The 72089-nt window shown below is 35.3% G+C and overlaps 2 protein-coding genes and 1 non-coding gene across 3 annotated transcripts; 2 read left to right on the forward strand and 1 right to left on the reverse strand.

The window, feature by feature from the left end:
* The first annotated feature begins 20187 nt into the window (after positions 1-20187).
* On the forward strand, positions 20188-21648 carry LOC132613263 (uncharacterized). Its single transcript, XM_060327288.1, has 3 exons — positions 20188-20289; positions 21200-21329; positions 21377-21648. The coding sequence occupies exons 1-3, from the start codon at positions 20188-20190 to the stop codon at positions 21646-21648; spliced, it is 504 nt and encodes a 167-aa protein (XP_060183271.1).
* Positions 21649-29230: 7582 nt separating this feature from the next.
* Positions 29231-31466, reverse strand: LOC132615769 (kirola-like). The gene is made up of 2 exons (XM_060330361.1): positions 31227-31466; positions 29231-29695 (listed from the first exon to the last, which is right to left on the reverse strand). Exons 1-2 carry the CDS (start codon positions 31411-31413, stop codon positions 29427-29429), a joined length of 456 nt encoding a protein of 151 aa, XP_060186344.1. The 5' UTR covers positions 31414-31466; the 3' UTR covers positions 29231-29426.
* A 5293-nt stretch (positions 31467-36759) lies between these two features.
* On the forward strand, positions 36760-36867 carry LOC132616284 (U6 spliceosomal RNA). Its single transcript, XR_009573075.1, has one exon. It is a non-coding gene; the product is annotated as a U6 spliceosomal RNA (small nuclear RNA).
* The last annotated feature ends 35222 nt before the right edge of the window (positions 36868-72089 follow it).

Here is a 72089-nt window from a genome sequence, read left to right on the forward strand (position 1 = left end):
TTTAGATAAGGACATTCTAAAAACGTATTAAACGGATTAATCCGGCCCATGTATGAGCCAAGCATGAACGAAATTTATTTATCTCATATGTTAAAAATAAATGAACTTTTTATCTTTACAAAAAAACTAATACTATCCTTATATATAAAAGAGACTAACTATATCCGGATATTATAAATCCGAACTTAAATGCCCTATATGTAAAGGGAATACATTTAGTTCTTTTTTCAAAATGATATGCAAAATGACAGATTTTTATAATACGGGAAATAAACACCAAATAAACAGTTCATGCAAATACTCACACATTGGAATTTGAAGGTTAACCGTATAGTACGGATCCTTAATACTAGGGTGCCTAACACCTTCCCTAGGGGATCACCAGAACCCTTACCTAGAACTTTGGATTAAGAAGGATTTTTCACGGTGTATGAATAAACTCTTCAAAACTGGTTTTTCTAATTTCCTAAAAATTAGGTGGCGACTCTTTTAAAACAAAGTCAGAAAGAGCACCAATGATTTCGAAGTAGCTTTTCCAAGCGCTAATCCCACCTGCGAAAATGCGAACCGTTACAGGTGCTCCCTTCTATTATCTCAGACAACCAGAGTGCATTTGTGACAGGAAGAACAATTGTGCATAATTTACTCATATGCCAAGACTTGGTTAGGTTGTATAACAGGAAGCAAAGTACAAAAAGCAGCCTTATAAAGATTGACCTGAAGAAAGCTTATGACACAGTGGAGTGGGGATTTTTGGAAGAAATGTTACATGCTTTGGATTTCCCTGCAAATTATCAAATGGGTCATGACTTGTATAACCAATACCCAATACTCACCGGCTATAAATGGTGGGGGTGTATGGCAATATTTAAGGGCAAAGAGGATTGAGGCAGCGGGATCTAATATCCCCCATCCTTTTTGTAATCTGCATATGGAATATTACTCCAGGATCATGGATGTGGTAGCCAGTCAAGAGGGATTCCAGTTCCATATAAAATGCAGCAGTTTGAAGCTTAACCACTTTATCTTTGCATATGATGTCCTTCTTTTCTGCAAAGGTGAATTCCAAGTAGTTTTGTTGATGCTTAGAGGGTTGAGAACCTTCTCAAATGCCTCAGGCCTGACTACTATTGCTCCTAAGTCTAATATATTCAGTGCTAACATGACAAAACAGGAGGTGGAAGATTTATGTAAGTTGACAGGGTACTCAAAGGGAACTCTTCCTGTTAAAATCGAGAGAGAGACAAGGATTTAGAGAGACAAGAATAATGGGAGAATTTTTTATGGTTTGTATTCATCATAATGACCTCCTTATATAAAAGTAAGGTCTTCCTTCTCCTAATCTACTAAGGTAACCCTATTGTAATAGGACTACAAATCTGATATTACCATAATTATAATTTACCATAAATAAACTATCACAATTAGAATAAAATAGGGTCCCATAGTTCCATACCCCCCTTCAAGTTGGAGCATGAGGGTCCTGAATGCCCAACTTGCCAGTCAAATATTGATGCTATGATTTTCCCAAAGCCTTTGTAAACACATCGGCCAATTGTTCACCGGTTGACACATGACTAGGAAGTATTATATCGGATTGGAGTGCATCTGAGATATAATGACAGCTGACTTCAATGAGTTTAGTTCGTTCATGAAACACCGAATTTTGTGCAATATACAATGCCGCTTGACTATCACAGTATATTTTCACCGGAGATTTATGTTCAACGCCCAAACTATGCAAGATTCCTTTTAGCCATTTCAATTCACAAACTGTCATTGCCATTGACCTGTATTCTACCTCAGCTGACAAGTGAGAGACAATGTGCTGCTCTCGTGTTTTCTATGATATGGGTGAATTACTGAGGGAGAGAAACCAACCGGTAAGTGATTTTCGAGTCAACGGACATCCGACCCAGTCTGAATCACACCATCCGTATAACTGGAGATCATAATCTTTTCTCATCACAATACCTTGTCCTGGGTTCTTCTTCAATAACGCACCACACGGAGAGCAGTGTTCCAGTGTGCTTCTCTCGGTTGCTGCATGAATTGGGACAGAACATGTACGCACTATGACAACTCAGGTCTCATAAAACTGAGATATATGAGTCTACTGACCAGACGTTGGTATGGTTTCAGATCTCCCAAAAGGGCTCCTCTGGCCAACGCCAAACCGTGATTCTGCTCCATAGGAATATTGATTAGTTTAGCTCCTAGTAAACTGAACTCAGAGATTATATCTAAGGTATATTTTCGTTGAAAGAGAAATAACCTAGTTGGTTCGCGTGCAACTTCAACTCCGAGAAAATACTTTAGAGGGCCTAAATCCTTCATGTGAAGACATGTGCGGAGATAGTCTTTGAATCGTTCAATGGCACTATGGTCGTTTCCGGAGATAATCAAGTCATCCATATAGACTAAGAGCCCGTTTGGATTGGCTTATAAATTGCTTATAAGTTACTTATAAGCTGTTTTTAGTTTTTTTGAGTGTTTGGCTAGCCAACTTAAAGTCATTTTGTGCTTAAAATAAGCTCAAAAAAATAATTGGGCCCATTTGACGTAGCTTATCTAAAGCAGCTTACAAACTGAAAACAGCTTATAAGTCAAAAAAATAAGTTAGACCACCCCAACTTATTTTTTTTAGCTTATAAGCTGCAAACAGCTTATAGGCATAAGCCCATCCAAACAGGCTCTAAGACATTAAGCTACATACCTTCTTGGTGCATAGTGAATAGAGAATAATCTGAGTACGACTGTTTGAACCCATATTTCATCAAAGCACTTGACAATTTCGCAAACCAACACCTTGGAGCTTGCTTCAAACCATACAAAGATTTTCGGAGTCGACATACTTGCCCCGGATTAGGAACGCGGAATCGTAGTGGCAATTTCATATAAACCTCGTCCGTAAGGTCCCCGTGCAAGAAGGCATTATGCACATCCATCTGATGCAACTCCCAATTTCTCGCAGACACAATTGCTAAGAAGGTCTAAACGGTTACTACCTTAGCAACCAGAGCAAAAGTTTCTTTGCAGTCCATTCTTTCCTCTTGTTTATTTCCGAAGATGACCAGATGAGCTTTATATCACCTGATTGTTCCGTCAGAGTTGTACTTCATTTGGTACACCCATCTACATCCGAGTGCTTTCTTATCCAGTGGTAAAGTTTCTAGTGTCCATGTTCCATTATCCTTCAACGCTTGGATCTCTTGCTGCATGACTATTTTCCAATGTTCCTTTTTCATTGCCACCGAAAAGGTTTTGGTTCAGTTTCCCTGGTAATTGTAGCAAGGAACCTTTGGTGTTGCGAGGAAAATTATCACATGATATGTAGTTGGCTAAAGGATAAGGTTCTCATGAGGGTTGTTGAGGATCAAACGAACAAGTTGATGGACTTTCTTTTAGGAATGTTTCAGTGATGTAGTCGCGCAACCGAATCGATTCATGCTTCTGACGTTTACTCCGACCCAATTGTTCCTCTGGTGGCATTTCACTGACCTGAATACCTCCGTTTGTACTTCCTCCATGCTTTCACTATTTGGACCGACATCTGTCTGGTCTAATTCTGGCTGATCCGTAGGTTCGATATTCAGTGTCCGTACTTCTTCCATTCGAGTTTCGTTCGTACCTACATTATCAGTATGGTCTTGTTCAAAATCGTGTTGGCTTCTTTCTTCCTTATTTTCATCCGGTATCACTTCTATGCTGTTGACTAAGTTACCTGATCCCTCAGCAAAGGTAAACTTAGTCTCATAGAAGTCCATATCTCTTGAGACTAAATATTCATCGTTCTCTAAGTCATACAATCTCTAACCTTTTTTTCCATAGGGGTATCCTAGAATATTATCGGAAGATGACCCTGAAATCTCAATGCTCGCGCCACATTAAGAATGTGACGGTGTTTTCTTTCGACTTTTACATTCTGCTGAGCTGTCCATGTGCAAGATATTTGAAACGGAATTCCACGTTCGAAGAATTAAGTCTTCATACATGTGAACTCCATTCCGTTATCACTTCTAACTATTTTCACCCTTTTTCTAAACTGCCTCTCCACAAAAGCTTAGAAATTCTTCAAGGTTTGGGACACTTCTGTCACACCCCAACCTTGGTGAGGCATGATTGGCACCCGACACTTGATTAGTGCCGAGCGAACCAAACTATAACTCGCATCATCTATGTCTCGAAAGATGAATAAGGCCAATGAGGGAAACCTATGAGTATAATGCCATACAAAATTAAGCATCTGATCGCAAGGTCAACTTATACCTTTGTAAATATCATTCCTAGAATACGCATACATATATATATATATATATATATATATATATATACATAAGGGTCTAAGAGATCGACATCACTACAGACAAAACATGGCTAGACTGTACACAGGATCTGCCTGTAAAGGCCTCTAAGGACATAACCAAAGTATATAAATCGGGACAGGGCCCCCGATAGACCCAAAATTCAAAATATAATAGACAACCCTGACTCAAAAATGCTCCAGGAAAAGATAGAGCTCACCAACCACACACTGTACTTTGAAGGTAGTCTACTGTGAATGGTCCTCACCTCGTTTGTCTAAACCTGCGTGGCATGAAACACAGCGCCTCCAGGCAAAGGGACGGTCAGTACAAAGAATGTACCGTGTATGTAAGGCAGAAATATAATACAACAACCATGTAGCATGAAGAGGAAAGATAAGAGTGGAACCTGACACTTCTAACCTATCTATATAAGTCTTAACACATATACTTATGTACCTTGTTATACTTTCGTAATCTCATGTATATCTATGTACAATATTGTGGCCTTGATTAGTTTACTAAAATAGCTCTACCCGAACTTATGTTGCGGCGGGCAACCCGACCCAAGCCTCAATACAAATGTTGCGGTGCGCAGCCCGAGCCATATGCAATGCATATGTTGCGGAACGTGCAATTCGATCCATATTCAATGCATGTGTTGCGGAACGTACAACCCGATCCAATTTCAATGCATGTGTTGCGGAACGTGCAACCCTATCCAACTTCAATTCACACAAGTAGCACCACGATTACCATTAATTCTCCCAATATCGAGTAACTAATAAGTACATAAGAGTTCCCTGGGAAGTGTAACATAAACATTTGAAAAACTATACCTTGTCAGGATGTCTACCAACCATATTCGTCTTATTAGCTTCATCCTCTCATTAAAAGAAAGTCTCTGGTTTTACTGGAATATAAGGTAGCTTTGTGCTCCAACTATCGTTGTATACATTACACTATCACGAAGTATATCAACGACTCATCCAGAGTACATGGGATATGAGTAATAACTGTACAATACTCTTAAAAAGTTCGACTGTCAAGAAGTGAATAAGAATCAAGGACATTCTCATCTATCATGAATGGAATCGTGAGCAAGACGTTCATTACGCTTTATTTACATTAAGGACGTGCCAAAAGAAGGAAAGGGAATAGTCTTCACATACCTCTTGTCGTCAATACGCACTCAATAACGATCTTATCACAACTAAGGCGCCAATCCTATAACAAAGGAATACATATACAACTTAGAAGGCGCTAGTCTATCATGTATATCAAATGATAACTCATTTCTATAAAGAATCGGGCAGCATCTACCCTACTTTTATCACTTCCTCAACTCAACATCAAGAATTAGAACATCAACAACAACATACACAAACTATATTCCAAGAATAATTTGGTGCTCCCAAAAATAGTCCATACCAATGTATAGTAAGAAGTATATGGAAACATCAAGGATGACATGAAGTTCAAAATAGAATGATGCGTGAAAGTGGATAACGAATGATGTACCACTACTTTTACTATTGGAAATAAAAAATTGTAGCAACTTGGCTAAATTTAGAGAAAGGTTAACGAAATAAGGTTCTGGAATAAGATAAAAAGGAAAAGGAAACCACCCTTGCATTAAATGACATTTCACACACTAAATATAAGATCCAAGCTTGACATGTTTTGCATTCCAAAGGATATGACTCATCATATCAATATGAACGCATAATGCTATTATTTTTAATTTACTTCATCCATGAGGTACTACTATTGAAATATTAGTAAATTATGAGTATCCTATAAAATTAATACTTAAACTAATATTTTATAAAGAGTAAAATATTTACAAAAATATGTTTTATCAAATTCTAATTTTTCCCAGCATAATATCAAGAGTACAATTTTTGTACTATAAGTTCTCAAAACGGTTAAAAGATAGCTTTCTTTTCTTATGAGAAAATAACTTTATCTTTATAATAAAGAAAATCTCATTTACAAAATTCCTGATATATAATGTGTATAATTTAAAGCATATCCGGAAGTAGTAATAATCGTAAATACCCGAAATCATACTTGCCAATTTTTTACGAAAAGGTTTCACTTAAAAGAAAAACCATATCCAGGCTATACATATAACGGCTTTGGAATTCATCAAACTTATGACGTCCAACATCTATAACCTCATGTATGACCTTAATCCCTTCCAACTTATGCGGATTTACAGCGACGCATCTTAACTTTTGAAAATACGGGATGTAACAACTTCTTTCTTATCAACTAAGAGAAAGATCCACATGGCTCGTGAACGGTCATCCACAATAGTAAAAAACAATATGATGCACCACAAGAGGAAGGCGTTCTCTATGGTCCCCATAAATCGCAAAGAATCATCTCAAAAGTATCTGAAGCAATATTATCACTTAAAGGAAAAACACTTATCATTTGCTTTTCCTGTTGGCATACATCAAATTATTTATCCAATCTATTGCCACTCTCCTTTAAGCCTAATGCAGTAATAGACTTCGTTACTTGTGTTGAAGGATGACCCAACCCTTTGTGCCAAAGATCGAACCAATCAACTGCCTCTGCCTTCATAGCTTGTATCAGCGGCACATTCCAAAAATAGTAAAGTCCACATCAACGCTCACCCTTTCCAATCAGCTTCCTCGGGGTAGAGTCCAGTAGAGCACACATAATTCTATTAAATGTCACATCACAATCTAAATAATCAACTAGTTGTGATACAGAAATTAAATTGCATGCCAAATTCGGAACATAAAGGACATTTTTCAACCATATCCTCTCCTTCAACCTGGGTGTTCCTTCTCTCGTGGCCACCGAGCCACTTCCAACCGAAAGCCCAACCGGACACTTAGGAGTGTCCCGTTGATTGCTCAGTTCCTTCGGATTACCGATCACATGATTGGTAGCTCTAGAGTTAATAATCCAGGATGAGTTTTCGGTCTTATTATCCATCTTAACATTTGAGTTTATTCCTTGAGAATTCAACACGTGAATCACAGTCTTTTAGATATCGTCGATCAAATTGTGAGGTCCTGTCCCGCTTGTGTTCACCGGTCCTGTCTCCGCCTGAGTTCCTTCTTTGACAACCATGGTGTTAGCCCGGTAGTTGCCTCTTCCCCGATCGGATCCCGATCCACCCCTTTGTTGTTGTTACTGTCCTCGTCTTCTTCCTCCAGTTTTCTCGTCTCCTTTTTTATTTCCTGGCCACCAATCTGGATAACCAATAAGTCAAAAACATTTGTCAACAATATGTCCGGATCTCTTGCAATATGTGCAGAATGCACCATCATTTTTTCCTTTATCTTGGTCACGGTAAGGGTTTCTTCCTTGTATGGCAAAAGCCATGATTTCACTCCGGTCCTCTATTTTTTGTGCAATTTATCTCACAAGTTCTTCTTGCACCATCTTTGAATAAACATTGCTCTGATACGATGTTAAAATCGAGAGAGGGACAAGGATTTAGAGAGACAAGAATAATGGGAGAATTCTTTCTGCTTTGTATTCATCATAATGACCTCCTTATATAGAAAGCAAGGTCTTCCTTCTCCTAATCTAATAAGATAACCCTATTCTAATAGGACTACAAATCCTATATTACCATAATTATAATTTTCCATAAATAAAACTATCACAATTAGACTAGAATAGGGTTTCATAGTTCCATACTTCCATTCAGGTGCTTGGGAGTGCCTATATCCCCAACGAAGATTTCAAAAATGGACTGTGAGGTGCAAATTGACAAATTGACTGCTACAATTAAAAGTTGGGGTTCTAGGAATCTGTCCTATACAGGAATAGCCATACTGATCAACTTTGTGCTTATCCATGTACATAACTATTAGGCCTCAATGTTTTTATTGCCAAAACATGTGCTAAAAGGGATCACTACTATATGCAGGAATTTCCTATGGGATGGTAAAGCTAACACTTCAAAAACCCCTCTAATATCCTGGGATCTGGTATTTAGACTTAAGAGGCAAGGAGGATTAGGCATTACTAAATGCACTGCTTGGAATGAAGCAGCTATTGGGAAATATGTGTGGACATAGCACAAAAGGCTGATAATTTGTGGGTTAAGTAGGTGTCTACATAAAGGAGAATAACTGGTGGCAGTACCAACACCCTACTGATTGTTGCTGGTCTTAGAAAAAGGTTTGCCAAATTAGAGACATGTTCTAAACTAGATATGTTAACTAAGGCTAGCTAACTAGAACTGGTAAATACACAATAGGAAGTGGGTATGAATGGAGATGAGGGGAGGCTGAACCTTGGCCATAGAGCAGATGGATATAGAGTACAAGGAATGGCCCTAAGCACAGCTTCATTTGTTGGCTAGCTGTGCATAGGAGATTATCGACCAAAGACAAACTGCACAAAATGGTCATCAACCTAGATAAAGACTGTTTGCTATGTGGAGATCCCCCAGAAACTATAGGGCACCTATTTTATAGGTGCCCTTTCTATAAACAGTGCTTGAGAGAGTTGCTACATTGGCTGAAAAATGGTGTGCAAAATTGGGAACTGATGGGAATATGGAGGAGAATATCAAGATGCACTAAGGGCAGGGAACTAGCTGTAGCAGCCCTTGCAAGCCTGATGTACAGAATATGGAAAGCAAGAAATGTGGTTCTATGGGAACACAAGGTTCCAAGACCGGAGCAGCTCACTGATCAAGTCAAACAGGAATGCAAATATAGACAGAACATTTTCTTACGTAAGAAACAAAGCAACATGGATAGATATTGGATACTAGGTATACTTAGATAGGCTGATGTAAATATATAGAAGAAGTAGGTGTGGTGAGGAGTTGACTTCTGGTTTTTATGGTTCCTAAATCTGTAATTTGTTCGTTGGAGATTAATAAAATTTTGTTCTTCACCGGAAAAAAAAAGATATTTGCACACAAAATGAAGGGAGGTGGATTTCTCTGCTGACGCCCATAGCTTTCCGCTACTTGAAGTTTTGCATATCCAGGGACCACTCTGGTTGTCTGAATTAACCTGCATGGAAGATGTTTGATAAGGTCACTATGTTGTTATTATTTTGATGATTTGACAAATATGAATAAAGAACCAGATATCTAGCAGAGGGATATAATTGTCTTTATTTCAGACTTTGCGATAGCCTGAGAGATCAAGTGAGAGACCAGGTATTCGATCAGGTTCCTGGGCGTCGTACAGTCAACTTTACAGCTGTAAAGATGTAGACACTGTAGCAGTGCGCTGTGTAGCAGTGAAGCAGTACATCACCAGGAGACCTGCCACTCTCACCTTGCCTCTTCACTTATATACACAATATATCCCAAGGGAAAAATCATTCTTTCACAATCAAATTACTCATATCCTAAATGCAAGTCTCCACCTCTTGAGGTGCTCTCAAGAACAAAGCTCCAACAAATAGAAGGACCAATTCTTACCACTGAAGATATTTTAAGTCCTTAGGTTTGTTTGAGTCTTTGTCGTTTGTTCTATAAATCGTAAACCAACTCTTCTATTCTAAGAAGCCATTTGTAGGTATTTTGAATTCTCAGAAATTGTTTGTAGCTTTTGACTGGTACACTAGGATAGAGTTAGTCTAGGTGTATTAGTTAAATTCTAAGAAGTTATTTGTAGGCGGTTTACCTATTTAAGTTTCTGAGTGGTACACTAGGCTAGAGTTAGTCTAGGTCTATTAGTTCTCTTGGCTAGAGATAGTTGAGATTTACTTACAATAGGGTGTATTGTAAGGGTTGAGGGATTATGTGAGTTAATTCCTAGGTTGCAAGAATTGTAATCTGAAGTTGCTCGGTGTTAGTGGAGTTGAAATCCTACGTGGTAGGTCGTGATTTTTAATCCCTTGAACAAGGAGTTTTTCATGGTAAAATCCTGTGTTATTTACCTACTGCACTGTCTGAGAGAACTGGTAGAGAACCAGGTCTCTCCATATACTGTTTGGTGGACGCATAGCTTTTAACAATTGGTATCAGAGCTAGTTCTTTCTAAAAGGTTAACACCTAGAAAGGATCGTTCTCATGGCTGGTCTATCAAACAAAGAAGGAAAATTTAGCTCATGGTTGTCAAATTTCAAGAGTAAATTCATTGAGACAGATGATTATAGGGGCAACTCTTCATGCAGTTTTGCAAGGAACATCTGGGATGCTCGTCTGACACTCACCACAACATATGAGTTTTTCAAAATGAAGGATGGTGAATCTATCCAAAATATGCATGCTAGATTTATCTCAATCATAAATGAACTTCACTCTTAAGGGGTAATTATGGAGACAAAGTTTTTTGTTCACAAACTGCTGAATGCGCTCCCAAACTCTTGGATAAACGAGGTAAATATCATTTTTGAGACCAAGGACCCCCAAAATCTAACCATCGATGAACTCGTTAGTGATCGCAAGATACATAAGCTCACGAGAAAGTCAAATCTGGAAGAAGGAAAGGCAAGGGAAGAGAAAAGAGATGGTCTGGATGATGAGGATGAAGTGAATTCTCTTGATGATCAAGTAAATCTGGAGAGATACTCTCACAAAGGATTATTCTTCTTGGCGAAGAAGTTGATAAATGAGTATTATGGACTCATTAAAGAAAAAAAGATTTTACTGAGAAACTTAACAGTGCAGAACAAGAAAGAGATGGCATGATGGTCTACATTGCAGATTTGAGGGAACAAATTGAGGAAGCTCAATTCACACTATTGATCACTCCAAGAGATCCAATTTGATTCTGGTTCCCAAACGGAGTCAATAATCCAGTCAGAAGGCTTGGGTGAGAAAAGGGCTGTAAAAAAAAATTCTCACTCAAGAGTTTCCAAGGAGAGGGTGTGCGTCTGAAATGGAAAATATGAGCAAGTCACTCTCCCATGATTCCCAAAATGGATATGAAAAGAGGAGAGGTAGTTTATGGTAAAAATTTTTTTTTTTGGGGCATCTAACTCACACTTATACTGTTACAGGTATACACAAAATGGTAGTTTAAAGACAGCAAAAGCATGCATGATTCAGAGTACTTACCAAAACTTCGGCATGTCAAGAGACCTTCTCTCTATGGATGAGGTCAGTAGTCACCCTAGCACTTACATGATTAACAATTGCTTAAAGTGTCATATAATTAATTGCTACCCACCTCCTCTTTGAACTCCTCAAAGCCTGACTTTTTAACTCTCCTGAAACAACTCAAGCCTGTGAGAAAAAACTTTTGAACCAATCAAAATCAGTTCCTTCTACTTCTTTTTCAACCCAAATTTTTTATTCTCTCTCTTCTCTCTTCCAAAATCAATCTCTCTTGAACCTTTTTCCTCACCTTTCATTCTTGTGCGTGAACTGTATTCTCGCTCCATAATAAAAAAAATGTCTCAAAATGAATCTCCTTCACCCACTGCTCTTGAAACTATTCATACTCTCTCACTGTCCAAAGACCCAACTTCAACAGACCTAGTGCCACCTGAGCCATTCCCCAGACATTCCAAGCCCCTCAAACCAAAACCTCATGTCGTCACCCCTGAAATCATCGGCTCCTAGCTCTTTAAATACTCCCCAGAATCCTACCCTAGAAAATCCTAAGTCTTCCTCTATAAGACCCAGTCTGAATGACAAGGAAAATGGAAGGTCTGACTCAGATAATAGTTATCGGTCTATCAATACATCACAATTTCTTCGCACTATAAAAGAATTAAGTGAGAAAGATGATGGGACAGAGGTGTGTAGTAAACCTGAAGATGCTGAGGAGATAAGTGGTAAAGAACAAAGTGATGGTGGTTAAAAGACTGATCAAGATGGTGCGCGTGACACTGGTAACATTAGTGATACAACGATGCTTGAAAAGGAAGATGTTTTCGTAAATGCTCCCTCAAGTTTAGATAATTCTACTTCTTTTGGTAGTAATAAAAGGTCAGAGGATAAGCCTATAAAGGTTGATAAAGAATTGTTAGATGTTAGGGTTGAAAATGTTAAAGTCTTAGTTGTTAATGAAGAATGTGTAAATGAAAACGTAGACAATGTGGGTATCAGTAATATTGACAAACTGACCGAGGTAGTAGGTGCAGCAGAGAAAACCTTAGCGGAATCAGGAGAGATAAATGAGGAATCTGGTCCCCTAAAAGTAGAGCTGGCAGATGACTCCCAAGAAAGGGTTGTCACTATCTGTGTACCCTTTGGAAAACCTTCTTCTGAAAAGGAACCTGGTTATCCAGGTTATGATCAAAATGATGTCTCCGATGAAGAGCTTTGATCAAGCATTGTCTTTAAGAGAAGGACTCGATCCATGAAATAGAGTGACAACATTGTGTCAAAACGCATTATCTTCAGGACATCTGTCACAAGACAACAAAGCAGGGTGAAATTCGATGTAGCTCAACAATCCAACAAGGGAGGCAGCTCAAGAAAAGGCAGTAGGAGGTTGGTTAGAAAATAAAATCCTAAGAAGTTGATTGATGAAAAGTAGGGGATGATGGTGCCAAATGAAGAGAAGGAAAAGGATCAGTTTCCATCAGAAAAGAGAGTTACTTGGAGTAGCAGGCAAGAAAAGGAGAAAAATTTGGTTGTGGAAGTTGTTGAATCGGATGAAGGTAAAGAGTCTGTAGAAAAGGAGAGTGTGCCCCGGCACACCAAGAAAAGAAAAGAAGGTGCTAGGGAGGAACCTGTTTCCTCCAAGAAAAGAAAACAAAGCCAGGATGTGAAACAGAAGATGGAGGACAATCTAAGAAATCAGAAAGTACTGTTGGGTAGAGTTTTTGATCCTGAAATATTCAGAGGGCAGAAATGAAAGAATTGATGGAGATTGTAAAATTCCAAGAGTGGACGCACTTGCTTGTCTCTCCGGCCCCCAGTGTCTTTAAAGAGGAGGTAGCAGAGTTCTACTGCAATCTTGCATGTACTAATAACTCAACCCTAACGTGCTCTATGAATGAGGTGGTGTTTGAACTGAATGAAGAAATACTTGGAGAGATTCTTGGAGTTCCCATAGATGGAGTAACAACAGTTGGAGGAAAGGCTTATGATGGGTTCAAAAACATGATAGTGAGGACTGAGGGTGAAGTGACAAGCAAAACACTATTCAAAAAGCAACTCAAGGGCCAATATCAGATTTTGTTTGAGTTCGTAAACAAAGTGGTGCTTTCAAGATCTGAGGGGAGATGCACCGCCTCAATCAAGGACCTTGTCCTTTTAGAGTTATTAACTAGTTTCACCTCCATTAGCTTGCCTACTATAATGATTGAACATATGGTTAAGGTAATAAATGCTAGAGAAGGCAAGCATGGTTTTCCCTATGGGTTCTTCCTGACCAAAGTCTTCAACCACTTCAAGATATCAATAGGTAAGGCCACCAAAGGAGATCGCAAATGAATGTTCACAATGTCCACACTGGAGGAATATGAATGTGTGCCAAAGAAGGACAGAACGAGCAACAATTACATCATCTCCAGTTTGATTGTCGCCCAAGAGAAGGCTACTGCAATTATTGCACTCCTACAAGCAGGAAATGCCTTGCTCAAAGCTCAGTTGGTGAAGCAAGCAGGAGAAACTGGTCTAGATAGCAAACTGGTAGTGGTGTTGCAAGCTGAGAACTACAGATTAAAGGACAGAATGAAGAGCTACGAGATCAAATAGTCAAAGATCAAAGGGCTGCAAATGATCGAATTGATTGGGTCCCCCAACCCCTCAAGAAAAATTGATTTATCCCTTCTTGCCTATCTCTGCTCTTTTATCTCATCTTACTTCCTTTCAAGCTCTCTCTAAATTACTCTTTTTTTTAATGACATTGGTACTTGTTGCATTTGGTTATTTTGCTTTGTTCTATTCAGCCTACTGCTTCTCTGTTGTTCAGCATTTTACTTAAATTATGCAATGCCTGCTTATATGTTTCTATTACTCTTGACTATATTCATAATGTATTAGCTGTATGGCTCTAAGTTTATGCTGCTACATTTGTTTCCTATCCTGTCTTGTATTCCTCTTTTGCATGATGCTAAAAGGAGGAAGTATGAGTGGAGGGATTGGGTGTCGGAGTAGCAACGTTGTGAGAGGAAGGCATTAGGTAACTTAGTATGTGTGTATAAATCCTTCTGTTGTTGTGGATCTGGTTCTCAGGGGGAACATCTGTTCGAAGTTTGTCATCGTCAAAAAGGGGGAAACTGATAAGGTTACTATGTTATTATTTTTTTGATGATTTGACAAATATGAATAAAGAACCAGATATCTAGCAAGGGGGATATAATTGTCTAGTTATTTCAGACCTTGTGATATCCTGACAGATCAAGTTAGAGACCAGTTATTCTATTAGGTCCCCTGCGCGTCGTACAGTCAACTCTACAGCTGTAAAGCTGCAGACACTATAGCAGTGCAGCAGTGTAGCAGTGAAGTAGTACAGCAGCAGGAGACTTGTCACTCTCACCTTGCCTCTTCACTTATATACACAACATATCCCAAGGGAAACATCATTCTTGCACAATCAAATTGCTCATATCCTAAGTGCAAGTCTCCACCTCTTAAGGTGCTCTCAAGAACAAAGCTCCAATAAACAGAAGGACCAGTTCTCACCACTGAAGATATTTTAAGTCCTTAGGTTTGTTTGAGTCTTTGTCATTTGTTCTATAAATTGTAAACCTACTCTTCTCTTCTAAGAAGCTGTTTATAGGTATTTTGAATTCTCAGAAGTTGTTTGTAGGCTGTTTACCTATTTAAGCTTGTGAGTGGTACACTAGGCTAGAGTTAGTCTAGGTGTATTAGTTCGCTTGGCTAGAGGTAGTCAAGAGTTACTTACAATAGGGAGTATTGTAAGGGTTGAGGGATTATGTGAGTTAATTCCTAGGTTGAAATAGTTGTAATCTGAAGTTGCTCGGTGTTGGTGGAGTTGAAATCTTACGTGGTAGGTCGTGATTTTTAATCCCTTGAACAAGGAGTTTTTCATGGTAAAATCCTGTGTTATTTACCTACTGCATTTTCTGAGAGAACTGGTAGACAACCAGGTCTCTCCATATACTGTTTGGTGGACGCATAGCTTTTACCAATGTCAGTATGCCTAAACTGAACAAGCTATTACTTACAAGAGTTTCTTCCCAGATTAGGCTCTCCGAACGACTTGCAAAGCTGAGAATATGAAAATTTCAATGTGTCAACAGGTTAGTTTGCTAGTTTAGTTAGGTATGTTTAATATTTTCGATAAGGTACTTTTTTCTATTTGTACAGATTTCATGAACTAAATACTACTAGTACTTGATATATGTCTAATAAATTGCAGGGATGCATTTAAGAATGTGTACAAAATTGTGTACCCCCCGTGAGTCTTTGCTAAGCCTTCTAATAATGTGGTGCTTGCCTGGTGATGGTATTATAAAATCAGAAAAGGTTTGAGTTCTTTTGCAAGTTAATGTCGTTGTGGCTTATGATTTTTATGATTTGTAAAAGAAACTTTGTATTATTTTGTCTTTGTTTTGTTTTATGTCTATTTGACTTTGGAATTAGCAGTAGATTTTAGTGTTTTTCCTTTTTGGTTGTCCGAACGGCTTGCAAAGCTGAGAATATGAAAATTCCAATGTGTCAACAGGTTAGTTTGCTAGTTTAATTAGGTATGTTTAATATTGTCGATAAGGTAATTTTTTCTATTTGTACATAGTTCATGAACTAAATACTTGATATATGTCTAATAAATTGCAGGGATGCATTTAAGAATGTGTACAAAATCGGTACCCTCTGTGAGTCTTTGCCAAGCCTTCTAATGATGTGGTACATGCCTGGTGATGGTATTATATAAAATCAGAAAAGGTTTGATTGCTTTTGAACGTTGATGTAGTTGTGGCTTATGATTTTTATGATTTGTAAAAGAAACTTTGTACTATTTCTCTTTGTTTTGTTTTATGTCTATTTGACTTTGGAATTAGCAGCAGTGGCGGAGCCACTCATGGCCAAGGGTGGTCACTTGCACTACTAAAAAATCAGCGTTTAGTGACGGAATATTAGCGACAGACCATATTCTGTCGCTAATTAACGACGGATTAGCTACGGAATGCTCATTTTGTCGCAAGAAAAGCAACTAAAATTTTATCTCATTATATAGCGACGGACTAGCAACGAAAACTGAATTTCGTCACTAATTATTAGTGCGAAATTTTGGCGCCTTAAATTTCACTACAGATTTAGCAACAGAAGAGGCGCGACAAATTTTATTTTTATGTAGTGACGAATTCAGCAACGGAAAATCCATCGCCAGACCTTTCAATTTTTATCCCAAAAATATATATTCGTAGCAACGGAAAAATTCGTTGCAATATTAATTATTAAAAGAAGTCAATGTATTAATTAGCGACGGATTATAAAATCCGTCGCTAGTCCGTCGTTAAATATTAAAAAAAAGATATATCCTAGGGCACTCATTTATTTCCTCTCACTTCAAACACACCCAACACAGATAGAGAGAGACAGAGCGCGCACAATATAGAGAGAGAGTGTGCGAAATTGTGAATTTAGATCAAAATAATGTGAATCTAGGGTTTCTATTGTGTTTTTCTCTTCTTCTGCTGCATCTTTTATCTAAAGGACAGGTATGTTTGGTTTTTTCTATGTTTTATGGGCAATTTCTTTCTTCTTTATCTCTTTCTTTGTGTTTTCTAACATTAAATCTGAAATAGAAGTTAAGAAATTTGTGTTTTTTTGCTTATTATCTAAAGAACAGAGCGTCGTTAAGTGTTTTCTTGCTAAAATCGAAGTTGGGTGTCTTGAAAAACCGTTGGGTTTATAATTTATTTGAAGTTTTAAGTGTTGGGTTAGAGAAGAATTAAGAGAAGAATTTTGTTATGGATTTTTTAAGTTATGTGTGTGATAAAGCAAGAACGAGGAAACTGGCTAGTAGTATTAGTTTTCTAATTATTTTAGGTTAGCAGGTCAATAAAGCCTGTGGGTCTGTGAAATTAAATAATGATGGGTCTGTGAAATTAAATAATGGACTACTCATCCCATTAAATTAGATTTTGTGGGAACATATATCAAATTCTTGTGGTTTTGTTCTTGTAAGGCTAATAATCTGAGTTGAATTATTTTGAGATTTTTATAAAAAAAAAAAAAAAAACAAGAAAGTAGTGTGTAAATGTAATTTGTGGGCAAGAAAGCAGACCCTTCGATCTTTAGTTGCCTTTCATGGCGTGGTGGGTAGACTCTTTATCATGGTCAAGCTAAGAGTCAAAAAGAACACCTTCAAAGAAAAATAATACTGTAATTAGAAGATAGCCTATCTAGGAGTTTAAGAAAGAATCCATCTAGAGGTTTGACAGTCAATCTAAAATTAGAGTTTGTGAGGGTAAGGAGTTATTATTATCTTATGATACATGAATCTTATAAGATGTTATTTCTTATAAGGTTAGAACAAGAGGTAACAAAGTTAAAGGACATAAATGAAAAACAAAATGAAGAACTGAGTTTGGTGAAACAAAATCAAGAGAAGTTACAATCTGAATTAGCATGGGTGAGAAAAGCCATGAGCAGAAATGGTCCTAATGAGTTAACTGCTCAGCAGAATATCAATGGAATTTCAGATGACCAGGTAAGTCGATCTTAGACGTTGGAGTCATTTATTGAAATTTTAATCTTACAAAAATAACGTTATCTAACGTATTAATGTTTTTTAGGTTCCCGATGCCAACAGTGGCCATGAGCGAGTACAACAATCACCACAAATGTTGTTTAGAGGACATAATGTTGCTGAGAATTTTCCATCTTCTCACGGTACTGTTCTTGTACTTGAATATTTTATCATAGTACTTTTCTGAATTGTGAATATGTTGGTGTTGGTGTTGTTGATACTGAATGTTTGATCCCAACTGCTATTCAGTACATTTTATGTTATTTTTCTTATTAATAGTGAGGCGACTTATCAGTTTGAATTATTATGACTTGAAGGATATGAGTGACGAATTGGGTGAGAGATTGTTGAATTATGTAACTTTATCTTGGGAATTGTTATGACTTGAAGGATATGGGTAACTTATGCATTTGTGTAACCGACGTCTATTTTCTCTTCTTGGATATTGTTCCTAATGGATTGATTAGAGTGTATGACAGATTTATTGCTCGTCTTATCTGCAAAACTTGTGCTATCTATTCCAGCAACAAATATGACCTGTAGCATAGCTCAAGTAGCTAACCTTCTAAGTTGAATGAAGCAGAAAGATTAGATGGGGCTTTTATTAAACGGACACAATCTTCATTTTGTTCTTTTATCAAATAGCTTTGGTTCAAAATGCAGGAAAATATGTTGTAGGTGGGAAATATAAAACAAGTTTCTAATTTTACCATTTCGCAGAAGACTGAAACATTGCAGTTAGTTCTAATAAGTCTAACAATCAAGACAAGCCTCATCAAATAAGAGGAAGAGGTGAGAAGCACAACTTTCAGGCAAAGCAGATCAAACGGGAATCTTAACAAGAAAAGGAAGGATGAAAAAGATGCAAGCAATGAAAATCCTGCAATTTTTTTGGTCTATAAAGTTTCACAGGGATTCCTAATGAAAGCTTCACATAGAGCTTCATAGGAAGCTTGTTGCAGCAGTTAATTATTTATGCATTGGAGGTGATTTTCTTTAGCATCACTGTGGTTAGTCTTTGTGTATCTTTTATTATATGGATACTTCCATATTAATGGACTAATTTTTTCGTCCTGTTTCTAATGTCCGTAATAAGATTTTGACCTGATGAATGTTGAAGGAGTTACAAGAGGGAATGTGGCAAGCCATCTCCAGGTATCTTTATATATATTTTCATATGTTTCCTTTAATCTGCTTTATATTTTTACAAATGGGATATATGTATGCAATCCATGTACATTGTTTATGAATTTTGAATTTGGTTGGCTCTTGAACTAAGCATGGAAAGAATTATATATCCTTTCTTTTATTACTTTGCTCTCTATATTCAACTTTTAGACTTCACCATAAAATCTGCCTTTTGTCGATATCTTTTCTTTGAGGAAGTGAAGTAGTAGCCGTCTGTTCTGCTTAACGACAGGTTTGTACTGCGTAACTCTCTTTTGAAGCTTTTCATTCTCAGGAAAAAAAAAACCTCTCTTTTGAATCTTTTTGTGTAGTGCCACTAAATTTTTCTTCAAGTTACACAAGTTTATTTGAGACTGTGAATTCGAAAGTTAAAGAAGGTAAGCATGAATCTAAAAACCGAGAGCACAAAATCTTGTGAGGTTTAGGCAAAAATTTCCTGAGTTTACTGCCTAGAAAATAGAACATTCTGTTGTATAAAACACTGTTAGGATCAAGGGTGCTATGCTGTTACATCTCCTTGTTAAGGTGTACTGTCTTAAAGGCTGTTGTGGCACTTTTAAATTCATTGTTGGGACAACCTTGAGATCCTTTTGAGTGTTGTTGCACTGAGAACATATTGCTGCACTTGGTTTCTATTTTGAGAACTAAGGTGTTATGGCTGTGCAGTTCTGAATTTTAACGACTCCTGCCTTTACACTTTGTTGTTTTGCTGCTTGGCCATTACCTACAGTTGGCTTCTATGATCGGTAATGAATTGAAATTAAATGGTTGCTTGGTTTTTGCCATAGCATTTTGGCCTAATAGTTTCACTATTAGGACATGTGCTGCTACATTTTATGGGCTGCTATTGTATTTGTGATTTCGCCATTACATCTGATGAATTAAGCTCCTACATATCTTGGTGTTGGAACTGTTGTGCTATAAGGTTACTTGCTGTTCCATTTTGAACTAAGGTTACTTGTGCTATAAGGTTACTTGCTATAAGGTTACTTGTTGTTCCATTTTGAACTAAGCCTTAACTGTCAAAAAGTGTGGCCTTCATGAAGTTGCTTTATCAAAAAGTGTGGCAATGTTGAAATGCAGTGCAAAAATGCTAAAAATACCGTACTAAAATGCTGAAACTTAGTACAGAAATGCTGAAAAATCTGTGCAGAAATGCGGAAAATGCAGTGCAGAAATACAAATACGCAGTGCAGAAAAAAATCACTGCTGAAGTACAACACTAAAAAAATACTGAAACGCAGTTTAGAAAATCGTGCAGAAATGCTGAAACGCAGTGCAGAAATACTAAAACGCAGTGCAGAAATGCTGAAAAAGCCGTGCAAAAAATGCAAAAAATGCAGTGCAAAAATACTGAAACTGCAATACAGTGCAGAAATACAAATATGTAATGCATAAAAAAATCACTGCTGAAGCACAACACTACAGAAATGCTGAAACACAGTTTAGAAAATAGTAAACTGCAGTGCAGAAATACAGAAACGCAATGCAGCAAAAAATACAGTGCAGAAATATAAAAACGCAGTGCAGCAATACAGAAAATGCAGTGCAGAAATACTAAAATGCTAGATGCTGATCTTGAGAACACTTGCTATATGCTAGATGCTGAACTGTCATAATTACTGGTGTGATAAAGATAAGCAGCTGCACTTATTCATGGCCACATCATGATGCCTTACTTAGGGAGAATTGTTGTTGTCTATATGTTGCTACGGTTTTACCTTAGAATAGTTGATGTTGGGCTGGAGATAAAATTGTTATACTTGAGCAAGTTCAAAGGTCAAAAACTGCTAGTCTAAGGTTGTTGGAAAGAGCTGCCTCATGTTGATACTCAGATGCTTACTTTAAATATTTTTCTTATTTTGAACATGATACTACATTTGTTGTTTAGGAACTCTAATTGTCTTTGTTTTCATGTTCTGTTACTTGACTATGAGACAGTGTATATGATCATTTATATCCAAGTTGTATGAAACTCTTTTTCGTTGGTCATCATGAGACTTCAATTCCAACAAAAAATGGATAAATATCTGCTCCCTTATCTTTGGAATTCATTTCTCTTTTTATTTGGTAAAAATTGAATGATTAGTATTCTTGATGTTTTAATTTCACTACTTATTACAGGAAAGATATCAAGAAGTATTACGGGAAAAATCACAGTCTCAGTCTGATATTGATCAATGTGAAGCATATTACGAAGCTGCTGGGGGAACAAGGAAGAGAAGAATATATGGTCTTGGATCTCAAGCACAAAGTTATTATGGGTCGAATCTTTGCGTCAATTCTGGCTTTAATCTTCAGCATCAACAGCACCTTCAACTTCTCAATCAGCACCGACAGAAAATATGGAGGAGTTAGTGATGCGATTGATTCCTACACTGACTGATCGCTTGCTTCCTTTATTTATTGAGAAGGCACGTGGAGTGATTTTTTCACCATCACATCATCCAAATACTCCTATCGACAAACCATCAGTTGTGACACCCATAGTGCCTCCTCCTACTATTGCTAACGTTGACGATGTTGATCCTTTAGTTTCTGATAATGATCGTAGTCCTTCACCCATGCATTAGTTTTTTATGTTATCTGCTTTTTGTTGGAAAGAACAAAATTATGTACTAACAATACTTGATGGATGTGTGGGTTCTTTTGGTAGTTATAGCTTGGTGTTGTCGGTGTTTTGGACTTAACGATTAGGATTCCGCTATCTATTTTGAATCTTTTTTATAAATATTATTTTATGTGAATGTCAGTTATTTTTAAGGGTATTTATTACTTTGTATTTAGTATGTTTCAACAGGTGTATTTAAAAAAAAAAATCGGAAGTAAAATATTTGTGACGGATTTGCGACGGATTTTGGTCGTTGCTAGAGGGAAAACAGTAGGCTACAGATTGTCGCTAAATACAGGCACAAATAATTCAAATATTTTGCGACGGATTAGCAACAATGGTTTTCATCGCTAATTTACTAAAACGACGAAATGAAATATGAAATTAGTCACGGAATTCATAACAATAGCAACAAAATAATCCGTTGCTATAATGTGGAACGGATCTCATACGTCGCTACTCTGTCACTAAGTTTGCTACGGATTTCATTTTTCCGTCGCTAATAGGTTAGCAACGCGCAAAATCGCAACAGACGACATTCCGTCACTAATCCGTCGCAACACATGTTTAGCAACAGATATATGCTGATTAGCGACAGAATACGTCCGTCACTAAACACTATTTTTTTTGTAGTGTTGCACACCACTGGCTGGAAAATAGTATTAGTATATGGATTAGGTATTATAGTTAACTGGATATAGATTAAATTTTGAACACTCTTAAAATAATTGAGATAGATAGCTTAGAGGTAAAGGGTGTTCAATTTTATCTAAAAGTCACGGTTTAAAGCTTGTGTCAAACGTTGGTAATCTTCTTTCTTTAAAAGAAAACATACAAACAATGCCTGAAGCTACTTGGTTGATTTGTATTTGCACTTATTTTCTTCCATTTCCGACTGAACTTATTTGTATTTGAGTTATGATTTGCATTTAGTTTATTCCTATGTTGGTTTGAAATTATGTTGGACTCATTTGTTGAAGCTCCTTTAGTCTTTCGGCTTTCCTTCCTATTTCCTAGTAAAGAAAAAGACGTATTGTTAAAAAAACGGAAAAGGGCCTAAAATACCCTCGAACTATTGAAAATGGAGCAAAAATACCTTCCATCCACCTTTCAGCCCCCAAATACCCTTATCATCCACCTATTGGGTCTAAAATACCCTTATCACCACCTATTGGGTCTAAAATACCCTTATCACTAACAGAATCTTTTCATTAAACACGTGTCATTTTTCTATTGGTTGGATTATAAAATAAATTAAACTAATTAACTTTTGCAATATTGACCAGATAGTGCCCCCCACCCCCCGACCCGACCCCCCCCCCCCCCCCCCCCCCCCCCCCCCGTGAATTTTTTTTTTTTTTTGAAAAAAAAGTTGACATTTTTTTTTGCACCCCACCCCGCACCCTACCCCTCCCACCCCCCAAAAATCTAAAAGGCACAAGTTGACTTTTTTTTCCACCCCGCACCCTCCCCCTACGCCCCCCTCCTCTCCCAGCTAAAAAAATCCAAAAAAACGTCAAAACTTTTGTTTTCAAAAATATTAACTTTTTTTGCGTCGGGGGGGGGGGGGGGGGGGGTAGGGGTGCGGGGTGGGGTGCAAAAAAAATGTCAACTTTTTTTTCAAAAAAAAAAAAAAAAATTCACCGGGGGGGGGGGGGTCGGGGGGGGGGGGTAGGGGGGTGAGGGGCACTTGGGTTATCTGGTCAATTAGTTTAATTAATTTTATAAGTCAACCAATAAAAAAATGCCACGTGTTTGACCAGAATATTCTGTTAGCAATAGGGGTATTTTAGACCCAATAGGTGGATGGTAAGGGTATTTGGGGGCTGAAAGGTGGATGGAGGGTATTTTTGCTCCATTTTCAATAGTTCGAGGGTATTTTAGGCCCTTTTCCGTTAAAAAAAAGACAACAAGATCTAATAGCAAGTTAGTTGCCACTTATTTTGTTCTCTTTTCTTTTTTTAATTGCTTATGTGAACATTTTAATTATCCAACTTTGTTCTCTTTCTTTCATTTTTTTTTACAAAAAAAATTAATTAGTCGTTATCTCTCGCTTTGTAGCATTCTCGGAATGCCCCTTGTTGTTCTCCACTTGTTCAATTGCGTAAACTGGGTATGTTGTTGTTGCTGTCATTTGATACTGTAATCATCGTAAGAGTTTTCTAGCAATGAAATTTATCAAGAATAACTTGCCAGATCAAATGGACCATAAATTTTTAGACGGGTGTGCAGTGATAACGTTAAAAAAATTTTGTTGCACTCATTCATTGGACAAAAAATTATATACTCGTCAACATTTAAACAACCTTACCAAAATTTCTGGCTCCGCCACTAATTAACAATCGATTTAGTGTTTTTCCTTTTTGGTTCTTAGCATTCAAGATTCAATGTCGAGGTACCTCTATTTCCAGATTGAATAAGAAAGAGACATTGAGTTGCCCATAAAAAAGGAAAATGAAAATCTGAAAATAGGAAAATGCAGAGGAACTTAACATATTTTTTATTTTATTTCAGAAGTGGTAATAATTGATATTGGTGCCCGGAGGGTGAGACGTTACCACGATGAGTCTAGTGGAGTGGACGGAATTCCTTCATTTTTAATTTGATGTATTTGAATTCTAGTTCTGAGAATGATTTTTTTTTTTGATAGGAAGTGTTCTGTTTGAAACTCACTGACCCAACTAATTTGAATTTGCGTCGCGTAATGCCTATTAAAGGAAGAAAAGCTCCATGCCATAATTTTTTTCATTTATAAAGCTCGAATCCGAAAATTCCTGATTAAAATGTAAGAATCATATCCATCCCACTACATCTTTAGTGATGAGAAAATTTGAGGTTGAGTGTTGTTATAATTTTTAAAATTGGGGTATTAGTGATGGAGTTAGTGTTTTAACTTTTAAGTTAAAAGGAAAGCTTATGGCGAGGTTATTAAAGGCGACGGACCTTGAAGAAGATTAAGGAGAAGAGAAAAGGACGAAAAGGAAAAAAGAACGAGAAGGAATAAGAAAAAACAAAAGTATTTAAAATGAAATTAAAGCGTAATTAGTTGACAACATCTAATTCAAAGATGACGTGTGTAGTTTAGTCGTTTTAAACTTGTTTCTTACTTTTCATATGCGTGTAGGAATGTGATAATACATTCTTAGTCATGACATTTTTGGGGGAAAACAAATCACTTCTAACAAGAATATGGAGTTGACAGGTCGCTTGTAAAACTAATGTGTATAAATAACTTTTTCAAATAGTTTTAGGGAGTAACTTAGGTATTTTCGCATTAATCTTCAAGACCATATAATGCAAGGAGTCAATGTGCCTCGATCTGGACAAGGCAGTTAGCTCCCCAACTATATATTCGAGGATTAATTTAAAATTTAAAATTGATGAGCTTAAATTTTTTAATTATTAATATATTTTACTTTTAAAAAGTATGAATCTAAACTCTAATATTTACTAAAACTTAAAAAAATTCACATACATATCCATATTCTGTCTAGGAAACCCTGAATTTAATGCGTGTCACATCAAAAGCTTATGTCCAGAGAAGACAGAATCGAGATACTGATGAAGAGTCGTTTCAAAGAGGAGAAATTGAGAAACAAGTCCAAGTTGTTACTAATTACAGAAATTTATAATTATTATTTTATAATAATATTAATGCAAACGTGCAGCGAAATGAGTACAACTCACACTAGGCCTGGTAACCGGTTTGGACCGGATCAGTAACCGGTTAACAAATCGATCGATTTTCGGTTCAAAAATTGAAACAGGCCACCGGTTCCGGTTTAACCGATTCCGGTTTACCGGTTAAATAACCGAAATCGGACCGGTCCGGTTCAAAAGTGTCAAAATCTCTTTTTTTTTTTGTATATTATAGTATTTATTAGTATATTATAGATATATTTACATATGTTATATTTATTTATAAGTAAGGTTTATATATTAACTGACTAACAGCAATACAAACAACATATACGTATATATATATATATATATTAAGTTATATGCTTAAGTTATACTATATATACCTAAAATATACTAAGAATATACTTCTATATTGATATACTTAGGTTATATAACTTTTATATATATATATATGTTTAAGTTATATGTATACTTATATATTATAGCTTAAGTTATTTATAGCTTAATTTTTTTCTAAGTTTATAAATTCATATTTTATAAATTAAGTATATTTATATTATAAGTATATTCTTAGTATATTTTAGTTATTTTTCAAGTATATAACTTTCTAGTTTTTAATTTAAGTAGATGTATATTATAAGTATATTTTAGGTATATTCCTAACTTAATATAAGTAAAAATATGAACACAAGTAAATAGAAGAAAGCTCAATGAGCCATTTATTTTATTCATTCTTGAATAACATTTATTTGCAAGATGTAATTTTTTTTAACTTGCAAATAATACATGAGTTACAAAGAAATAATAGAATAATAAAATCACCAATTCTCAATCATTTAGTTAATTTCCCCCATATCATAGTCGGCCATGGAGATATCTTCAAAGTCTTCCATTTGGTCCGGTTCACTTGCTATCAAATCTTCAATCTCTTCCTCTTCGCCTTCCTCCGCTTCTAAGTTTTGGTTGCGTCGTTCCGATCTAATCCAATCGTGAATGCACACTAATACTTGCAAGCTAAAGCCGGATAATGAGTGTCTATGGTCTCCAATTTGTTGTCTTCCTTGGCTAAATGCACTCTCCGAAGCCACGGTTGATACTTGAACTGTAAGGATGTCTCGAGCCATTCTTGAGACTATCGGATGACTTGCCTTGTATTTCTTCCACCATGCTAAGACGTTCAACTCATCTAGTTCCTTGATATCCACATTTGGCTGCATCAAATAAAAGTGATATTCATCAAAGTTTGCATTACAAGAAGGAGTTGGATGTGAATGTAAAAGTTTTAAACCCGACAAGCCCTTTTTGCTACTTTGAGAAGTAGTAGGGCGTGGAGCAACGGGTGTAGCATGTTCTTCCAAATTAGAATAATGAATAAAAACTTTTCTAAACTCGTCATCAATAGCGAGTTCGGCTTCAGCTAAAGATGGTTGAACTCTCTCTTCAATTTCTAAAAATGTATAAATTTGACCAATCAATGTTTAGTATAAGACACTTTTAAACAAGGATTTAAAAGAGAACCCAATATAAATAAAGTTGGGATGGGAAAAAAATACTTCTTAAATTTTGTTGTCATATCAAAAATAGCCGCTTGATAACCGGGTTTATATTTATACTCTTGTAAAACTCTAGCTATTTCCGCTAAGTAGGCTAAAATTTCGGTTACCGTGGGATAGAATTGTTTAGAAAAAGCAAGAGTTGCATTATAAAAAATTTCTAAGAGTTCAACACATTCCTTAACATCTTCCCAATCCGTAAAATTTAACCAATCATCACTATTAATATTATATTTGTTATGAACTTGTTGTATGGGAATCCTATACTCATATGGTTGTTGTAGCATAATGTAAGTGTAGTTCCACCTAATCTCAATTTCTACTTGAATTTTCCTAGGTCTAAGGTTATTTTCCACACAAGCATTCTTAAAATCTCTAATTCTTCCCCTATTAGCATTACAAAAAAGAAACGCAACCGCATCTCTAGCTTTTTGAATAGAATCGTCAAAACACACAAGATCATCTTTAACAATTAAGTTTAAAATGTGACAACTACATCTTACATGAAAAATATTTCTTAGCGGAGGGTTTAGTTCTATTTTTAAAAGACCAATCGCCTTTGTATTAGTAGAAGCATTATCTAAAGCAATACAAAGTGTTTTTCTATAAATGTTAAAAAATCTCATAATAGTAGACATTAAATCCACTAAAAATTTTCATCGTGACGACATTTTCCTTCATCATATAAAAAATCTATAATTCTTTTTTGCATAACCCAATTGTCATCAACCCAATGACATGTAATAGCAATAAAATCTAACTTGTTAAGACTAAGACCCAAATCAGCGGTAAGAGAAACATTACAATTTAAAGAATTAAATACATGGCACAAATAAAATTTATTATATAAATCTATAACATCCGCTCTACAAGTACTTCTAGGAATACCCTCAAGTAACGGATTATAACAACGTTGAATGTAAGTAACAAACCCTAAACCCGAAGGAAAGGAAAATGGTAAACAATCATAAGCTACCATTTTAGCTATTTCTACATGCTCTTTTTTCTTGTCATAATTAAAATTTTTACCGGTTCGTGGGTCTATCGTCATTTGAATACCCCCCCCCCCCCCCCCCCCACACACATTTGAACCCGTTTGCTCTCCCCAAACATCCATATGTTTCTTTCTCATATGACCATTTAGTGTACCCGTTCCACCATCCTTACTAGTTTCTTGCTTAAAAGTAAATACTTGTCCACATAGGGTACATTTAGCTGTTTGGCTTTCCCTATCTTTAGTCATAAATTTCTAAATTTTAGCGGTTGGCTTACGAGTTCTAGGCGGTTTGTCTTGTGTATGTGATTGTGCAGGACATGTATCTCCTATGGGATTTTCAGGGGGTTGTGTTTCATCATCATCATCATCATCAATTTTATTAAAAGTGTTGGTATAATGTTGTTGCATTGCCTCATGACCTAAAAGTGGATTATTTCCACCAACATCAATACCTAAATTAGGTGTTTCTTCCACAAATGTTTCCTCATTAAGCCCACGCCTAACAATACCACTACTACCGGCACCACGTCTAAATCTCTTCGCCATTATTAAATAGAATTAATTTAAATCACACTCAAATAAATCACAAGAAAATAAATTGCAACAAATTAAATTGCGTAAATTAAATTGCAAAAAATAAAGATAGAGTTGGAACGAAGATAGCAAATTGCCGGACTAATTTCCAACAAAGTGAAGGCGGTTAGAATTGCAAATCCACCAAAGCTACTTCGGATTGTTGCAAAATCACCAACTCCACCAACAGTATTATAATTGCAAAATTAATAATTGAAACTATAATAAGACTTTATAATATTTATTTGAGAGAAATTTAAAGTGGCTAATTATTGCAAAGTAATTATAATTGAGAGATTGAGATTTGAGAGAAAGAGAAGAGTGAATTGGTGTGGATTAAAATGACAATGGAGAGGGGTTTATATAGGGGTGGGGGATGGGTTAAAGTGTTAAAAAAAAGTTTGGGGGTTCGGGGGGGGGGGGGGGGGCAAAAAATGAGTTTGGGACCATTTGGCAACGGCCATTTTTGCAAATGGACCGTTGCCCAATGGTCCATTAGGTTGCCCCAACGACTACAATTAAAAAAAAAAAAATTAAATTCCACCGGTTTAACCGGTCCGGTTCCGATTTCAAAAAAAATGAAACCGAACTGGTATATAATAAACGGTTAACCGGTTCCGGTTTCGATTTTACCTATCCGGTTACCGGTTTGAACCGGTAAAACCGAACCGGTTTACGGGTTTAACTCACACAATACATTCTGGCACTAGTTATAGGTAAATTTCAAACGTGCCACGGTCCATAATATCTGACCTAATTAATAATTAGAGATACTTCCATACAGTACAATACAATTATTTAGATCCTTCCATACAGTACAATACAATTATTTAGATACTTCCATACAGTACAATACAATTATTTCACATGCTTAAGACAAGCCAATACATCCTTCCATACAGTACAATACAATTATTTAGATACTTCCATACAGTACAATACAATTATTTCACATGCTTAAGACAAGCCAATACTTTAAAAAGCTTTTATCTCTTTGTGAAGGTGAGCCTCTATATCCTTAGTCACATCGAGGAGGAATCCCAAGAGACTGATAGGCTCTGGTGTGTCTTCAGTTTTCTTCTCGTACACAAATGTCCACGTAGCCCAATTATTTTCAAAGGATGCAGTAATGGTGAAAGCACTGTACTGTTCCAATGTATCTCCCTCTATCACTTTCCAAGTAATTGATTTTTTCTCATCATCAATGGCTTCAATCAGTTGCTTAGTAACATTAACTTTTCCATCTGTAATCATTTTAAAAGTTACGGAAATATGTTAATCCTAGCTTAATTGCCCAATTCATCATAAAAGATATTCCTTTCATCTTAATTTATGTGATATTATTTGACGGGGCTTAGTGTTATGAACGAAAAGTAGATTTTGAAATATATGGTCTAAAACAAGCAAGCTTCAGACATTTGTATGTAGTTAAAAATCATTTCATTAAGGGTAGAATGAGAATTCTAAAGTTAAATTATTTTTATGTATAAAAAAAATATTCTTTTTATAACGGTACGTACTAAAAAGGAATGCGTGTCACATAATTTGAAATAGAAGAAATATAAATATTCAGAAAATAGGATTTAGCTCCCCTTCAATACCTCATCTCTCCATTTAATCTAGTTCCTAACCTAATTAATACTAATAATAAGGTCTTTTTGCCACACTATTTTGGCCACAATGGCCTAAAGGGGGTAAATTCATATGACTATTTAGGTCAAATTTAATAATTTATGCTTACTTAATGTCATTTTTATCTTTTCTTGTCAAAGTTTATCTTAATTTAAAATTGTACAATAGAGATTATGATAATTTTTATATAAGTGTGGCCAAATTTGAATCAAATTAGTGTGACAATTTAGCAACTCTCTAATACTAAATCCCCCCTCTAACGGTAATTTTGGTGATGTGCTAAGGTAACGCAACCACCACCACCACCACCAACATACCCACTATAATCTCACAAGTGGAGTTTGGAGAGGGTAGAGTGTACGCAGACCTTACCTCTACCTTGAGAGGTAGAGAGGCTGTTTCCGATAGACCCTCGCCTACGACGAAAAAATTAATATAAAAAGAGTTACACGTGTCCCTTTCACTTTTTTAATGGACCAAATTTATTTTGTTAATCAAATAATAATGAGGGAAGAGAAAGAACAAGTAACCATTATTAATATTATTTTGATTAACAAAATGAAGCTGGTCCATTAAATAAGTAAAGGGGCACGTGCAAAATATTTAAAACTGGATAAAATGGAAAAGATGAGGTCGGAGGGGAGCCAAGTCCTACAAATGTATATGTTCAGCTTATTTCTTTTGTTTTTCTTTTTTTCTCCGAAATTATCTCAAGCTCACAAAGGTTGGACTCTAATTATTTATTTATTTATTTTGGAATTTTTTGCTTGTCTTTAAAAATCTCAAAAAAGATTTGACATTTGCGTAGAATATGATATTAGTGTTAGGATTAAAAATAACCATATATCATGCAAAAGCTAATAAAGTAATTATGTATAACGATCAATTGACATACACCAAAAAAAAAAAAATGTGGTTAAGTCGCGGTCAATTGACATACGCCCACAAGGAAAACGAATTATATAATTTTCTATTCTCTTTTCAGAAAAAAAAATGAAAGACAATATTACGACAATGTGTTGAAAATATAAAACTCAAAGATGGCAAAAAAATCAAAACAAACAACTAGTAATAACTAGAAAAAGTAGAAAAGAATTAAACTTAATTATCATAAAAAAAATTAATGTGTGATGTGAGTCTTACTATGGTTAAATTTCCAGCCAATTACTGAACCAGCCTTTATATCGTCACCTTCATGAATATTAAAGTGGTGGATTTTTTCTGGGCTTATGTTGGATACATGATGACAACTAGTTTGATAAAGGTCATGGAACAAGTGTCCTCCACACTTAACCTCCAAAGAAGCAACCAACTTGCCATTCAAACCCATATTTTTCTTTGGTATAGCAATAAATTGTGAGAAGAATGTTTGGTGGAAGAAAGTATTCAGAATATGTGGCCTTTATATAGATATTAATTAGCTCTGAGGCGCTAGTAAAAAAACATGGACCACTAGGATATCATGTTATTCGTATGGATGAAAGATTAGTGTAATTTGTTAAGCTCATTTCGAGTTAGGTATTACTAGTAAGTTAAATTGTCCTTCACCATGCAGGCATGGAATTTTAACTACTCAACTTAATATAGTTTTACAACTATAAGGGATTTACTTTTTAGTCAATATTGAGGTTTACAACTAATTAAGAGGATCTTAATTAAATCAAGTCCCAAAAATTATGAACATTAGCTTTGCTGTTATGAAAGAATATCTGTTAAGACAAATTATCACTTTTGTAATCTGTTAAGCCTGATTAGCTCTGTCTCCATTAGCTCACTGGTATTTGAGATGGAATAAGAGTTTTTACTACATTTCCTTTGCCATGCATGGTTGTTTCATCTTAGAGTTTGTTTGGATGGGCTTATGGCTTATGACTTATATGTCAAAAGCCATAAGTTTCTAACCAGGGGCGGAGCCAGCCCATCGGATGTGGGTTCGGCCGAATCCAGTAGTTTTTATCCGAACCATGTATTTGTATTAAATTTTTTGTCAAATATGTACAAATTATTAATTAAGAACCCAGTAGCTTTAAAAAATTAGAACTCCGAACCCACAAGCTTTGAATCCTGGCTCCGCCTCTGTTTCTAACTTATGGTTTTTGGATTGTTTTTGTTATTTTGGTTAAAAACAAGTGCCTAAAATCACTTTTTTATTTTATCCAAACACTACAAAAGTGCTTAAAAGCTATTTTGCTTAAAAGCACCTAAAATATGCCAATCCAAACAGGTTTTTGTTCTTCCGATCAGGACTGTCGAAAATTAGCTGAAATCTTTGGTTGTGATGGTATGATGTTTGTGGTAATAGTGTTAATCTGGGTTATTGTAACAATTCGATCCCTCGTTGGGATTATTCACGCTCTATTTGGTTCTTTGTTTGATAATTCTGAAAAATATTTGTTATGTTTCATCTGATTTAGGAGATTCATATCAAATATAAATATATTTCGTGTAGCTCAGTTTAGAAGTTTAATTGCTTTATTTAAGAGTGTAGAATTTCTTACCTAAAGTATGAATTTCTTGTGCTTGTATATATATGGGACTGATGGTAATGAAAAAAAAAAAATTCTCCAATTTATTTATGATTTATTCAAGATATCTAAAAGAAGACACTGATTTTGATGATTTTCACCTTGTATTCATTTATCTGTTCATTCCTATATATACACGTTATTGTAAATAAAAGGCTAAGAAAAATACTAAAAACCTATACACTTGTCTACTTATGATTTGTACAGTTGTGTAACAGAAAATATTCCTTCACATGACTAGCACGTGAAAGAAAGTTCCTAGCAGCTCCTATTTTATCCAGCTGACTGATTTACAACGGCTGAGATTTAATTTGTGAAATAGAGATCTGTGGCTGTGATTGCTCCATGTGTTTGGCATCCAATGCCTTAGTCAACATAGAAGACTTTGAAGTGGGAAACATATTAATTTTTTGTCTGAAATGTGTTTGGCATCCAATGCCTTGGTCAATATAGAAGACTTTGAAGTGGGAAACATATTATTACTTTTTGTTTGAAACTCTTTCTCTTTCCTTGTAAACACGTTCTCTTTCCCTTTCTCTTTCTTTTCCATTCTTCTTCTTCTTCGTTTGATTATTTCGATCTGTAATCATGAATGCATCATTCAAACTCAAGATGGTTGGATCTTCATTAATATCATAGCCAAACTTTTGTTCTTGAACCTTTGAATATTGAATGTCGAATCTTTAATATTGAATGTTGAATTATTTTTCGCTAACATCAGTTTAAAAAAGTGGTACTGAAAATGGCTCAGCGTTGATAGCAATTACAAACACTTGTGGTAAGACATTAACTGGGAGATACATACGGCTCCGTTTTGTAGTGAATTATGTGAGATACTTAATAAGATTTTTCAATCCAGTGTGCATCTAGTTGCGTAGTGTGTCAGATTTTTATTTTGTCAGTTAATTGTTACATCTGTCTCAATTTGTATGATATATATAATTTGATTTGACACAAAGTTTTTTTAGAAAAAAATTAAACATGAAGATTTTGGAGCTTGTGGTAGTTACAATTTTTTCTTAGAACTTGTGATATTAAACATCTTAAATATAGTGTGATACTAAAATATTTGTTTGATCTTAAAGAGTAAAATAAAAAATATAACTATTTTTTTAAACTAGAGGTGGTTATACAACTGAAATTTGTGGTATTAAATATTCATTTTTTTAGTTGATTAATAAAGTTGCACAAACAAGTTTTGTACTCTGAGCAGGGCGGTCTTGACCATTAGGCCAATAAGGCTGTTGCCTGGGGGCCTCACTTTTTTTGTATGTATATATTTATTATGAAGTAAATTTTCAATTTGAATTTTTTTTAAAAAAGGTACTACCTTTTGGGCCCCTTTTTAACCATATTTTCAAGAGTTTGTTGGCATCAATTTTTTACTTTTTATTAAAGGCAATAATTTACTAATTACTATATAAAAATCTTATTCTTATCATTAGTGCAATTTAGTCTTACTTTTTTGGTATCACGTTATCTACGTCAGGTTTTATTTTCTATCCTTTTATCATTTTTTCATGTGAAATTTGTGATTTTTAATATTGTTATTTAATACATATATAATGACTTTTTAAATGTATTAGAATTTAATATCTCAAATAGAAAAATGAATCCGACTCTTCAAAGCTAAAAAAGAAAAGGAGAGAAGAATAGAAACTTTAACACAATCCCCAAAAGGAGCTTTTGATAAATATTAATGAACAATAAAAAATTTGATACGAAAATAGGAAAATCGTTGCCTCAGCGGAAAGAAGTTTTTCAAAACTAAAATTGATAAAATCTCACTTAAGATCAACAATGTCTCAAGAGAGATTAAGCGGGTTAGCGATACTATTAATTGAAAATGTATTATCACAAGATATTAATTATAAGAAAATTATTAATAATTTTGCATCTCAAGAAGCTAGAAAGATAAATTTCAGATAAAACATAGTATATATATATATATATATATATATATATATATATATATATGCTTTGGTCATGTTAAGGCCTCACATTAGAATTTCGCGGCCACCAATATAGTTGAGACGTCCTTGGCTCTGAGTTTCCATCAATCGGGTTGGTTCAACTACTTTTTTTTTTTATTAACTTAACTCTACATGAGAAAATACCGACACGTTTTTTCTTTTTCTTTTTTTGTAATTTATTTCATCTCAGCTAATAGAAGTTAGGTGCAGAATTACATGATTGATTTCAGAAGGGTTCATTGTACGGTATGGTATGAAAAAAACCAGAAATATTAACACCTCATGGTATACATAGTACGTAAAATATACCCTACAATCTAAATCAATATTAAAGTAGACCTAGTATATATATTTAGTCATGATATAGGAAAAAAGGAAATATATGCAAAAATGGAGAAACCAATGATAGTTTGCATGGTCATTCCTTGGACAACTCGATCATAATGGGGGGAAGAACTCCCTCTAATAAAAAGTGGTCCAGTGTTATTTAATGCGGTGACTGATTCATGTAATTTTTTCCTAAAAATTATTCTTTAACTATGGTTAAGATGTTTGTTAAATTAATTTAATCTAAGCTTTTAATTAAATATGACAAGTGTCACTTATCTAAATATGCACTTAAGGAACTGAAGAGAAGGTGTAATGGAGAGGAGTCAAATTCGTAATTCATTTTGTTTGTAAACAATTATCAACGGTAAGATAATTTTGAATTAACAGTCGGTAGGCGTTTATAAAAACATCCCTGCCATTTTTCTCTCATCTCTTGAATGCAGCATGTAATACATAGTAAAGTCTAGGGCTATATGTAATCCAAAATTTATTATAATTGATTTCTATTTTTTGTTTCTGATAACACAAAAGCTATTAAATAATGAGATTCATATGTAGTTTAAACATCATAATTATTAAAAATATAAAAAGATTGTTATGATCAAACAATTAACTTTAAATTCCAACGATGATATGACATTGTAAAGCTGTAAATTTTAAAATTTATTTCGCATTAATTGTGTGCTTAATGACGTGATTTAGATAATTCGGATATGTGTGGAACCTACAAGAGGGCATATATCCATTGGAGTATGTTAACAAGGTTAGAATGCGCATTAGAGAAAATTTGGAGTGTTAGAAAGGGACAAGTGAAACAAAACATTAGAGAAAACACCCTAGGTCGCACAAGACCCAACTTGTAAGGAGTAACCTTCTCAATGTGTAACTAATTTGGCTATGATTTATGTATGAAAGTTGTAGCCCTTGACGTCTAGTTATCAATGGCTCAAACTGTTCATGATTTAGAGGTTTCTAAATGCAATTGTGATATTTTTACTGAAAGATAGCAGAGTAATCACCCGACCTTCGAGTCATTCGTGACAACAGATGGACACCACGGATGGATCCCCGGTCATTAGATCCAATCCGTGGCAAATTATAGAGAGAAGAGGAGAGGCTTAAAAATCAAGGATATCTGTAGTAACGGTTGCCAATCGCCCAAGCCAATCAAATGGGAAAAAGGTCAGGGAAAGAAAAACTAGCTCCGAAGTTCAAGTATAAGGCCTCTCAACTCTAAAAACGACACTCTTCCCCCAACGTTCAAGATGAGTTTTAACATGATTCGAGTTAGATTACTACTCCCCAACATGAATTCTAACAAGATTAATACATCTTGAAATTACTAGATCATCAACAAGAACTCAAGAACAAGCTAAGGTTTCTTCTCAAAAATTAAACCTAGCGTTTTGCAAATAGAGGCAAGTAAGGTTTCGCTCCCCGTCCAACTATGAAATTTAGAAGAGAGTATAATTTATATTCGTTCCTTGAAACTACTAAGAATACCTAGATTAATTATGAATCCTATAAGCTGAGAAGAATCAAATATCTAGGATTCTAGAATTGAAAATTATGGAATTTCTAGTATTGATTGATGCAATAATTGTGCAGAGATTTAAATGGTATAGCACGTAAAGTATAGTACCCTACAGTCTTTTTTTTTTTTTTTTTTTCTCAAGTATACCCTACAGTCTTAATCAATTAAAGTAGACCTAGCATAGACTATAGTGCATATCTTAACTATTTAGTCATGGGATAGGGAGAAAATATACAAAAATGAAGAAACAAAAGTACTTTGGCAGAATGAGTGGTCATTCCTTGGACAACTCGATCATAATAGGGGGAAGAGAAGTCCCTTCGAGGGCATCCGGTAAATTGGAACGATACAGAGAAGATTAGCATGTTCCCTGCGCAGGGGCGGAGCTATAGTGGTGAAAGGGTGGTAAGATGAACATCCTTCGCCGGAAAATTACACCGTGTATATAGGCTAAATATTACGTTTTATGATTATATACTTATGCTTGAACAACATTTATACGAGAAACGGACTTGGTCCTGCGGTGAAGGGTGTTCAAACCTGATAGGAAGGTCTCTTGTTCGACCCGGCTTTGCCACATTTTTTTTTTGCAGTCTTTTGTTTTAAAAGTATCTTTCCGATAAACAAAGAAAGCATTAAATCGGTACGGTGATAGATTTATATATCGAACCATACCGAATATGTAGGATTTTTATTATATAAAAAATATCGAACCAAACCGAACATATATATATATATATATATATCTATATATATACATATATCAAAAATATTTCATATATTATGTTTATAATACATAGCATTAAATTTTTTGTCTTTGGGCCTTGCCTTGGGATGTATTTAGAGAGAGAGGACTAAAATGTTTGTTTCTTCGTCGTCTTCTTTTTCTTTCTTCTATATTTGTCACGACCCCAAATTACAAGGTCATGATAGCGCCTACCCTTTTGCCCGATAGACAAGTCAACCCCAACTGCGACTAAAGCCATTTGACAATCAAGCAAATCAATAATCATTTCTTATTAAAAATAGATCAATTTGGTACAAATTAAACAACATTGCGGAAAATCAAGAAAACTAAGTATTACCCCTAAACCTGGTCATAAGTGTACTTGAGCACTACCGAGTTGTCTAAACATGAGTCAACTCATAACTACAATTGTCTAGTAGGAATTTAGATAGATTAAATAAATACAAGAAGAGAAATCTGGGGGCCATACGCTGCGCCATTAGCTCACCCCGAAGCTCTCGAGCGGACTCCAAATCACCTTCGAAGATCGGACCCGAACATAAGTCAAACCTGCACCATAAAAAGATGCAGCAAGTGTAGCGTGAGTACAAAACAACGGTACTCAGCAGCATCGTCGACCGTCCCTAAATGATACGGAGACGAGCGCTGGCCAACCACTTACCACTTCGCTAAACCAAGATAATTACGAAAGATTCAATATTAGGAAAATATTACAATTAACAGGTACGACACCTATCTAACTTGTCCTTTCCAAAATTTCACATTACTGTATAGACCTAGTTAACGCCATCACACTAAAATGTATGCAAAGCCTATTCTTCCCAATTAACTTAGCCGCTTATTAGGCTTACCATTTACATAAGCCTAGTTAAAGCTGCTATCCCCAAAGTCCCATTAATTCTCTAAGTTTATTTTACGGATAATTCGAAGGATTAATTCAACCAAATACTTCATACTCACTCAAGTTACTCATGAATAGGTTAACCCTATCCTAACTGACTTACTCACATCACAATAAGCGCCAAGTCACCAGACAATCATACTTTAGCAAATAAACTCAAATAGCGAATAGAATTCCAGATAAGGCAAGTCAATGTGAACACTCACAACAGTAGCACAAGATAAAGATGGATGAGATGCATATGCAATGCAAGGCCTTTGTTTCCACTTCCCGATATACACACATTCGAATATTAACTAATCGTGACCCATGAGGGGCTTATGAGGCTCATATATCACCGCTCCGGTAATTTCCTCGGATCACGGCCTCAACCATATCATATCTCAATAACCTGTCTCATAGCCAACCGAGTTCAAGTACCAACAAAATGTGTCAAACAACATCACTCGTCCGGATCCCCTCGAACTCATAATCATAACCTCAAATCGTATGCATGAAATACATAATAAATGTGAATAATGCGTGCATCAAATCTAGAACAAATATTCACGAATACACATAAATGTCACCATTACATTTCAATATCATCAAGGTTCCACCGTTTTGCTTTCTTTTCAATTCAACGAGGCTATACTAGTGATATGCACGCACTAACAGGCAAACAAATAATAATAAAAGGGGAACAAAGTACGGGCATCAGATTCCAAACACGGACCCCAAAGGAACGTACTATTCTATCAGCTAGTGCCCAAAGCATGACATTCAGACCAACTATACAATTGAAATTGCACAAATACCTATAACATGATAACCGATATCCGATACTACTGCTCGTCACCTTACAAGTATCACAATCCCCCTTTTAATTCACCCCGTGACCCTCTTATTAAGTTTAATTTAGACCAACATACGCACATAAAGGGCTTACAATCTCAACATGCCTGGAATCGAAGTTTATCATCTCGAAGGCTCCTTGTTTCCTTTCCAAATCTTCGAATAGTTTCCAATTGGTTCCACACGTACCATAAACGCACCTATGAGTCACAAATACACACATCAGTCGATAAAGGCTCGATCTTTAGACTACCCAACCCCTCCAACTGGGAGTTAAGCAAGATGGGTAAAAATGGGAATTTGAAATTATAAACTAGCTTACCTCATCTTATGAAACCCATTACATCAAGGAATAATCAGATTCTTACTACTCATAAAGTTAAGTTAAGTTAAGAAGAAGATAAGAAATGGATTTAGGTTTTATGGAGTGTGTAGTCACCCCCTTCTTCTCTAACAAGGAAACAACCATAGAAGCTCGTCTAAAGAAGGATATAAAGTCAAGAGTGAGAGTTTAAGACTTACCATTGTAAGGGTATAGGTCTCCACCTCTCCAAGCTGCTCTAGGTCAAGCTCCCCACTCCAAAATGTCCAAATGGGACGAGCTAAGATGAAGTGGGTATTTATTTCTAGGTATGTTCAGCGACCTTCGCTGCTGCGCCTCGATCCTCGCAGGTGCAAACTCGCCGCGGCGGGCAATCCGCTTACGCGTGTGAGCTTAATCTTTCAGTCCAGGATCCGCAGGGGCGATACCTTCGCTCGCTGCAGCGAGCGCGCTGTTGCGAGGCAGTCTCGTCTCTGCAAGACTGTGGCTACAGGACCGGGGAAGGTCTAGTCTTCCAATTTTTGATATTCTGCGACATCTACGAGACCTTCCAGACTTGAATCGAAAGAAGACATTATTCCGATGACATACTTCGAACTTACACAATCACATGGAATTTCCAAAAGAGGTACGAAATACACCAAGTAACCCGTGTGTATAAGAACTTCGGACTGAAACTCGTAGCTAGACTCTCACCCATTGCATCGAACGATTCATCATACGCTTTTCACAAGTTCTCTATGCCCAATAAATGTCGGGAGAAAACCAACACCAGTAAGAGTTATCGAAAAACATTATAATGACCGAACGGGTAGTTACAATATTTTTCTAAACTTTAAAAGTTCTTATTTCAATTAGCAATGGTAGCATCTACATATAATTTTATCTTGCAATTTCTTAACTAAAAGTTTTAGTACAATTACCCTTTCGCCACTTAAACCTATATGATCTCGTATAAAATGAAAGAGAATTGCTTTCAAGAAGAAGAGTAAAGGTGGAATATTATTAGTTCCCATTTTAAGGATTCAAAACAACAAGACATGCTACTGTTTGTCTTCTTTGAGAAAATTTTAAAATCAGTTAGTAATAAGAAATATTAAAATATTTCACTCCCATGTAACCTACACTTTACTAGTTCAAGTAAGTTACAAAGGCTTGGGAGTAAACTTATAGTTAGAAATATTCAAGCATATAATTGACGCATAAATATCCGGTACAAAGTGAACCCCGATATTTTTATAGTTAGGTATCGTTGCATTTGTGAGGTTCATCAATAACGTTGCATTTTCAATTTATTTTGTCCAACACTTTGTAATTCTCAACATCTACTATTTTTTGTATTGCATTACGTGCCTTTTAAAAATACCAAAAATTGACCGAACCGAACCGAATCGATACCGAAGAAAAATCGATCTAATTGGGACGGTTTCAAAAAGTTTAATTTGGTTATATATAGGAGAGAGACCGAAAAATTGGTATGATATAAATTTTTTCAAATAATCGGATGAACCGAACCATTGACAACCCTATTACTTAGTGGTAGTGATTCATTTTTTTTGTAAACAATTATCACCAGTAAGCTAATTTTGAATAAAAAACCGGTAGCCATTTATATAACCAAAATTAAACTTTTTGAAAAGCTCTACAATGTAACATAGTAAAGGGTAGCGCTATATGCAGTCCAAAATTTATTCTAATTGATTTCTATTTTTTGTTTCATGATGATTCAAAAGCTATTGAATAATGAAGGGATAAGGTACAAGTACCCCTGAACTTTACCCGAAGTTTCAGATTCACACTTTATGAGCTCCTATTAGTCCCTAATTTTTTATTTTTATTTTTTATTTTGCTTTTCTTTGCACCTTATGTGCTAGTGGACAAGGACGTGAGAAAAGCTCCTTCAAGCGCTTAAGAGCTTAAAAAAGGGCTCTAACCTATACAAAATGACCACTATCCCGAAAGCTGATTTTCAAGAGTTATTCGTCCAAACACAGGTTCTTCATCCCTTTTTTATCACTCATTTTCAAGAGCTCCAACTATGATTTTGGGTCTCGAAATTCAACAAACATTTAGCTGAATCTGCACCAATCAAGCTCGAATTTCAACTACAGCTTCACGACAACATCATCACCAAACCCCAGTAATCATTTTGGCCAACAACCAAAATTTTTGACAAATCCATTTTTTTCTTCTTCAAGATTTTCCACGGTTCAACAATGGTGGATTCGAAATTCTTTCTTCATTTTCGAATCTCAGCAGTAACTAAGGATTTAGAATGAGTTTAGCACTTGAATCTCAACTTCAAAACTTTAACAGCCTTCGAATCTGCTCAACACCTCCAATTCTTTTTCAAGTTCATACAAGAACAACAACAATAACAATTGTCCTTTTCATTTTTCTAAATATAAATTGCTATTTCCATTATATTTTGGAATTAAAAAGAAAACAAAAAGGAAGAAAATAAATAAAATTTAAAAAATTGCGAAATTACACGTGGCGGCACGTGAATTTCATTGCCTACCAAGAGTTTGGTTCTCTATATCACGTCGACACTTAGGATGATGTTATTACACTTTAAAATAGTTCATGGGCGGTAATAGGACCCCCGTAAAGAAAAAGTGTGTCCCTGAAACTTCGGGTAAAGTACAGGGGGTATTGTGCCTTATCCCAGTAATGAAATTCTTATGAAGTTTAAAATAATTATAAAAATAATGTTGATGATTATACAATTATTTCTAAGTTCCAACGATTCTACGTAATTTAGTAAAGGATATGTCCGGTAGCTTAAATATAATAATAAAAATCAATTAGAAATAAGAAAATTATAACTAATTATCATCTTGAAACTTTTGTGTTCCTTGACTCTCTCAAAAAGGTTTTCCTGAAAAATGTAACAAAATTCAATATGTTATAAACAAATAACGTGTGTGGGTATATTGTGACGGTTCGCATTTTCGCGGGAGGGGGGGGGGGGGTTAGCTCTCGGAAAAACTACTTCGAAATCATTGGTGCTCTTTCGGACTTTGTTTTAAAAGAGTAGCCACCTAATATTTAGGAAATTAGGAAAACCAGTTTTGAAGGGTTTATTCATGCACCGTGAAAAATCATTCTTAATTCAAAGTTCTAGGTAAGGGTTCTGGTGATCCCTTAGGGAAGGTGTTAGGCACCTTAGTATTAAGGATCCGTACTTTACGGTTGACCTTTGAGTTCCAATGTGTGAGTATTTGCATGAACTGTTTATTTAGTGTTTATTTCCCGCAAAAGATTTGTCATGTTGCATATCATTTTGGAAAGAGTTGAATATATTCCCTTTATATACAGGGTATTTAGGTTTGGATTTATGATAGACGGGTATAATTAATTCCTTTTATATATAAGGATAGTAGTTTTCTTATAGGAAAAGATAGAAAATTCATTTATTCATTGGATTTGGGTAACCAAATTTTATCCATGCTTTACTCACACGTGGACCGGGTTAATCCGTCTAGTATGCTTTTAGAATATCCTTACCTAAAATTTTATAATTTTAAGCGTAATTCGGATTTTTTTGAATTAAAAAAAAAAAAAACTCTTTGCACATTTCACGCGATTGTTTTTTTAGGGAAAAGATGGATTGTACCCATGGTCAAAGAGTCTCATATATGCTTATTTTAAAACATACTTGCATACATATGTCGATTTTATAACAAAAGTCCTAATTTTACATAAGAGATAAGAGCTTTACTTCAAAACCAACTCTGTTTTATCAAAATGCCTTGTTCGTTTATTGAAATTGTGGGCCTTAGCCCAGAAAATATTGACCGGTTTTTCAGAAAAAAGGCCAAGTGGGTCTTAAGACAAAGAAGTGAATTTATTTGGGTTCTCTTTAAAAATAACCAAGCTGTATGGACTTACTGCCCCAAACACTCTCTATTTCTAACTATTTTGAAATGTAGGCATTGGCCAAGTTTATTTGACCACAGGTTTATACAAAATCAGGAGGGGCTTTTAGCCCAAAAGAGACCCTTTCACTATTTTGTTTTCAAATACCAGGCCGAGTGGGTTCTAACCCAAAATAGCTTAATGAATACTCGTTTTTCTTGAGAAAAGTCAAGTGGGCTACGGCCCAAAATATCGAAGCTTTTTACCAAAATCCAAAACCAGAAAAAGATATGCTTTCAAATTGTTTTAAGAAGGAAAGTCTTTTGCCTAATCTATTTACCCTCTAAATTTTCACACAAGTTATCTATACCATTTTTTCGCATTTCTAAAATCTTTTCCAGTTTGTTACTTATTCAAATTGTAGCAGTTGCCTCCCCTTTTTTGAATTTTTTCAAAAGCAGTACGCGTTCTCAAAGTTAAAAAAATTTCAGGTGCTAGAGTCAAACTAAATGACATATGTATTGTTTGCCTAAGATGCCTAATTCATAATAAAGGTTCCAATAAATTTGTGGGTTTACAAATAACAAACACCATACAGGCAAGCTAAATATGATAGAAATACGAAGAAATTGAATAAAATAAAATGGGGTGTACCAAACCCTAACCATTTTCACCCATGGCTAGGCCTTCATATCATTTTTACCCATGATTGGGCTTTCAATATATTAGCTTCCCTTTCTTCCTTTTGGACTCAAAGACGTTTGAAGGAAATTTTCCTCATTGGCTTCTAGCCCAATAAGGTGGTTGGACCTCGGCCCGAATAGCCATGCAGTAGAGAGGAGGGAAAAAACAAAAGACCTAGGTTAGTTTATATTTTTCTGTCCTTATCACACATATCATAATCACACATATATACAAAGTATACCACTGTTTGACAAATCATATTCTATGTATGAATATACAACATATATACATAGTATATCATATTTACTCCAGAGACCATGTGAAGCATATGTGTACTATATCTTCAAACTCAATATCCCAAACTAGGTGGTAGGAGGCCAAGTCATCACTCCCCTTTTTATCTTGATGCCGCACAAGTTCCAAGAGGTTTCATGAACCTCCGGCATGGCTGTTCACCAGGGAAGGGTTCAAACTAGGCCCCTCTTTACCTAACATGCTTCTCAACAAATAGGGAAGACACATATTCACACACCCACACATGATTCAGAGTAAACAAAATATGCCTAATATATATGTGTATGGCACAACCATCAGTCAAAAAGAAATAATGACACCATTAGAGAAAAACATGACTTGAGCATGAAAATAACCCATGGGGCACAACATAGACTCAGTTGAACCAAAATAGATCATCCAAATGCAAATCTAAACAACATAAAATCAAGCAGAGGTGGTGAAGTATAAGAACACAAAGGGGAAAATCATTTTCTAAGCACAATGTCATCATAACAGGTTTAGCATATATAGAATATACTTGTAGCAATCTAAGCATAATTCTCAAATGGTCTATGGACAATTCAAGTGAAGACATTATATTTCAAGCCATAAATGATTCTTCTTACAAAGGGAAAAGGAACAGGCTTATGCAAATTATGGTCTTAACAACTATAGCACAATCGAAGTCAAGCAGGCACAAACCATAATCTTTTATTGGTGTGATGTCCTGTTATCTCTTTTTCTTTTTACAAGAACCAATTCAAGACACAAACAACAATGGAAATCAAGTTAGAATTGTCTGTAGAACCAACTGTCCAGGACCTTCTAAGCTATTATGTTCTCTTATGGGGTATATAGATCCTAAACCTAATCAGTTACACCTTTTTAAATGACTTCAGCAAATAGGCAGGTCACAGTCTCAAAAATGCATGGGGATCCCATATTCTTTACTCTAGATGTCCTAACCTTTCTCTTAATCTTATCTTATTGGCAGGAAATTTTAAGTTAACTTAAAGGATGCACTTAGTCTTAGCTGTGACAATATTCTTATCCTTTATCCTTTCTTTAAAAATTTGACGAAGTGTCATATATTTCCAAACTTTATATGTTGCACAGGAGGAAAATAGTTTCATTCAAACATGCCTAGAGTAGGACCAACTTTATCTATTGCTGATCCTTTGTATTAATGTACACATGACTTAGTTCAGAGAAAGAAATAGAAATAAAGCATGGTTTATTGTTTAAAGAATCATAGAGAAAAAGGGTTCAAATATACCCCCTCCTCATCAATCTACATTGTTGCCCTGACTAAAACTGTACCATGGACCTTCTTACCCTTTAAAGAATCACTTATTAAGACTTAGGGTGAAAGGGGAGAGTAGACCACTTTTCAAATCACATATTGAAATCACAAATACACACAGGATATACATAGTGTCCAAATCATAAACCTGGTTACTAAAAGTTTTGTCAGGTGCCATCAGGTTCTTTTCACAGAGGGGAAGGGTTCCTCCACTTTTATCTATCAAAAACAGGCATTTTCCCTAAAAGACAACTTTTTTTCTAGTTTTATTGCAATTTCCAACTGATCCAAACATATACTTAAGGCATATTAAGGCAGACATAACAGACAAGCCAAATCAGTTACAACAGTTCATTACAAGTGTATAAACAATTCCATCTTCCAAGACTCAACAACCATAATAGAATGACAAAGTGACATCAAAGTGCAAAGGTGAGAGATTATACCCCATAGATTTGAGAGGGATACCATGGCAACCTTTTATTTGAGAGAAAAGATACTGTAGGTCAAGCATTGCTTAACCCTTTCTCAATCCTCTCCTAAGGTGCCTTTAAAAGACCTTCCCCATCTAGTCAAGTGGTCCCCAACCTCAAATCATGCAATATGAACTTTTATCACCCTTTTTTTCAATCACACACTAAATAACATCAGGCAGTTTACAAATCAGCAGTTTTCTTAAATACTTCTTTCCTCTATGCCATTTCTTCATACTCCTTTTACGTAAATTATGATCATGAGGCCTTTCTTTCAATCTATGCCCACTTTTAAAGCCTAGGCAGTTTGCAAACAATGGATTATAACTACTTTATCAGTTGTTTACAAACTTAGGCGAACAAAGAGAATAGTCATCTCCCAATAGTAAAGCCTTAAATTAAATTGTTCAGGACTTGAGCAAATCAAAGTCTAGTTGCTTCTTTTCAATCTTCGCTCAACACTTAGACTCACAAATTTGAACATTCATGATTCTTTACCAAATTAAAACTCCTATAGGGGTGAAGACAACACAGATACAAGAGCATGATATGTTAGTTCCTTACTTTTCATATCTGATTATTTAATTTCTAAAGTAAGACCAACTGATAAGGCAGTGTCAGCAAAAGGAGTCACAAACAAGAGAAACAAACCTTCCCTTAAACATCACCTTCATTTCATTCTTTATTGTATACCCTTTTCAACTTCAATATGACTAGGTGGCAAAGTTGACAGTTAGTCCATTAACTATTTAGCAACTAAATCAATCCTAGTTAGCCTTGAATGAAGACCTGATCTTGTGGGTCTATTACTTCTTCTAATTCTTTTACTTTCCCATCATATTCTACACATTTAGGGAGCTAAATTACTACTAGGTGTGGAGCTTATGATATAGAATATCAGATCAAGTTATGAACACCATGTGCACAAGCAGATAAGTTCCAACAAGATAAAACAACCTTAAGCAGATCAAAAGGAAATAGGATTCACATTTAGGTACCATGTTCACAATAGTTTCTAAGACTTCTGCTATGAATCATGAACACTTAGCACACACTTGTCACAAGTCATAGGTGATCATACACAATCTACATTAGGTGATGACATAAGCACAATCACAACCATGAACAAATAAGCAAACTATGGACCTAAGGCATGGTCCTTCTACACCGTTGGTCTATTATTAGACGACAAACAAAAAATTAGCTTATATTGCCTTACCCTACTCTAGGTGTAAGATCACTTAAGGGAAAAAGAGCAATGAGACACCCCACTGTTAAACTCAAAGATTCAACACAAAAGATGCATATTTTTATCTTAATGTTCCTGTATTCATTCATTCTCAAAAGAGAAAGAAACTTCAAAGGCTATATCTAGAAATAACTGATCAAATTCCAACAGCCTAGTTAAGATTTTTGCCAACAGACTTCAATTCATAAATAGGGTAATTCATGACTGACTAGTAAAATAAGGATATTTAATTGTAATCATAAGCATACACTACCAGCAATTCAACCATGTTCAACTGTATTGCACATAGACTATTTCACCTCCCTTATCCTTCTTTTATTTCTTTTAAAAAAACCTAAGCTAAACTTATCACATTTAATCTACTTAAGATTATGCTTAGCAAACCAACAATATTCAATAGAAAAGGCAAGGGAAAGGGGAAAAGGATTTGCACAGCACCTCACTTACAACTCTATATGATGGACACAGAGTCTCAAGACCAACATGAACAAACAAGAACAGAAAACAATTCAACAGTCTTACTTCTTTTTAAATGAACTTCACCATGACATTTTCATCTATTCTTATTATGTTTTTACCAAATGGATCACACATTAAGCGCAGAACCCAACAAGACATGAACATATAAGCATAATCGACCTACAAATATATTCAAACTAGGAAGAATATTAAGTACTAAATAAAAATGAAATAGACTAAATTAAGATTTACCTTTTAAATGCGTAGCCAAGAGAAGAATGGATTTTAGAGTCTCTGTGCTTCCAAATCAGCAAACTCAGCCACACACGAAGAAAGCAAACAATGATGACCAAATATTTTGACTAAAAAAAAAACCAACTCCTTGGTTTAGGTTTTCAAAATTCCTTTTCACTAGGAAGTCTTTTTGAAAAATCTAAGTTTTTCACTTCCTTTTCTAAAATTCTTCTATATATATATTTCCTTGCTATTTTTCCTAGTTTTTCCAAATTTTCTCCCCTCCAAAAGACTTGTTTGGTGCAAAGGCTGGGGTTCTATTTATAGAACCCCAAAGTTCAAAATGAAATCAACAACCAACGGTGTGGGACAAAATCCTTTTCTTTACAATCTAACAGATTAGCCAACAAATCAACGATCTAGACCAGAAACAAGCAAATACACAGTCAAATCTGGCCCTCTTGGGTCGATTTGGCCTAATGAAAGTTGACCAATAGCAAAATACCAGCGAAAATAATCTTAAAAGCAACGAATAAAGACGATTTTGACAAAAAAATTGAAAACAATATAATAAAGTGAAGACTTTACCATATTCGGGTAAGAGTGAGTATGAAAATCGAGTAAACTTTAATATTTTCACTATCAGAGGCACGCAACTACTGTGCATATCAGCCCAGGTCTACAAGCATGCCCATTTTGGCATGAGAGAGGTGAGGAGATTAGAGGCGACGACTAGGGTTTCATGGAAGAGGTAAGAGAGAGAGAGAGAAGCGAGGTAGGGGCGGGTTGTTGAAAAAATAAAGAAAAAATGAGGGGAGGGGTGAGGTGTGTTAATAATTTGAATTAAAAGGGATTTGGCCTGGGTCACAGCCTGGCTTGGGCTGGACTCGGTCCAAATCCGAGCTTAAATTAAATGGGCCTTATGTATACACCAAGTGGATATATAATATGTATACTTGGTGTCTACATATGCATATCCAATACATAAAACAAGTAATTAGAGAAAACATTAAAATTGAAAAATAGTATTAATTATGGGAAAAATTCGGCTGTAATTATTTTATTAAAATAATTAAAGAAAAGTCAGTCAAATTATTTATGGGCCTAAAATGGTCTTAATTAATTAGCCAGCATAATTAAAACATTAAACTATATAATTAGCAAATTTTGAAATTAAATTAAACTAGTTATTTGAAATAAAACATTAACAGACTTATTTTGCAAAATAACTCTAGTTTCCGTAAATCATGAGCTGGCTAATTTAATTATGGCCAAGACAAAATATATTTATAAAAAAGGATAAATTTTTCAGTAATTACTATTTAATTAATTAATTAATTGACCTAATTGAAACATTTATGGGCAATTATGCCTATTTTTTATAAATCCTGCAGATTATACAAAAATCAGAAATTTAAAGGGTTAAACGGTTAATTACTTAAATTATTTAAATTACTCAAATTTTCAAAGATTAAAAGAGAATGAAGTATTTGTAAAAATTTTGATAATTTTAAATAATTAACTAAATGAAAACCCTTTTTTTTTTTTTAAATTTAATTATATTTAACAAAGGCTTATAAAATATCATGAAAATAGTCATTAATTTCTAAGTAATTTTATGGCGCATGAAAGTCTCTTTTATTAATTTAAGGTAAAGAAATATTGACTGGACAATTCATAAAAAAACATTTAAAGCTTTAGGAAAATGCTCAGCTCATTTATTTATTACTCGGGGACTCTGGGTGATTAAAATATATTATGGAAGGTCAAAAATTAGGTGTCAACAACTGCCGCTTCGGTGTTCAGGGATGGCAGGACCATCCCTGAGCAACAAAATTTGACCAACCCTAATTTTTTACTGACCCAGCTCCTTGTATCCTTTGTCTCTATGCAATTTTCACATATGTGGCCGGACCCTGGTTTCTGGGTTTCCTACATATCTCATGTCATATGAGAATTCAGGCCGCTTGTAGTTCGACTCAACTAAAGACCTTCAAGTGATTTAGGAGAAACTTTCCAGGGATCCCAATATTGTGATCACGTTTCCCCAGAAAACTTGTTAGGATGTGACATACCTACGGGGCTTGAGTTTGCCTACATATCCTTGGTTTTTGGGAATCAGGTCACATGTAGTTCAACTTGCTGGAAAAGAGTCTATCCCTCATGCGGGAACATCTTCAGACTTCAGGTGTGTATCCGACCGATTGCGATTTTTTAGTGAAAAAGGACAAAACAAGATAACTTATGCTAAGTCTGAGACTGGATGGCTTCCAAATCCTGGTCGGAGAGCTTGACCCTCATGGGTACCCTATCTTGACTGGCTGCGTAAGAAAAAGTTTCACGTTCGCTCCACAATTTGTCTGGATTTGGTTCAGCAACCGACTCTTTTTGGGGCGGTTGTGTGCCTCTTTCTTGGATTTTTGACAATATGCGGATATTCTTGTGGAAATTTAGATGAATAGCCCTTTTGGCTATTTGTATGAATGGCCCTCTTGGTTGTTTGTATGAATGACCCTCTTGGAAAAAGAAACAAATGACTGTCCCTCTTGGCAAAATAAATGAATGGCCCTTTCGGCCTACAGATGGTAATTATGGCCCTTGTGGCTGGATAATATTTCTTTCGTCCATTGTATTGGTTGTTGACCCTTGTGGTCAGATATGCCCCTTTTGTGCTTGTCATGATCTTTTTGGTCATATGTACCTTTATGCTCATCCATTGTGACCCTTTGGTCTAATACATCTTTGTTGTTCACTCTTTGAGTTGACCTTTTTGGTCATATGTGTCTTTATTATCCATTTCTGCTATAGTCCTTTTCTCTCTCCTCTTGCCCCAGTTTCAAGGCTCGCTCCGTGTGTCCCTTGTGTTGTCTTGCTAGGCGGGAAATTTTGAGGTCCTCTAAAAAATTTTGCCCCAGTGTACGGCTTTACTTTGTCCCTGAAAAATTCTGCCTCAGTGTACGGCTGGTACCGTTTGGTTCTCGTACTAACTCTCACAAGCCTAATTTTGTTGACTTTTTCTACTTTACTGACTCTGAGGTTTCCTAGGGGTTTCTTGGTTTTTCTTTTTATGACGATCGAGCTCAAGAGCACCTATGTATCCTGTCGCAATAGGAATTTAGGTCGAACGTAGTTCAGAGTAAAGTAATTGAGTTTTGGTTTCACTAATAAAGCGACCGGGTCCAGTACGGACTGCCTACGTATCCTATCATGGGGAATTCAGGTCATTGCGTAGTTCATTACACAGATGGTTTGTTTTTCTCCTATTCTAGTACGATTACAAGCAAAAGGTACAATTACAAAGAAAATAGAAATGCGAGTACAAACAAATAGGATCCTAAATGTAGTATCTCTTGAGTGCGTCTACATTGATGGCCTTGGGCTAATCGTGTCCGTCCATCTCGGCTAAGACTACGGCCCCTCCTGAAAGTACTTTCCTGACCATGTATGGTCCTTGCTAGTTCGGCACGAACTTCCCTTTATAACCCTCTTGATGGGGGAAGACTTGCTTGAGCGTGAGTTGTCCGATCTGGAAAAGTGGAGTTCTGACCCGCTTGTTGAAGGTTTTAGACATTCTTTGTCTGTACAGCTATCCGTGGCATACTGCCACCATTCTTTTTTCCTCTATCATGGCCAATTGTTCATAGCGGTTCTTGACCCATTTTGCATCTTTTAGCTCTGCCTCTTAGATGATCCTGAGTGAAGGGATTTCCACTTCTACGGGTATGACCGCTTCTATATCGTAAACGTGGAGGTATGGGGTTGCCCCGGTCGAAGTTCTGGTTGTTGTTCTGTATCCCAAAAGAGCATAATATAGCTGCTCGTGCCAATTCTTGTAGTTGTCGACCATCTTCCCCAAAATCCTTTTGATGTTCTTGTTGACAACTTCTACGACTCTATTCATCTGCCGCTGGTAAGCGGTAGAATTCCTGTGAGTGATTTTGAATTGTTCACTGATGTCCTTTATCAAATAGCTATTCAGATTGGCACCATTAACCATGATGATGTCTTCCGGCACACCGAAACGACATATCAGATTGTTCTTAACGAAGTCAGCCACGACTTTCTTGGTCACTGATTTGTGGAAAGTTTCCTCTACCCATTTGGTGAAGTAGTCTATGGCAACTAAGATGAAGCAATGTCCGTTGGAGACTGGAGGCTCAATGGGTCCTATGACATCTATTCCCCACGCCACGAAAGGCCCAGGAGAACTCATCGCATGTAATTCTGTGGGTGGAACCTTGATCAGATCCCCGTGTATTTGACACTAATGGCACTTTTGCACGAATTTACAAGAGTCGTGTTCCATGGTCATCTAGTAATATCCCGTCCTCGGGATTTTCTTAGTGAGGATGAATCATTCATGTGGGGTTCGCATGTCGCTGCGTGCACTTCTTTTAACAATTTTGTGACTTCTTTGGCATCCACGCAACTGAGCAATCCGAGATCAAGGGTCCTTTTGTACAACACTTCTTTGTTCAAGAAGAAACCATTGGCCAATCTCTTGATGGTTTTCTTTTGATTTGCCGAACTCTCTAGGGATACTCTCCACTTTCCAGGTAAGTCTTCATGTTGACGTACCATGGTAGGCCATCTGGCTCAGCCTCTACATGAGCGCAGTGAGCTTGGTCTTCCCTCAGTGTGATCTCCAACGGATAAATGTGGGCGCTCTCAGGATGTTGGATCATAGACGCTATCGTGGCTAATGTGTCTGCGAACTCGTTTTGGGCCCTTGATGTATGCCTGAAGTCAATACTCCTGAATCTTCTGCACAATCTTTGTGCTAGATTCACATATGGGAGTATTTTATGATTTTTGGTTGCCCAATTTCCTTTTACTTGATTGATAAGCAGATCAGAGTCTCCGATTACCAAAAATTCTTGTATGTTCATATCCAGCGCCATCCTGAGGCCTAGGATACATGCTTCGTATTCCGCCATATTATTGGTGCATCTAAAGTTGAGCTTTGTGGCCATCGGATAGTGTTGGCCTGTCTCTGATATCAACACTGCTCCAATGCCTGACCCTTTGTAATTGACTGCTCCATCGAAGAGCAATCTCCAGCCCGAATATGGTTCCACCACCTCTTCTTCCATGGCCATCACCTCCTCGTTCGGGAAAAAAGTCTGTAATGGTTCCAGTTCATCATCCACGGGACTTTCTGCCAGAAAGTCCGCTAGGGCCTGTCCTTTGATTGTTTTTTGCGCCGCATACACGATGTCGAATTCGCTTAGCAGCATTTTCCATTTAGCTAATTTTCCTATGGGCATGGGTTGTCGGAAAAAGTATCTTAGCGGGTCCATTTCGGGAGATGAGGTGAGTGGTAAACACTGATAGGTAGTGCCTTAGTTTTTGTGCGATCTAGGTTAAAGCACAATAGGTCTTCTCCACGAATGTATACCGCGCTTCGCAAGAGGTAAACTTCGTACTCAATAGCAGATGGCATGTTCCTTTTTGCCCTCTTAATCATGTTGGGCGAGCATGCACCCGAAAGCTTTCACTGATACCGACAGGTATAGTAACACAGGACTCCCTGGCCTGGGTGGCACCACGATAGGAGGATTGGAAAGGTATCGTTGCATTTGTGAGGTTCATCAATAATGTTGCCTTTTCAGTTTATTTTGTCCAACACTTTTTAATTCTCAACATCTACTATTTTTTGTATTGCATTAGGTGCCTTTTAAAAATACCAAAAATTAACCGAACCGAACCGATACCAAAGAAAAATCGATCTAATTGGGACGGTTTCAAAAAGTTTAATTTGGTTATATATAGGAGAGCAACCGAAAAATTAGTATGGTATAAATTTTTTCAAATAACCGGCTGAACCAAACCATTGACAACCCTATTATTTAGTGGTAGTGATTCATTTTGTTTGTAAACAATTATCACCAGTAAAAAGAAAACAAAAAGGAAGAAAATAAATAAAATTTAAAAAATTGCGAAATTACACGTGGCGGCACGTGAATTTCATTGCCTACCAAGACTTTGGTTCTCTATATCACGTCGGCACTTAGGATGATGTTATTATACTTTAAAATAGTTCATGGGAGGTAATAGAACCCTCGTAAAGAAAAGGTGTGTCCCTGAAACTTCTGGTAAAGTACAGGGGGGTATTTGTACCTTATCCCAGTAATGAAATTCCTATGAAATTCCAACGCTTCTATGTAATTTAGTAAATGACATGTCCGGTAGCTTAAATATAATAATAAAAATCAATTAGATATAAGAAAATTATATAAAATTATAACTAATTATCATCTCAAAACTTTTGTGTTCCTTGACTCTCTCGAAAAGGTTTTCCTGCAAAATGTAACAAAATTCTATATGTTATAAACAAATAAAGTGTGTATATATTGTGACGGTTCGCATTTTCGCGGGCGGGGTTAGCGTTCGGAAAGGCTACTTTGAAATCGCTGGTGCTCTTTCGAACTTTGTTTTAAAAGAGCCGCCACCTAATTTTTAGGAAATTAGGAAAACCAGTTTTGAAGGGATTATTTATACACCATGAAAAATCCTTATTAATCTAAAGTTCTAGGTAAGGGCTCTGGTGATCCCCAAGGGAAGGTGTTAGGCACCCTAGTATTAAGAATCTGTACTATACAGTTGACCTTCGAGTTCCAATGTGCGAGTATTTGCATGAACTGTTTATTTAGTGTTTATTTCCTGCAAAAGATTTGTCATGTTGCATATCATTTTGGAAAGAGTTGAATATATTCCCTTTGTATGCAGGGTATTTAGGTTCGGATTTATGATATCCGGGTATAACTAATTCCTTTTATATATAAGGATAGTAGTTTTCTTATACGAAAAGACAGAAAATTCATTTATTCATTGGATTTGGGTAACCAAATTTTATCCATGCTTTACTCACACGTGGACCGCGTTAATCCGTCTAGTATGCTTTCAGAATATCCTTACCTAAAATTTTATAATATTAAGCGTAATTCGGATTGTTTTGATTTTTTTTTTAAAAAAAGAACTCTTTACACGTTTTGCGCAATTGGTTTTTTAGGAAAAAGATGGATTGTACCCATGGTCAAAGAGTCTCGTATATGCTTATTTTAAAACATACTTGCACACATATGTCGATTTTATAACAAAAGTTTTAATTTTACTTAAGAGATAAGAGTTTTATTTCAAAACCAACTCTGTTTTATCAAAATGCCTTGTTCGTTTATTGAAATTGTGGGCCTTAGCCCAGAAAATATTGACCGGTTTTATAGAAAAAAAGGGCCCAATGGGTCTTAAGCCAAAGAAGTGACTTTATTTAGGTTCTCTTTAAAAATAACCAAGTTGTATGGACTTACTGGCCCAAACACTCCCTATTTCTAACTATTTTAAAACGTAGGCCTTGGCCAAGTTTATTTGACCACAGGTTTATATAAAATCATGCGAGACTTTTAGCCCAAAAGAGACCCTTTCACTATTTTGTTTCCAAATACCAGGCCGAGTGGGTTCTAACCCAAAACAGTTTAATGAGTACTACTTTTTCTCGAGAAAAGTCAAGTGGGCTATGGCCCAAAATATCGAAGCTTTTTACCAAAACCCAAAACCAGAAAAAGATATGCTCTCAAGTTGTTTTAAGAAGTCTTTTGCCTAATCTATTTACCCTCTAATTTTTCACACAAGTTGTCTATACAGTTTTTCGCATTTCTAAAATCTTTTCCAGTTTTGTTACTTATTCAAATTGTAGCAGTTGCCTCCCCTTTTTTGAATTTTTTCAAAAGCAGTTCGCGTTCTCAAAGTTAAAAAAATTCAGGTGCTAGAGTCAAACTAAATGGCATATGTACCGTTTGCCTAAGATGCCTAATTCATAATAAAGGTTCCAATAAATTTGTGGGTTGGCAAATAACAAACACTACAGGCAAGCTAAATATGACAGAGATATGAAGAAATTGAATAAAATAAAATGGGGTGTACTAAACCCCAACCACTTTCACCCATGACTGGGCCTTCATATCATTTTTACCCATGATTGGGCCTTCAATATATTAGTTTCCCTTTCTTCCTTTTGGACTCAAAGACGTTTGAAGGAAATTTTTCTCATTGGGCTTCTAGCCCAATAAGGTGGCTGGACCTCAACCCGAATGGCCATGCAGTAGAGAGAAGGGTTCAAACTAGGCCCCCTTTTACCTAACATGCTTCTCAACAAATAAGGAAGACACAGATTCACACATCCACACATGATTCGGAGTAAACAAGATATGCCTAATATATATGTGTATGGCACAACCATCAGTCAATAAGAAATAATGACACCAGTAGAGAAAAACATGACTTGAGCATGAAAATAACCCATGGGGTACAACACAGCCTAAGTTGAACCACAACAGATCAACCAAATGCAATTCTAAACAACATGAAATCAAGCAGAGGTGGTGAAGTATAAGAACACAAAGGGGATCATTTTCTAAGCACCATGTCATCATAACAGGTTTAGCATACATAGAATATACTTGTAGCTATCTAAGCATAATTCTCAAATGGTCTATGGACAATTCAAGTGAAGACATTATATTTCAAGCCATAAATGATTCTTCTTACAAAGGGAAAAGGAACAGGCTTATGCAAATTATGGTCTTAACAACTATAGCACAATCGAAGTCAAGCAGGCACAAACCATAATCTTTTATTGGTGTGATGTCCTGTTATCTCTTTTTCTTTTTACAAGAACCAATTCAAGACACAAACAACAATGGAAATCAAGTTAGAATTGTCTGTAGAACCAACTGTCCAGGACCTTCTAAGCTATTATGTTCTCTTATGGGGTATATAGATCCTAAACCTAATCAGTTACACCTTTTTAAATGACTTCAGCAAATAGGCAGGTCACAGTCTCAAAAATGCATGGGGATCCCATATTCTTTACTCTAGATGTCCTAACCTTTCTCTTAATCTTATCTTATTGGCAGGAAATTTTAAGTTAACTTAAAGGATGCACTTAGTCTTAGCTGTGACAATATTCTTATCCTTTATCCTTTCTTTAAAAATTTGACGAAGTGTCATATATTTCCAAGCTTTATATATTGCACAAGAGGAAAACGGTTTCATTCAAACATGCCTAGAGTAGGACCAACTTTATCTATTGCTGATCCTTTGTATTAACTTATACATGACATAGTTCAGAGAAAGAAATAGAAAGAAAACATGGTTTGTTGTTTAAAGAATCATAGAGAAAAAGGGATCAAATATACCCCTCCCCATCAATCTACATTGCTGCCCTGACTAAAACAGTACCATGGACCTTCTTACCCTTCAAAGAATCACTTATTAAGACTTAGGGTGAAAAGGGAGAAGTAGACCACTTTTCAAAACACAGATTGAAATCACAAATATACACACACGATATACATAGTATCCAAATCATAAACCTGGTTACTAAAAGTTATGTCAGCTGCCATCAGGCTCTTTTCACAGAGGGGAAGGATTCCTCCACTTTTGTCTATAAAAAACAAGCAGTGTCCCTAAAAAACAACTTTCTTTTTCTAGTTTTATTGCAATTTCCAACTAATCCAAACATCTCCTTAAGGCATACATAACAAACAAGCCAAATCAGTTCCAACAGTCCATTACAAGTGTATAAACAATTCCATCTTTCAAGACTTAACCACCATAATAGAATGGCAAAGTGACATCAAAGTGCAAGGGTGAGAGATTATACCCCATGGATTTGACAGGGATGCCACAACAACCTTTTATTTGGGAGAAAAGATCCTATAGGTCAAGCAATGCTTGGCCCTTTCTCAATCCTCTCCTAAGGTTCCTTTAAAAGACCTTCCCCATCTAGTCAAGTGGTCTCCAACCTCAAATCATGCAATCATGACCTTTTATCACCCCTTTTTCCAATCACACACTAAATGACATCAACTAGTTTACAAATCAGCAATCAAATTGTTTTTTCCTTTTTCATTCTTAAATACTGCTTTCCTCTATGCCATTTGTTCATACTCCTTTTACTTAAATTATGATCATGAGGCCTTTCTTTCTATCTGTGCCTACTTTTAAAGCCTAGGCAGTTTGTAAACAATGGATTATAACTACTATATCAGTTGTTTACACACATAGGAGAACAAAGAGAATAGTCATCTCCCAATAGTAAAGCCTTAATCTAAATTGTTCGGGACTTGAGCAAATCAAAGTCAAGTTGCTTCTTTTCAATCTTCGCTCAACACTTAGACTCACAAATTTAAACATTCATGATTCTTTACCAAATTAAAACTCCTATAGGGGTGAAGACAACACAAATACAAGAGCATGATATGTTAGTCCCTTACTTTTCATAACTGATTACTTCATTTCTAAAGTAAGACCAATTGATAAGGCAGTGTCAGCAAAAGGAGTCACAAACAAGAGAAACAAACCTCCCCTTAAACATCACCTTCATTTCATTCTTTATTGTATACCCTTTTCAACTTCAATATGACTAGGTGGCAAAGTTGACAGTTAGTCCATTAACTATTTAGCAACTAAATCAATCCTAGTTAGCCTTAAATGAAGACCTTATCTTGTGGTTCTATTACTTCTCCTAATTCTTTTATTTTCCCATCAGATTCGACACATTAGGGAGCTAAATTACTACTAGGTGTGGAGCTTATGATATAGACTATCAGATCAAGTTATGGACACCATGTGCACAAGCAGCAAATTCCAACAAGATAACACAGCCTTAAGCAGATCAAAAGGAAACAGGATTCACATTTAGGTACCATGTTCACAATAGTTTCTAGGAATTCTGCTATGAATCATGGACACTTAGCAAACACTTGTCACAAGTCATAGGTGATCATACACAATCTACATTAGGTGATGACACAAGCACAGTCACAACTATGAACAAATAAGAAAACTATGGACCTAAGGCATAGTCCTGCTACACCTTTGTTCTATTATTAGACCACAAACAAACAATTAGCTTATCTTGCCTTACCCTACTCTAGGTGTAAGATCGCCTAAGGGAAAAAGAGCAATGAGACACCCTACTATTAAACTCAAATATTCAACACAAAAGATGCATATTTTTATCAGAATCTTCCTCTATTCATTCATTCTCAAAAAAGAAAGAAACATCAGAGACTATATCCAGAAATAACTGATCAAATTCCAATAGCCTAGTTAAGATTTTTCCCAACAGACTTCACTTCATAAATAGGGTAATTCATGACTGACTAGTAAAATAGGGATATTTAATTGTAATCACAAGCACACACTACCAGTAATTCAACCATGTTCAACTATATTGCATATAGACTATTTCACCTCCCTTATCCTTCTTTTATTTCTTTTAAAAAAATCTAAGCTAAACTTATCACATTTAATCTACTTAAGATTATGCTTAGCAAACCAACAATATTCAATAGAAAAGGCAAGGGAAAGGGGAAAAGGATTTGCACAGCACCTCACTTACAACTCTATATGATGGACACAGAGTCTCAAGACCAACATGAACAAACAAGAACAGAAAACAATTCAACAGTCTTACTTCTTTTTAAACGAACTTCACCATGACATTTTCATCTATTCTTATTATGTTTTTACCAAATGGATCACACATTAAGCGCAGAACCCAACAAGACATGAACATATAAGCATAATCAACCTACAAATATATTCAAACTAGGCAGAATTTCTAAGTACTAAATAAAAATGAAATAGACTAAATCAAGATTTACCTTTTAAATGCGCAACCAAGAGAAGAATGGATTTTAGAGCCTCTGTGCTTCCAAATCAGCAAACTCAGCCACGCACGAAGAAAGCAAACAATGAGGACCAAATATTTTGACTAAAAAAAAAAAGCCAACTCCTTGGTTTAGGTTTTCAAAATTCTTTTTCACTAGGAAGTCTTTTTGAAAAATCTAAGTTTTTCACTTCCTTTTCTAAAATTCTTCTATATATATATATTTCCTTGCTATTTTTTCTAGTTTTTCCAATTTTTCTCCCCTCCAAAAGACTTGTTTTGTGCAAAGGATGGGGTTCTATTTATAGAACCGCAAAGTTCAAAATGAAATCAACAACCAACAAAATCCTTTTCTTTACAATCCAATAGATTAGCCAACAAATCAACGATCTAGACCAGAAACAAGCAAATACACGGTCAGATCTGGCCCTCTTGGGTCGATCTGGCCTAATGAAAGTGGACCAATAGCAAAATACCAACGAAAATAATCTTAAAAGCAACGAATAAAGACGATTTTGACAAAAAATTTGAAAACAATATAATAAAGTGAAGACTTTACCATATTCGGGTAAGAGTAAGTATGAAAATCGAGTAAACTTTAATACTTTCACCATCATAGGCACGCAACTACTGTGCATGTCAGCCCAGGTCTACGAACATGCCCATTTTGGCATGAGAGAGGTGATGAGATTAGAGGCGACGACTAGGGTTTCGAGGAAGAGGTGAGAGAGAGAGAGAGAGAGACGGGGTAAGGGGCGGGTTGTTGGAAAAAGAAAATGAAAATGAGGGGTGGGGTGTGTTAATAATTTGAATTAAAGGGATTTGGGCCGGGTCACAGCCTGGCTTTGGCTGGACTCTGTCCAAATCCGAGCTTAAATTAAATGGGGCCATATATATATATATATATATATATATATATATATATATATATATATATATATATGTATATGTATACTTGGTGTATACATATGCATATCCAATACATAAAACAAGTAATTAGAGAAAAAATTAACATAAAATAAAAAGTATTAAATATGGGAAAAATTAGGCCATAATTATTTTATTAAAATAATTAAAGAAAAGTCGGTCAAATTATTTATGGGCTTAAAATGGCCTTAATTAATTGACCAGCATAATCAAAACATTAAACTTTATAATTAGCAAATTTTGAAATTAAATTAAACTGTTAAACTATATAATTAGAAAATTTTGAAATTAAATTAAACTATTTATTTGAAATAAGACATTAACAGACTTATTTTGCAAAATAACTCTAGTTTCCGTGAATCATGAGCTGGCTAATTTAATTATGGCCAAGACAAAATATATTTATAAAAAAGGATCAATTTTGCAGTAATTAGCACTTAATTAATTAATTGACCTAATTGAAACATTTATGGGAAATTATGCCTATTTTTGATAAATCCTGCAGATTATTAAAAAATCAGAAATTTATAGGGTTAAATGGTTAATTACTTAAATTATTTAAATTACTCAAATTTTCAAAGATTAAAAGAGAATGAAGTATTTGCAAAAAAAATTTATAATTTTAAATAATTAACTAAATGGAAACCCTCCTTTTTTTATTTTTTATTTAATTAAATTTAACAAAGTCTTATAAAATATCATGAAAAGACTCATTAATTTCTAAATAATTTATGATGCATGAAAGTCTCTTTTATTAATTTAAGGGAAAGAAATATTGACCTGGAAAATTTATAAAAAAATCATTTAAGGCTTTAGAAATGCTCAGCTCATTTATTTATTAGGATTCTGGGTGATTAAAATATATTATAAGAGGTCAAAAATTGGGTGTGAACATATATATATATATATATATATATATATATATATATATATATATATATATATATATAAAGTCATGCATAGACAAGTTGATGTGATAAGTCTCTTTGACCGAAGATCCTATTTATTGTTTTCCTCTTTTTTTGACCTTTTTGTCTCGTTTTTGCTACTTATATGTTATGTTATCCAAAAGTCACGCTTTTAACTCTCTTAATCATTTCTTAATTAAGATAAATATTGCACGTTGAATTTTCTATAACATTTTGTCAGTTTTGTTTTTTTGCTTTTTGTCTATATTTATTAATAACAAAAAATCTATATAATTTAATGTATGTATATCATTATCAATGAGGACAATGAAGAATTTCAAAGGCAATAAAGAATTAAAGTAAATGCGAGACAGTGAAGAGTCATGACAACTGGCAAGGATAGAAGTCCTCTTCACGAAGACCGAGACTTCTCGCAAATTCAATCCTCCTCTTAATCCTGACCATCCTCTAATGCTACAAATTTTTTTCTTTCAATTTTCTTTTAATTTTTTTTGTACTTTGAATTTGCATTATATACATACTTTGTCCGTTATATAAATGTGGGATAAATATATTTGACACAATCACAAATGGCACAATTTGGCACAACTCGACCTTTTTAGGGGTATTAATGTCATTCCACACGACCTTTGAGGGTGTAACAGTAAATTTCTCTTTTTTTCTATTCCATTGATACCCTTTCTGAAAAGTTAGAGGAAAAAGTCAAAATGATTCAAATTTTACTCTCTTTCTTCGAGATCATAATTACTCTTTTCTTCCCAATAATATTCAACAAGAAAAAACGTGCAATACACCTATTCCAAATCCATAAACAATAATAGGAAGACTTCTCTTTTTCTTTTTGCACTACTACACTTCATTAAGTTTAATGAAGCAGATTCCGATTAAAAGTACATATTTGCATGCATATTTTTAAAAAAAAATACAACTCCAAAAATATCTTCATTGGATAAATCAGATAATTATCATATGCAATATGTTGTTGACATGTTGAAAAAATTCAAGCTCAATCTAATGGCTAAAGAATTTTTTTTTCCCTTCTTATAATAATCGTAGTGGTGATCATATGCTTCTCACTAATTTTGTACCGGCTAATAAGACCGATGGTTTTCAATATAACAGAAGGGTATAGATTTCATTTTTTTTTATTTTGATTAAAATTCTTTTTTTTTTTTTGGAAATTGATGTTTTTGCCTGTTTTGTTTTATGGGTTGATTCAAAATTGAATTAGTGCAAATTAACTAAGATTAGTTTAGGGTTGAGTAAAAAAAAAATTGCTAAGTGTTGATTTAATTTTGTCAATTTAAAAAAAAATGTATGTAACAAGTAGTCAACACTATGGTTGGGACGAAAAAATGAATTAACTAGAACATAATCTAATCTAAAACCTAACATTCTCTTCTCTCTCTACGCGGAGGCTTGAGGGCGTAGCCGTTGCTGCCACAGCTAGTTGACTTTAACTGAAACATTAAATTATCGCAATTTAGCTAAGATTAGATATAATTGAGTAATAATTAGCAAGTTTTGATTTAATTCAATAACTTTTGTTAAAAAAAATAGTGGATGTAACAAGTGCTCAACACTGTGGTTGACTTTAATTGAAATATAAGATTGATTCAATTTAGCTAAGTGTTATATAAGATTACGTAAAACAAGTTGATAACTATTGATTCAATTTCATCAATTTTAAAAAATAAATAAAGTGGATGTAAGATTGTCAACATTATGGTTGACTTTAATTGAAAATTATCTCAACTTAGCTAAGTATTAGATAGAATTAAGTAGCAATTAGTAAATTTTGAACAGTGGATGTAACAAGTACTCAACACTATGATTGTCAATTCACCTAAGTATTATATAAGATTGAGTAACAATTAGCAGCTTTTGATTTAATTCTATTAATTTTAAAAGAAAAAAGTATATGTAATTAGTAGTCAGTACTATGGTTGACTTTAACTGAAACATTGAATTATCTCGATTAGTTAAGTATTAAATAGAAAAAAGTAACAATGAACAACTTTAGATCTAATTCAATCAATATTTTTTTAAATAGTGGATGTAACAAGTAGTCAGCACTACGGTTGACTTTAATTGGAACAATGAATTATCTTAATTTAGCTGAGTATTAGATAGAATTGAGTAGCAATTAGTAAGTTTATATCTAATTCAATCAATAAAACATTGGATGTAACAAGTAATCAATATTACGATTAACTTTAATTGAAATATTGAATTGCTTCAATTTAGCTAACTATATTATATAGGATTGAATAACAATTAGCATCTTTTGATTTAATTCAATCATTTTTTTAAAAGTAGATGTAGCAAGTAGTCAATACTATGGTTGACTTTAATTGAAACATAGAATTATCTCAATTAGTTAAGTATTAAATAGAATTGAGTAGCAATTAACAAGTTTATATCTAATTCAATCAATTTAAACAAAAATAAAGGATGTAACAAGTAGTCAACACTATGACCGACTTTTATTGAAACATTGAGTTCCTTCAATTTAGCTAAGTATTATGTAGGAATGAATAACAATTTGCAACTTCTGATTTAATTTAATCAATTTTGTTTTTTTATAATAGTAGATGTAACAAATAGTCAATACTGTAGTTGACTTTAATTGGAACATTGAATAATCTCAATTAGATAAGTATAAAATAGAATTAAGTAACAATGACCAAGTTTAGATCTAATTCAATCAATTTAAACAAAAAAATGTAGATATAACAAGTAGTCAACACTATGGTTGATTTTAATTGAAATATTGAATTGCTTCAATTTAGCTAAGCATTATATATGATTGAGTAACAATTAGCAACTCTTGATTTAATTCAATCATTTTTTTAATAAAAAAATAGACGCAACAAGTAGTCAATATATGGTTGACTTTAATTGAAAAATTGAATTATCTCAATTAGTCAAGTATTAAATAAAATTGAGTAACAATTGATAAGTTTTGATATGATTTAATCACTCTAAACAAAAATAATGAATATAACAAGTAGTCAACACTATTATTAACTTTAATTAAAACATAAAAATTATCTCAATTTAACTAAGTATTCGATAGAATTTAGTAGCAATTAGTAAGTTTAGATCTAATTCAATCAATAAAATAGTGGATGTAACAAGTAGTCAACACTATGATTAACTTTAATTGAAACATTGAATTGCTTTAATATTTGTGTATGTCAAATTATTTTTAAATATGAAGAAATATCGTCATTTTAAATAAACTAAAAATGAAAAAAATATTCATAAACAAAAATAGAAAAATAAATTTCTTTCAATAACTTTTTCTGATGCAATCAAATCATATATTAATAGAGACGATCACACGAAAATTTATATGTAAAACTTGAAGCTAAGTAACTTATAAAATTAAAATTCTTAAGTATGTGAAATTCACATTATGCACTTTCCGTTATAGTTTAGTCCAATTATGCCTCTCCTTTTTTCTTCCTATTATGCCTCTATTATTACTTAATTAGGTAAAACATACTCTTATTTCAGGCAAAACCTAACGGAGCATAGTTTTAAAACTAATTAGTGTTAATTACTTGTTTAGCAGATTTGCCATCCGTATTTTTTTGGGCAATTATGGACCTCTACGTTTACTATAAGAGCTATTTGATCCAATGTGTTATGGACCTTATGGACCATGTAAACCTGCATTTTTGGAGGGTCGTTATCGACTTGCAAACATATATGAGGGGCCTATTTGGTCTAATTTAGTTCCTAACTGCAATTATGCAGCAACTTGTGAAGCTATATTTATTAAGAAACTTAGTTAAATTGTAATAAAGTTACTCACCAATTTAAGGCATCACATAAGCACATTCTTTGTCATTTTTAAGCGACTTAAAATGTCATTTTATTCAATTTAAATTAGAAGCTTTAGGTAAAGATACAAAAACCATAACATCATAAAACAAAAACAAAATATTACATTGCTTCAAGCCACAAAATATCTTTACATTCCATCAAACCATCAAATATGATTAGGTGACTAAATTATATACTATGGTCCCAACAAGGCAACCCTACAACATAAGAATAAAATCCACAGCCAAAAGAATTTTGTCTCCAAGTTTACAATTATTTTATCATCATCAAAAGAAGAAGCCTCAAATTTTAGCAACTTTTCTCAAAATATTGGTTTCAATCTGAAGAGCATCTGGTTTTTTCTTCAAAAGAAGGACTAAGGTTCTGAGAAGAATGGGGCTGGGTTCGGTAAAAATATAACGGTTTAAATGGATAGAGAGAGAAGGGGGGGGGGGGGGGGGGGGTGATACACTAATTAATCTAAGGTTTTTTTTTTTTAAATGTACAGTCCAACTTGGTACAGTCAAATCTCTGTATAATTGTCATTCGTCATAATAACATTTCACTATAACAGTCTGATTTTCTCCGGAACCGATTTTCATGTTATATTTAACCATAACAATATTCTAACTATAACGACAGAGACATTCATTATAGCAGTACACTCTTTGTGAAAAATTACTTCTCTATAATAGTCATACTCAAGTACAACAACAACACACCCAGTGTAATCTCACAAGTGGACTCTGAACGCAAACCTTACTGTTGACACCTAATTTTTGACCTCCCATAATTATTTTAATTACTTAGATTCCTTGAATGACAAACAAAGTGAATCATGCATTTAAAAGGGTCAAAATGATTTTTTATAAAATTATTTGGGTCAATATTCACCCCATTCAACTGGTGAAGTAATTTTTATAATATTATAAATCATCTAGGAATTAACTGGTATATTTATGACATTTATGGATATTTGTTAGATTTAATCAAAGAAAAGCAATTTCAAAATAATCATTTAATTGATTTTTTAAATTGTAAAAAATCAAATTAGCAAATACATTATTTCCCTTTAATCCAGGGAGTTTGAGTAATTAAAAGAATTGAACATTTTACCCCTCAATCTTTAATTTTGTATATTTGCATAATTTTTCATAATTAACCATAATTTGTTTCTAGTATTTAATTAGGATAATGAGTCAATTAGAGGGGAATTATTGCAAATTGATTTTTTTTAATTATTTAATTTTTTATATTATGGCCACAATTGAATTAGCCAATTCATGGTTTCAGGAAATTGGAGTCGTTTTGCAAAATTAGCCTTTTAATGGTCATAATTGAAATAGCCAAATTCATTTGGCTCAAATTGATTAGGGTCATTATTGAAATTTAGTTTTAATTGTCTAAATAGGCCAAATAGGGCCATATTGAAATGATCAAATTGGATTTAAAACCAATTGAGGTTATATTTGCAAACTAAGTCTGTCTACACAATTAGTCGTGTTTTAAAATTAATTAAAAGGCTAATTATGTTTTAATTACCACAATATGATCAATAATCAATATTTTAGCATTTTTCATTTATTTAATTTACCCATCTCTACTCTTTAGGTGCGTATATACGCTAGATGTACGTATATATACACGTCTAATATACATGTATAGGGCCCCTTTTCTTTTCCCCAAAATAATGGACCAGGCCTAATCCACTAAGTGGACCAACCCGGCCCATCGGACAACAGCAATAAGGGGGCAAAGTGAATGACACTCCCCCCATTTCTCTCTCCTTTCTCTTCTCATGAAAACCCTAGGCGTCGCCTAGGGTTCCTCTTCTCTCTCCATGCCAAAAATGGCAACCATTCAGAACTCGCAGGCTTTCATCAGTTTTTGTACAACTATTCTCATCCAACAATCAATATTTAGCTTCACTTCACTCCAAACACAGTACTAGTCCTTTCTCCTTTTGCTTTTCTTTTAATTTTCAAGTCAAACAATTCGATTTTCTATGATTTGCTGATTGTACGAATGTGTTTTCAGTGGTTCCTAAGAGGTTGGCTCGGATCGACCTATAGTGGATCAGATCTAACCGTATATGCTTATTATCTTTAAATCCTAAGCGTTGATTTTGTGTATTGAGTGTTTATTTATGAGAATTCCATCTTGTACCACATTGTTGATTTTAAATTTTTTCATAGCTTTGGGGTTCTATTTATAGAACCCAACCTTCACAACTGAGGGAGGTCTTGAACACTTAAGCATAGTCAAAAGCTTAAAATCTGAGTTTCCACTCGAGTTTTAGGCTGCCTTCGTCAAAATTTTATACTTAGCTGTTTAAGTATTCAGTTTTGTAGTTCAAAAATTTTAATTTTGTTTCTTGTGTTTGGCTGAGTTTGAGGATTGGAAGCACTAGGGCTTCAAATTCAATCTTGTTCACGGCTGCATATAAAAAAGTAATCTTCAATCCTTTTATTGCTTTTTTCTTATTTTGTGTTAATTTCATGTGTGTTTAGATTAGTTTCAGTATTGCAGTTTTGTTAATGTGCTTAGTTAGCATTATGTTTGAATATTGTAGTCTAAATGACCTTTTAAAAAAAACGGCCTGGATTACTGCTTAATCACCTGGATGCCTGATATGCTAATGTATGACCATGAACCTTAATAGTATTAGTTTAAATGGATCTCTGGTGGTGTTGTTTTCGCTTCTAATAGGATTGATACTATTAGTTGAGTGAAGTTTACTAGTTAAAGGCCTTAAATATGATGAAAATAGGATTACTAAGTGTGATTTGAATCTGTCCAAGTATTTTATGTACACTGTTTAAACCATTTTATGAAGGTTGTGTCCAGATGTTAAGCACATGTTGATCATGGATGAGAACAAGACTAATAATGATGTTTGACCTTCTTTGAGAATTGAAGTATGTTATTTCTTGGCTCAGTCCTGTTGTGTTTGACGTGTAAACCAGCCCTAAAATAAGATGTATAGGTTCTTATATGATAAAAAGGGAGGTAAGAACAACTTCATAACTAGAATACTAGGTCAAGTTAAATAAAATATCAACATGTGTCATTGCCAGTTGAGTATTTGGTTGGAGTTGACATAATGATGTTGTTTGAGGAGTCACAAGTGTCCAGGGGCAATCCATGAATCACTTGACATCAAGAAGCCTTTTAAAAGATACCTTAAAGAGAGGATGAGGGTAAACCAAGTCAATTTGGTTCACCGTATCTTTCCTCCAAATAAGAGTTATCATGGCACACTCTAGGATGTCCATGGGGGGTATGTTTGCCAAATGAACATACTTAGCCCTTAAACTTCATCATTAAGTCAAATGATGAGTCTAAAATAAATCTATTAAGTGTTTAAGTGAGCCTGTTGAAGGTAGAAGATGTGCTTGTCCATTTAATGTCATTAATTTTCTGGAGATAAGGAAAGAATTGGTCAAGTTGAAGTCTTTGTACTAAGTCACATGTTGAACCAAATGCTAGACCATAGGAGTCATAAGACTTATTTTGACCCTCTGCTTGTTCCCCTCTTCTTGGAAATCTGTTAAAGTTTAAAAGGGGCCTAGGCTTGAATCTCATTTAAGGTCTGGTGCATATGAACTTTACTACTCCTTTTTGTGTTCTCTGTCATCCTTTTTGAGTCAACTGAAGCCCAAATGATCATTACTATGTCATTTGTGATTGCTTGAGCCTGCCAAATCTTGCTTCTTTTAGACTGTTCTTACTTGTAATTGAAATTTCAACCTGCTTTGTGATCTGGTTTTGATTACCAAGCCTCTCTGTGATCTTGTTGTCAATATGTTTAACCTGTAATCTCTTACTCTGTCTTGATACTGTTTTAAAATATTGATCTAATATGGCATAATAGCCAAGTAGGCTGTCGATCAAGTTGAGGTTGTGTATGGGCTTGTAATGGAACTGCTTGTCTAGTGTTTAATTGATTAGTTTGAGTACAAAATGGCCTTGGTTTGAGTTGGAAATTTTGCTTTAAAATTGGAAAGACTAATCAAGTGGTTAACTGAATCATAGGTGTAAGATTTATGGTTTTAAGGTTAAATACACATAAGGTATATACATCTATGTCACGTCCTTAGTCTTCAACTAAGCGCACGTGCAACACTTGACAATTCGCTCATGTTCTTGCACAACTTGCTCACGATCTTGCTATGCCAAGTCAACCTAGATTACTACACTCAAGATCGCTAAGGGAATAGTAGGTGAATAAGACGAGAAATTTGCTAGAAGGAAGGTTTTTATTATAGAAGACTTGATTGATTCTTGCTTGATGGTTTACAAATGAATGACCCTCCAATTTATACTACTCACCTAGGGACTAGTATGTAAATAATAATTATTATATAAGTCCCTACATATTTACTAATAAGCCCCTATTCTAGAAATCTCTACACAACTAGATTATTCTAAGGACTTTCCATGCAATTCCATAAGGTTCTAAGGTTTTTTATGAGAAATCTCCATATTTCTCTAAAACCTTCTCACATAAGCTAGCCTTCTTTCCATGTAAGCATCCACATAGGCTTCCTACATGGCAAAAATAGTTCCACGTGGCGCCTAGGTGGCATGATGATGTGGCGGGTCATCACACTCTCCCCCACCCAATGTTGCGATGACCGCGGCGCAATGCTGCTGTATAAACTCTCGAATCTTGTCTTTAAATTGCCACAAGTTTTCGTACCCTCCCCATGTGGCCTCTTTCGATGATTGCCTCTGCTCAACCTTGTCTTGTTGGCACACAAGACCGTCCGACCTGTGGTGACCAACATACCATTTTCCACGCAGAAACGTCTCGTCTTTCCATAGGTTGCTAACTCCATGAGTTGTTTGGCTACTGGATCATGTTGCATGTCATCTTTCATACCCTCTCGGATGTCACAACTTGCTGAAGTGATGGCAGCAAGGTTGTCCTTCCGACTCAAAACATCAGCCACGACATTACCATTGCCCGATTTGTACTCCAACTTAATCTTGTGATCTGTCTCATGCTTAGGAGGAAAGTGCTTAGTTAGCTCGTCACGCATAATATCATTGTTCTCTTCGAGAAAATTATCTATCCAATGTGGCGGTGTCTCTTGGCTACCATTATCTTCCTCTAAACTTGCAATGGTTGCCATGAATGTTGGCTCCTCTTTCTTGAGCCCTTTGACAAGCTGCATAGCTGAAAGTTGTGCATGGCCTTGTCTATGCGACATAGTCACTGTAGGCACCATGCAAGCGCCTTCTCGCTCCATGACCAACAGACGTTCGAGGTAGGGATCGATCATCGCGTGGCAATGTCTAAAGAATTCTTGCCTTAAAACAATGTAAAAGATATCTGTAGTAGTGGTGGTAAAGTTTGTCGTACCTTTACAATCGCCCAATTTGACACCAACTTCATTGGCTACACCACGAGCATTTTCTGGCTTAGCATTCACGGTCTTGACGAGGGTATTAATTGGAGCAAGCTTCAACTCTAGTCGCTTCGGTGCAGCCTCGGTCACAAAATTATGAGTCGCCCCAGTGTCTACCAGTGCACGAGCGGGCTTGTTATTGACGGTGAGATCCACATACTGGTTTTTATTATCGTTGGTTTGACTATCTTGCTTCGTGACAACGCCACATAGTCTAATCGTCCCCAACTGTGCCATTCCCGCACTCTGTGTTTGCGTCTGCTCATGACTTTCACGCACCATAGCGCTAAGGCTCTTCAGGTCAGGGCAATTTTTGAAGTTGTGCGGCCCTCCACATAAGTAGCATCCCTTCTTCTCATTCGACGTCTTCTTTTCGGCATAGCCCTAACAACCACTTGACTTCTTGCCGTCGAACTTATTCGCATTTTGAGTCTTGGAGTATTGTTTTTGCAACTCCTTGCTCTCGCCACGGTCTCCCCCATCTTTGGCATCGTTACCCCTTGACTCATTGCCTTGGCCTTTGCCGTGCTTGTCATGCCTGAAGTCCATCAAAGACTCGGCCTCCACTATGGCTTGGTCTATGTTTGCGACTTGACGGCGTTGCAACTCCTGCTTAGCCCAATTTTTCAACCCGCCTATAAAGTGAAATAATAAGTCATTATTGGTAAGGTTGGGAATTTGAAGCGTAAGGGTGGTGAACTCTTTGATAAAGTCTCGTATGCTCCCCGTTTGCTTTAATTCCCTAAGTTTGTGCCTTGCCTCGTACAAGACATTACTTGGTAAGAACTGTCGCTTGAAGTCATTATTGAACTGATCCCACGTGCTAATTGTGCATAGGCCTCTCTCAGCATCGGCCTCCTTTCTTCTCCACCATAGCATGGTAGTCTCTGATAGGTACAACACAGCGGTGCTGATCTTGGCCTCATCGTCCCTCACTTTTCCATGCCTGAAATAGTTCTCCAAGTGTCAAAGAAAGTTCTCCACATCTTGTGCATCACGAACCCCTTTAAACACTGGTGGCTTGGGAGCCTCGATCTTAGTTCCCTCGTCACAACAACACTGTTGGCTGCCTCGGTCATGCCAACATTGACCTGCTCTTCGAGTGCCACTATCTTTGCCTTCATGGCATCGACAGTACTCAACGCCTCTATAAGTCTGCACTCTAAGGCAGAAATGGTTTGCTTTACCTCAATCTCAGCCTGCATACGCCCCTCCAAGTCATTTCAGATGCTTTCAATTTTTTCAAGAGTTTGCTCCTCAAGAACGCCAAGGGTGCCCTCCACCTTCCCCAGATGTTGGCCAAAGATGTCGATAGCGTCCATCCCTACATTAACCTTCATAACCCACTCTTTACGAGCGAGATATCCTTGGACAGGGCCTCCACATCATTCTCGCTCGCCCCAGTGGTAGATGGTTCTTTGGATGTAAGCCCTTCATTTGGCACAACCTCTAGCGGCATCTCTTGGCTCTTGTTGGCAGCATTCCTCTTTTTGTTATGGCCCTTCTTGCTAGCGGCATCCTG

The sequence above is a fragment of the Lycium barbarum genome, chromosome 10, assembly GCF_019175385.1.
Source record: "Lycium barbarum isolate Lr01 chromosome 10, ASM1917538v2, whole genome shotgun sequence".
NCBI classification, from domain to species: domain Eukaryota; kingdom Viridiplantae; phylum Streptophyta; class Magnoliopsida; order Solanales; family Solanaceae; genus Lycium; species Lycium barbarum.

What these genes read in the sequence shown, in the direction of transcription:
- LOC132615769 (XM_060330361.1), bottom strand. Translation starts at nt 31,413, where the DNA reads ATGGGTTTGAATGGCAAGTTGGTTGCTTCTTTGGAGGTTAAGTGTGGA. An exon ending in TGGCTGGAAATTTAACCATA is followed by an intron (nt 29,696 to 31,226) that starts GTAAGACTCACA and finishes AAATGATTACAG; the next exon opens with ATGGAAAAGTTAATGTTACT.
- LOC132613263 (XM_060327288.1), top strand. Translation starts at nt 20,188, where the DNA reads ATGCTGAAACTTAGTACAGAAATGCTGAAAAATCTGTGCAGAAATGCG. An exon ending in AGAAAAAAATCACTGCTGAA is followed by an intron (nt 20,290 to 21,199) that starts GTACAACACTAA and finishes TACTTATTACAG; the next exon opens with GAAAGATATCAAGAAGTATT. An exon ending in TCTTGGATCTCAAGCACAAA is followed by an intron (nt 21,330 to 21,376) that starts GTTATTATGGGT and finishes TTTAATCTTCAG; the next exon opens with CATCAACAGCACCTTCAACT.